Source organism: Saccostrea echinata, unplaced genomic scaffold, assembly GCF_033153115.1.
Source record: "Saccostrea echinata isolate AGI-Se365-2 ecotype Australia unplaced genomic scaffold, CSIRO_AGI_Sech_v1 ptg000016l, whole genome shotgun sequence".
Lineage (NCBI taxonomy): Eukaryota > Metazoa > Mollusca > Bivalvia > Ostreida > Ostreidae > Saccostrea > Saccostrea echinata.
In genome coordinates, this window is record NW_026889765.1 from 4371863 (window position 1) to 4443951 (window position 72089).

Here is a 72089-nt window from a genome sequence, read left to right on the forward strand (position 1 = left end):
GTCTATGGGGGATATGTTGTGTTTCGACTCATAACATTTTTTTTTTCTCTCAGTTTTTAAAACTAAAAATTGACAAAAAAAAAAAAAAAAAAAAAAAACTTAAAAAAAATCCAAATTGAATACTTTGTAAATTACGATATTTTTCTCTGTTGTTGTAGACAAGAATTAGGAACTAATGCATAAGTATCATCAATGTGATATGAATTTGATATTTTGCAGCATTTTTTCCCGCAGGTTTCATGATATTTTTGTCCAAGAATTATTATGAATTAAAACTGTTCAATGTGCAAATAAATGACAACAGTTTGCAATTATTACAACACTTATCCTGTAGGTTCTGTCAGCCTGTGCAGAAATCTATATACTTCTTGAACTAGTTAAAATATTCCTTTTAGTCATGCTGCATAGGTGACTTTTTCCAAAAAGTGTGCATTTTATGATAAAAGTGTGAGATTATGTGTATAGGTAGAGTAATATACATGTATATAAAATATTTTTTGGATATTGAGTCACCTTCACTGGACCAGCACAGACGATTTTGGTAACCATTTTTAAAATGGCCATCATATGCCACATTTACAGGCATACTGCTCTAAAATTATAGTAGGTACCGGATTAAAAAGTTTTTATGTATAGAGAACTTTTAAGTTCATCTGAGCTTATGGTTAAAGCGAGATTATTCGTCCGTTGTCTGCCATAATTGTTGTAAACTTTTCAATTTTTTTATCTTCTGCCAAATTAGTGGTCCAGTTTCAAACTTGCCAAGAGGAGATAAGTGAGAAATAATGAAAATTTTATGGCTTAATTTACAAAAAAGTCTTTTCAGGAAGCACTGCACTGGGCCAGAAAAGTAAATGATTTCTAATGTAGTGTAGATGCAAGTTTGTTTAAATCATCGCCCCTTGTGGCAGGGTGAGCCACATTAAGGGATTAATGTTTTGCCATATGAATTTATAGGGGTCATTAAAAATTTGGAAAAAGATCAAACCTCGGTGTTCTTTTTTTGAGAATAACAGGGCTATGGTTAAAGATATAAATATGCCAGCATCCTTTGATAAGACAGTTTCATATTTCTTGAAATCTTGGTATTCAGGTTGGGGCCACAAATATTGTGTGTCTTTATTTTCTATAAACCGTGATAATGAGTGAAATCCGTGAAAGGTTTTAGTAACTATCGATAATTTCTGGCGATCATTTTGTGATATGGTCGCCAGGACCCGTTTTTGCGATGGTCCAATATCCAGATTTCTTTATAATGTGAATTTCTATATTTGTGTCAAAATGGCGCTTACCTTCCACAACACAATATAACATAGTGCACCCATGGAAGAGGGACCAATTCAGAATTGCATTTTCTCTGCAATCGGTATATAGTACACTATCACCAGCTTATCTACAACAGTGGGAACTGACTGAAGATCCTGCATGGGATGACGCAAATCCTGTATGGATGCTTGGTTGCAATGATACAGGTGGTGGCATGATAAAGTCATGAGGGAACTGGTTAAATGGTGAAGAAGAGGAGTCATCTCAACTTCGACGGGTGGGGGGGGGATGAGAACAAGAAAGGATGGAAATGATCGGTGTTTGAAACAGGAGGAAACTTGGATTTATGGGGGATCTGAATAGGAATTTTGCTTCTCTAGAGAAAGAAGATTCACCATTGAGATCAGCCATGGTGCTGTAGTCCAAAAAAGCCAATATGCTGGAAGCTATAGGGTTGAGAGTATAATTATGTAAATTAGGAGGAACACTGTGATGAGTTGCATCAGAAGATGAGTCTGAAGTATGCAGTCCTGATGGCAGAATGCAGGACGAAGGGTTGGAAATCAGTGCTGTTTCCTGTCGAGGTCTGGTGCAGGGGTTTTCCCAGCTCAGTCAGTGAGGAAGCTATTCCAGGCATAAGAAATGGTGTCATCATTGTAGAAAGAAGCTGTGCGATAACTGGTAGAGGCAGTTAAGAAGTCATCGTGCTAGGCTATTTAAGGCAGACAAGAGGAGCCGAGCTGGATACCTGGAACCAACAATTAGTGCATATTTGGCCAACGCTGCTGATATCAACTGGACGATCATGATCTAGGGTCGAAACATCCGAGGAAGATTGGCGACCATCTGAAGACCTTGTAACCAGGAAGAGGATGTGACTGACTCAAGTCAAGTATCGACATAATGCCAGGACTTCAGTGCAGATTTTATCTGTAAGCTTACTTCCTTTATGGTCTAAATAAAAATATTTTTCATGTTTCATGCCAAATATCATATATGAGGTAATTATATAAGTAAATTTTCCAAACAGAAACTATATCAGTTGGTATTACTCTTTCTATTACTGTAAACCAACTATAATTCGCAAGCGAGAAATATCCGCGCCTTACGCGACCTTCTTTCATTCGCGAATATTTCTTCTCGTGAACCAATTATTCACCTATGTATTTATGTAGAAAGTGGCCTCAGTCGTGAACATAAGTAGTCGCGGATAGATTCCACACTGAAGTATCGCGAATAAAAGATGTCGCGAATAATAGTTGGTTTACAGTATTTTGTTTATAAACACTAAAACCTACAGATTTGTACAGAGAAATGAATAAGTTTACTCTAGGTTATTATATTTACAACATTTAACTTTTTGGTTACATGCACATTTATTCAATTTTCTATTTAATACATCCAGATTTAAATTTTAATCTAAGACAATTCGATACATGTAATCTAACATTCTTAACCGAAACTCTGTTTTCTTTAAAATTTTAAATTGAAAACAATTAAAATATGGTTTCATTTCACGTAGTAATTCCCTAGTTATGAGAGAATTCATACATGTACATGTGAACAGACTACAGCCTGCTGATCACTCAGGTGTAAACATCAAAATATTGGCTCTGAGGGAATAGGATCTCTCAAAATGTTTGCTAAATCGGAATTAACCATAAGATTATATCTCGCTAGGCTTGGGGTAAAAAGCTGAGTGGAGTGGAGTTTTGTGGAGTCATGGAGTGGAGTCTGTATTGTTTGTTTGTTTGTTGTTTAACGTCCCTCTCGAGAATTTTTCACTCATATGGAGACGCCACCACTTGCCGGTGGAGAGCTGCATATCTTGTCCTATGCTCGGCACTTACGGCCATTGAGCAGTGAGGGGTCTTTTTCGTGCCAACACCTACTGCGACACGGGACCTCGGTTTATACGGTCTCATCCGAAGGATCGGTCTCCACGTCCCACAGTGGGATTCGAACCCGCGACGTAAGGATGAGTCTGTATTGTAACAGTACAGAAAATTTTAAAGTAAATAGATTTTTCTTACATACAATGTCTCCCCTGCAATATCATTTTTGATTTATATTAAAAGAATGAAACAAATGTCACATTGAGGGTCATCTAAAAAAAAACCCAAAGACTAGGTGATATATTTACAACATCTTAACTAGACTCAGTTATATGATGCTGCAATTCGATCCAAAACAGAAAATACCTAGCAAGAGGTGTTGACAGCTTTAATATCAAACCGATGAATAGCAAAAAACTGCACGGAGGAACTGATCACAGCGATTGATTTACATAATTTTTTTATTATCTTTTTTATTTGCCAGTTCATTTTAATTTCCAGTGTTATTATTAAAATGCAACTTTCCCTCTTTGTTGATATTTGAGGGTCATTGTTTTTTCTATTTACTTTCAAACGTTCTGTACTGTTACAATACAGACTCCACTCCATGACTCCACTCCACTCCGCTCAGCTTATTACCCGAAGCCCGATAGATATTGGATTTAATGACCATATAGACTACAGCGTAAACGTTTTTTTTTCTTTTCTAAAAGGCTACTTCCTCTTCCAATGGCATTATCATAAACTATAAATAAATAAGTTATAAATGGGCAAGAGCCAGTAAAATTTTGAACGTTATTCTGCTCTACTTCTCTCAAGATAAGGCAATATGATACATACATTACCGAAAATAGAATGAATTTTACGGGTATTTGTTGACGCCAACTGGTAAGGAATATACCATTATTCTGTTCAAGTGTGCAGTCAAAACTGTTCATCCAAGAAATGTTTCGTTGAAAATTTAGATAGATAAATTAGTGAAGGACGAGTTACACCCCAAGAAGCCGAGAAAATTGGGTTTTCCAAACATGTATTATTTCAATTGAATGTGGAATATTAAGACAAAACGATCCCCTGATAGTCTTCAATTTCGTATTTTCTTTAAAAATTAGATACATGTACAATGCATTTTTGAACATTCCAAAGTTTAAGAACCATTGGTATTCAGAATGTTTTAACACGTATTATGAATTAGCCTACCTATTCATAGAATATAATCAGAGGGAAGAAACGCAAGCTTGAAAACGAAACAGACACAATGCAGGTGTTACGCTTAGTTAAACGTGTTTTCAGAGCTCCGTGTTTGTTTCGCTCAAATTTGTAATGTGAGCATGAATATTGTTCGTTATCTTTATATTTCTTTGTGATATGCAAGCCATTGACCAATTACGCCTGTTTATGATTGGGATATAAGGATAAACATGTTTTATAGAACATTGGAATTTTGTGAAGAAATGATTTAAAACAAAAAAAAAAACAAAATACGTCCTTTATTGATTGACATACAACAAAGAGCCCGATAATTATACAGAATAACAGTCTTACATCAAAATAGAAAATTCGAAGAATTATGCATTATGTATGAGATTCCATCAAAATGAGGATTAAGATATCCGACCCTTAATAGCCCCAGATTCAATGAAATTGAATGCGTAACAGATATGTATGGGTTGAAAACTCGGTATATTTGGACATAATCTTCATGTTTTTGTATTGGTATGTAAGAGCGGAATGTTCTCTAATTCATTTCTTTGTCATGTCCTGGAAGAGTTTCCTCCCCCTATTCTTTTAATCTACAGAAATCAGTTCTAAGAAATTTACCTGGTAAAAAATTCAGTTTTCAATCGTTTTTCTTTTTCTAATGATTAAACATGTTACATTTTCCTACCACAGCAATCCTTGATAGTCTTAGTAATTAAATTTTTATTTTTAAAAATTTGATCGTCTTCATAGACCTCAATGCAATCTTCATCGATTAATTACTGCTTAGGTAATTATATTTTTGAAAATATTCCTTGGTAAATCCTTTTCTGTTGTAAAAAGCTTTTAGTAAATATCAGTATCTTATACATAATGGATATTTAAGGTAAGAAAATTTAGGTCCTATATGGGTCGGATACCTTAAGATTATATCTCTGCAAAAAAAAAGGTTAGAAGGTCTGCATCTCACAGTTCTTCTATTAACCTACCGTTCACGGTAGCTCAGTCGGTAGAGCGCTCGCTCCATGATCGGGAGGTCGTGAGTTCGAATCTCGGCCGCGACTGACCTAAGTCGATAAAAAATGGGTAGCAACTGTTCCTTCGCCATGCGCTCGGCACTTTGAAGTGAAAGTTGCGGGTCCTTCGGATGAGACCTTAAAACCGAGGCCCCGTGTCACGGCATGCGTTGGCACGATAAAGATCCCTCACTGCTCAATGGCCCTGAGTGCCGAGTAAAGGTCAAAATTTGAAGCCCTTCACCGGTATATGGCGACGTCTCTATATGAGTGAAAATTCTCGAATGGGACGTTAAACAACATACAATCAATTTCTTAACCTCGTTCCAAGAACACAAGATTCTTAGAAACCGAGAAAAAGCTAAAATAGAAGACTCATCATGTTACACGGTTCTTCTTGGAATTATCTTAATCATCAATTTAAAATTAAAGGAAAGATCAGACTATATCATTCTCTTTTACCTCAAGTGATCAAATCCAAGACAACAACACTTAAATAAAATCGTTGACGTCTAGCAGCGCAAGGGTTCCCATACCACAATTGTGAAATTCATTTCCCAGGGACCGGGAAAAGTAAATTCATGACGAGGTGATATCTCAACAATATTCAAATCTTGTGAGTTAAGCAGCGCCAAACATTATACTTAAGGACAGATTAAAAAATGGATGTCTGGATTGGTATTATATGTATTTGGACCTATTTTGGTTGTAAATGATACAAATAATTAATTTCTAAAATATTCAGAAATTGTAAACTATGGCTTTCAAAATTCTACCTTTCTGCAACCACCCTTATTAATTAATACAATTTTTGTTTCTTAAAATCCTTTAAATTACAGTATTGTGAAACTTTGAATAAACAAGAGGCCCAAGGGCCTTAACGGTCACTTGACTATAATACAAAACTGTAAAGGATCCACAGAAGTATAAAACAAAATTAACTGATAGACGAAGCAATGTTGTCCAAGAATTTCAAAAATCTGGTAAAAATACCCTTGCTTATTTTAACGTAATATCCTTGGGATCATACTTGGTTTTCTCAAGTCTTACAGGGATGAAAAAGAATACAAAAAATACAAATACAATGGACACTTGCCTATTGTGTAAGGTACATGTATTCAATATATACATATGTTTTTGTCAATTGCCTAGTGCTTCAATTCAGTACACATAGACTTGGGTATACGACATAGCTATTTGCAACTTGTCACTAATTACAATAAGTCACCCTGTCTCTCTGTGATTCTTTGTTCTCTTTGATAAAGTATAAAACAACTGTCTGTCAGGTATCCTTATTAACCACTCCTTCAAGGTTGATGTAACGGGTGCAGATGGTCAGATGCTTGGTGGTTCTGTTGTCTGTAACTTCATCAACCATCGTTGAGTAGAATGGACTGGATCTCAGGTCCTGTAGAAGTAGGTCTTGTACTTTGGTGCTGAGTGTGTCTAGTATATCATGTACAATGTCCCAGCTAGAGTATGTGGCATTCTTTGCTAGTCTTAGTTTGGGTAGATCTGTAGCTTCAACTTCTATGCACAGGTCGATGGTTGGTCCAAACAGGTCCAGTGATAGATGATTCCCTAGAATGAAGTACAGGACTTTACGGGCATATCTGATGGCTTTCTGCGCTCCACTGGTGATCTTTGAAGCCATGACATCTATGTTGCGGGTCATCTCCAGTGTGGCAGCATACTTGTGTTGTTCACTGTCTTGATGAAGCTGAACCTTGTCTGCGTAAAAGTCTGTAACCAGTCGTTGCCCAAGTTTTGCTGTCATTGCTGCCATTGGACTTGTGTTTGTTGCACAGTCTACAGAACATGACGTCGATTGGTTGGCCATCATAATTTTTCTCTCTGTCGAAGTACAGCCACTTGAACTGTGTCAACCAGTCTTTGTTTACTTCAGATTTGTATCTTCCATCGCTGACTTGTTTTGGCTTGGACACCGCCGATGTTGACTGAGTGCATTCTGTGGAGTCATCAACTTCAACACTGCTGTAAAAAAAAAATAAAGAATTAATTTAATAAGAGAGACATTATTATTTTTTCAATTAATTTTTTTCACGTCATTTTCTATACACGTATGATAAATTTAAATAAAATAAATAGTAATATATATATAATTTATGTCTCATAATATATCGTACAAAAAAGTAAAACAAAAATTCAAGATGAAGGTCCAAGCGAAGAAATGTCAACAATTAATCGATAACCCTATAGAATGCGCTGGAAAGTGGTTCGATTCATCACTGACAGATAGTAGCCAGTCAAAGGAACTAAAGCCAATTGTAAAATCATGGCTGAAGAAAGTACACAAGAGTGGGCTACCAGGAGAGTATAGCTTGGATTTACCAGCAAGGAATCCTGCCCAAGTTAATGTGGATGTTGCTGATTTATGTGGTGGCGATGGCAGTAGTAGATTGTTAGGAATTCCTCCAAGCTTTACTTCGATTGGACACTATAACAATTAAGAACATCTCAGCTCAGTTACCCCGATCATCGGTGACCGAAGACTTCGCGGTAGCTAGTGCAAAATAATTACAAATTAACGAGACTCATTAGAGCAAATGGTCCGTCCTGAAGGACATAATCGGATACACGTACAGAGACATTGAATGGATTGCTGTGTCACATTTCCAACAATGGGTTAAGATTGATAAGAGAAGGAACATGGTTAAGGGAAAGAGGTGAGAAGAGAGGTTGATGATTCCAGAAGATCACGGACAGAAGAATGGGCTTGGATGAGATGAGAGCTTCCAAAACTCAACATTACATAGTGAACCCATGGATGAGGGACAAACTAAGAATTTTGCATTTTTACTGCGATCGGTATATTATAAACTACCATCATCAGCTAATTTACAACATGCAAGATGTGTGTGAAAAGGGGCACAATAACGCACATCTTAGCTGGATGCCTGGAACCACTAATTAGTGATACGGCCAACACTGCTGACCCATCAACTTGAGGATCATGGTATAGGGTCGAGACATCCAGGGAAGCTTGGCGACCATCTGAAGACCTTATAACTAGGCAGAAGATCTTACTGACTGAAATCAGGCATGGCAAGGATGCTTTGACTTCGATGCAGATTTAACATCATCTGTAAGCTTACATCCTGTATGGTTGAATTGGAAATATATCTGCTGGTTCACACCATATTTCATCTTAACTTATAAATGAATAAATGAACAAATAAATTTCGAAACGCCTGCACCAGAGGTCATGCTTACTCCTTTAATAATACACTATGTATAAGGTGATGTCTATAAAAATATATTCAGATTTCATTCGCATAGTACTTACTGTAAGTTTAATTAAAAGTCTACTTTTGCTTTCGACAAGTAGTCGTGAAATGGCACAAAAAGAGAGTACGGTGGTAGGCACGGCTGGTGGATCTAAGTTACTGGAGATTTTTAATGAAAATGACATCAAACAATCATTTGATATTTGATAAAACGTCATTAGTAAAATATTCAATGTAGAAAAATGTCCTAATGTTCGTACGTAAAGCATGCTTCAACTGGGAGACAAACTTCATAATGGTGATAATGGTACATTGCTACATAAATAAGGGAAGTTGACGATAGAAAAGTTGAAGTCATAACGTATATCATAAAGTTTTGTTGATGGGTTACCTTTGTCTAGTAAAATATCCAAATTTGAAACAGATGTGTGTCTCTGTGGTATCTTCCGAGATAAAAGGGAAATATCGAATCAACTTAGGAATAAAAATTAATACTGTTAAGGAGGAATGCCACACCAAAATTTTATTTAATGGATCTTTAAGAAGTCCCTTTCAAACTATGGTTTCAGCATTGAAAGACCGATATTAGCTTTTAATTATTTGATATGATTTTTTTTGCATTTTTTTCAGAGAAAATGAAAAAAATGTTTTATTTGCAAATAAGATGCTTTATGGTTGAAAGTTTGCTATTAATAAATGCATAATATGAATGTCTAATAAAATATGTTAATAAAGGCTGGATAGACATTTTATTTTTTTAAATAAAAAAAAAATATTTATGAAAGTAAAACACATAATTTGTGAATATTTTTTAAACCTATGGTTAAAATCTTCATAAAACTAGACACAACTAGGGAGAATATGTTAGTCAATTATCTTTTAAAAAGAAATTGAAATGAAATTGAGAAATTTTAGGGGAAAAAATTATTTTTCATATTTGGACCAATCCCGATCAAAATTAAACTGATCCCGAGCAAAATTAACACAAAATAAATAAAATAATAATTTACTGCCTTTTTTATTTACCACTAAGAAATCTTTTTTGATTACCATGTTCAATTACTTTTTAACCTGTATTACACCTTAACAAACTAGTATTCTTATGAAAATGTTATCTGTTTCCAATTATTACAAAATTCTAGTTGGGATCAGTTTAATTTCGATCGGGATTAACCAGAATTTAAAAAAAATTAATTTCTATAAAATTTCATTTCAATTTCATCTTAAAATATGATTGCCTAACATATTCTCCCTAGTTATGACTAGTTTTATGAAGATTTTAACCACAGGTTTAAAAAATATTCACAAATTACTGTAAATGTATTATATATGGCATGTATGATATTTTGCAGAAATTAATTTTTGAACAGGTTAGGTAGATTTGATTTAGCGCATTTCTTCATGTTCTTATCTACGAGTATATATGCAAGACATTTAGCTTTGTACTTGAATTAGCGAAAGTTTCTTTCCGCCAAAGGCGCTAAAAAGAATACACAGCCAAATGTAATACGTTTACAGTATGTGTTTTATTTTCATAAATATATTTTTTTTTAATTAAAATGTCTATTCAGCGTTTATTAACATATTATGCATTTATTAATAGCAAATTTTTAACCCTAAAGCATCTTATCAGCAAATAAAACATTTTTTTCATTTAAATTTTCTATGAAAAATAGGAACAAAATTCTTATCAAACAATTAAGAGCTAATATTGGCTTTTTAATGCTGAAACCACTACTTATCAGGGATGTCTTAAATGTCTATAAAATAAAATTTTGGTGTGGCATTCCTCCTTAACTGATAGAAAGTCTTCGATATATCTAATTGCTGAATTGAAGGCCACAGCAAGAGACTTCCTCTTTTCATGTAGAAGTTTTATAATAAATTACGCTTTATATGAATACAAAAATAGGTCTGCTAATAACGGGGGGAAATTATTACCCATGGGAATTCCGACAGATTGCTTGAAGACTTGATCTCAAAAAACTACATAGATACCGGTATTGTAAATCAGAAACTCAAGCATCTTTTGAATGTCATGTTCGGAGTACTTGGGTATACAATCAGAATGTTTTTAACAAAATAATTTTGCAAGCGAACAATGAGAAGGTATATTTACGAGGTCCATTTTTTTTTTTACTGAAAAAGTAGCTATGATGTCAAAAAGCCTGGACTTTAATTTATCATGGGGAATAGTTGTGTTGAAAAGTCGTACGTTTTGATGTTATTGATTTTTGTAAAATTTTGTGTATAATGTACATGTATAAACACAAAAAAACTTCTTTGTACAGAGAAATAAATATTTTTTATCACATCAGGTTATGATAGTTACAATATTTAAAAATTGTTTGTGGTGCAAACATTTAAAAAAACTTTCAGCTTAATGCACTGCATAATTTGTTTTCAATTTATTTTTTTTATTAATATGTAATTGTATACTTTGGATTTAAAAAAAAATCAGACATATTTTAATTTATGACAAGTATATACATGTAATCGAACATTTTTAACTGAAATTCTGTTTTATTAAAAATTTTTGAATTGAAAAAAAAAATTAAAATATGTTTTAAATTCTTATTTTTTGTTTAAAGATATATGTACTGATTCCCAAGTAATAAATAACTCATTTATGTTCATGTTAACAGGCTATAGCCTCCTGATAACAAGTGTTAACTGTAAAATATTGGCCATCTCTCAAAATATTGACCAAGTGTGAATAGGATTTTTAAAATGTTGGCATAGTGTGCGAATAAACTATACAGATTATATCTCGACATTGGATTTAACGAACGGCGTGGCCTGGAGATGATTACTAGACAAAGTATTTTTGTTTAAAAGGCTACAAACTCTTCCTGCCATATTATCGTTAATTATAAAGATTTAAGTTATAATTAGGCAAGAGCGATTACATTTTGAAAGTAATTTTGCTTTACTTCTCTCCAGATAAGGCAATATGAATCACCAAATCGTACCTTCAGGCTTCTTTACCGAAAATAGAATGACAGGAAATTTATGGGTGTTTGTTGACGAAATGCAGGTAAAGGAGATAACACATTTCTGTTCGTGCAGTCAAAACTGTTCATTAATTAATTATGTTGATGGAAATTCAATAGATAGATGAAATAGTAAAGGACACTAAAATAAAATTGAATTGAGCCCCCCCCCCCAAAAAAAAAGGTGCTTCCGAGAAAACGGGGTTTTCCAAACAAAGGTGGAATATTTAATGCAAAAAAAAATGGTCTAAGTCACGTAATGATAGTGAGTTATTAGTTTGCATAACCTGCCTATTTATAGAATATGATCAGTCAAAAGAAACATGAGATGGAATACGAAACATTCTTTAACAATCTAAACATGATCGAGAACAAAATCAAATGAAATATTTTTGAAAGCATGCCTGACAATTAAGTGCTCAACATAAAATTCTGAGTATGCTCTCTATTTTTGATTGTTTTTCAATAAAGATATTCGAAGAAATCTATCTATTGTGTCTGTTATTCGACAAAAAGCAGTATCTTTTTCTGATTTAAACGTTCCAGAGTAACTGTAAGAAGTCATGGCAAATGTCCTACAGTTAATTATCCTCTTACTCATTCAGGTGATTCCAATTGGACGCACTCCGTCTCCTTTCTCGTTTGTCGTCTATATTATATTACAAACTTGTTAGTATGAACCACTACAAACCCTATAACATCAAACTTGCCACAAAACATCTACAAGGGAGATATGAAACCCCAAAACTATAAAATAACAAAAATAAACACAAAAAATTTAGCCGATATTTATTAAGATGAATGAGATTTTACTTTTATTTTAAAAATCAATCAAATTATGACATTAAATTATATATGTACATGCGTTAGAAACCATATGATGTCCTTTGGATTATGAATATTACGTGATAGAGAGGTCCAACTAAAGAAAGAGTAAATAAAACATAGATTTAAATCCGTCTCACCCCGTATTTTTTATTAAAATTTGGGAGACCTCATAATTTTGTTGGATGATACATTCATGTACATGGTTTTAAAACTGAAATACAGTACTGTTCCGGTAAACAAAAACATTATACTAGAGCAAAGGTCGTTGCTGGAGTAACAAGCAGGTCTTCTGTCCAATTCGGCGAAGAAAATGAAGGACAATGGGGCAAATTAGAACGCTTTTCTGAAATTAAAGCATTTGACAAAAATGCGCTTTAGGGACCTTTATTTAATTACATGCCGTATATTTGTAAATATAAGCCACTTGTAACAATACTTTCGTTTGACCGAATGAAATTGGACGTCTGCAGTGACCTTTATTATCAAATTTCGTGTCAATATCTGCAAAAATATACCATTTTTGACTACTTCCAGTTTGACTGGATGTGATGTCGATCGACGAAAAGTGGGACCGGACGTCTCCAGCTACATTTTGCATCCAATTTACCTGCAAAAATATGCAATTTCTAGAGTATTTTTTTCCTGACAACCCACGGATATAACGATCCTTTAAAAATCATCAAATCAACAATATCTCCGGACCGAAAGTGACGTCAGTAAAACGCATAAGGTTCAAATGATGTTGCAGAGGTCCTGAAAGTTTACTGGAAATCCATCGAGCCGTTTTGGGGAAATCACGTGCACAAAATCGAAAACAAAACAAACAAACAAACAAACAATAAAAAAGTGAAAAAGAAACCGAAGAATAACAAGGTCTTCTGCAGAAGACGAAAGACCTTAATTAGTCCCCTACCGGTGAAACCGGAGGGGACTATAGGTTTCCTCTTAGTCTGTCCGTCCGTCTGTCTGTCTGTCCCTCTGTCTGTCTGTCAGTCTGTCCCACTTGGTTTTCCGCACTTTTTTTCCTAAACGCTAGCAGATATTGAGCTGATTTTTTGGTATGTGAGTGTACCTTGATGAGTTACAGACCAAGTTTGCATTTCGTTCCGCTTCATTGATTTTTGACGGAATTACGGCCTTTTCAATTTTTAGGGGTTTTCCGCCATTTTCTTCTAAACGCTTTCAGATATTGAGCTGATCTTTGGTATGTGACTTTACCTTGATTAGTTATAGATCAAGTTTGCATTTTGTCCCGCTTCATTGATTTTTGACGGAATTATGGCATTTTCAATTCTTAACGGGAACCAGATTACACTTGCCGGTAGGGGACTAGTATTGCTAATGCAATACTCTCAGAATGCTTGTTACTGATTTTTTCTAAGTTATCTTTCTGTATACGAAATAAACCTTAATAACATGTAAGAAAACAAAACCTACATGTATCAATGGTCGCCCGCTTGGCTTAGTGGTAGAGCGTTGTCTCCTTACGTCGAATTGATCTTTACGTCGCAGGTTCGAATCCCACTGCGGGACGTGGAGACTGATCCTTTAGATGAGACCGCATAAACGAGGTTCCGTGTCGCAGTAGGTGCTGGCACGAAAAAGATCCCTCACTGTTAATGGCCCCGAGTGCCCAATACAGGTCTAAAATTGCAGCCCATTACCGGCAAGTGGTGGCGTTTCAAAATGAGTGAAAAATTCTCGAAGGGACGTTAAACAATCAAACAAACAAATAAACATGTATCAATGTCATGTGTATTTTGAAACGATCTACCGGTTAATATGTCGAAACGTGATGAGATTTACCGGTTAGATTTTCTATTCGATTGCCATACCTAATTAAAAAATGCATACAAACACTTTTTTAAAACAAGTAGATGAAACTCATCTGTAACAACAACCTGTCGTATCATTTATAGTTAATAAAGTAACTGTAGACCATTAATACAAGAATTTATATCATTTAGTGGTGTAGTTTTACCCCTCAATAACGTTTGTTTTATTTCATTAACGGTTTCTTCAGTGCAACATAATACATCCTAGAACTGAAGTCTATCACAATGACTTTAACGAGAAACACAGAACGTCATATGAGCATGAGGAGCAGCTGGAAATACAGGAAACTGCTCTAGAAAATGTTTTAAAATCTACAATGTGCTGCAAGTAATTGATTGTGTTTTACGTCCCTTGCCACAATTTTTCACTCATATAAGTCGTCACCATAAATTGGTGAAGAGACTTCAATTTAAGTCCTTTACTCGGCATTCAGGGCCATTTAGCAGTTAGGGTTCTTTACCTTGCCAACGCGTGCCATGATGCGGGACCTCATCCGAAAGACCCTTGAGTTTCACTTCTTGTGCCGGGCGCTTGGCGAAGGAAAAGTCACTACTCACTACCTATGTTGCCGCGGCGCTTGGAATGAGAATCGAACCTGGTATCTTCCGATAACGAAGTGAATGCCCTACCACTAGGCTGCTGCTAGGAAGAAAGAGTCCTCTTGACAGCAGTAACATTAGATTGGAGTAACTTTAGACAGCAGTAACATTAGATTGCAGTATTAGATTGCAGTAACATTAGATAGCAGTAGCATTAAACAGCTGTAACATAAGATTGCAGAAAATTAGATAGCAAAAACATTTGACTATAGTAACATTAGACAGCAGTAATAATAGATTGTAGTAACATTAGATTGTAACGATAGATGAGGTAAAAATGGATAAAGAATCCTATCAATGTAGTAACAGTTCTTGGAATTCCTAGTATCATACTCAGTAATATGACACTTTTTCTTGGAATTCCTAGTATCATACTCAGTAATATGACACTTTATTTTTCCCTTTTACCGGATTTTGGAGAAAAAAAATAAAATGTGCTTCCAAGAAAAAGAAAGAAGAGCAATTACGTCACAAAGTTCTTGTATATTTAAACGGAACGACAAGATTATTAAATTCTTTTTCCTTGAATCATCGAACCCAAGACCGCATTTTTTAGAAACCAGAAAACGTTTGAGCGAAAATTTGGAGGAATTTATTAACATATATGGAATTCTGAACCTGTAGTCAATGTTGATAAAATGGTATGTACATATACTTAACTCATGAGACTTCATTTTTGGCATTTTAGAATAAACTTCAAATGTTATTTTAAAACATGAAAGTGTTATACCCCTCCATTTCAACAATTTTTAATTCCCTTTACCCGAAGGTGTTTTGTGCTAATTTTGATTAAAATTTGCCCAGTGGTACATGTACTGGAGAAGTTGAAAATGTGTGTCAGACGACACGTTCCTCAAATTCTTGTTTTGTATACCTTGGTATTATCAAATATTGGTCAATATGTTCACTCTCATGTGATTTCTAAACTGTTTTCAATATGTTTTTAAAAATGAGTACACCAAAAGTTGTTACATTAGCAATTCAAAAGATTTACCTATAGAGATCATATAAGAAAAATATCACTCTCTGGTATCTTGCACACAAATGCCTAGTAAGGTACCTCAATTTTTGGTTAGAAAACTTCTTTAAGTAGCAATACATGTACTTCAATGACAGATTCTTGGGGAAAATTATGTATTTTCGAGGAACGTGTCGTCTGACTTCGCAGACGAACAGAGAGACAAACGGACAAAGTTGAACAACGAGAGATAAGAAAAGCTCACTTGAGTTAATAGGTCTGGTGACTAAAGATTGTAATAAGATAAAAAAAATCATCTAAAGTCACCAAATACAGTTCTCTACGTGGTGCATTTATTATTACACATTGAATATTGACATTTTCCAAATATTAGTATTCGATGGTTGTAAATACACGATAAGTATATGACAACATTTTAAAGTGAAAAATATTGTTGACATTTTTAGTCCCAACCAAGAGAGTAAAAGTCTACTAAATTAATCTATTACTAACAGCGGTGAAATAAGAACAAGACGCCCATGGGCCACATCGCTCACCTGAGAACTAGCTAGGAAAAAGCATAAATCAATTCAGTATTGAAAAGTTTACATGGAGGGAGGGGGGGGGGAGAGACTTGAATTTTAAACTACCTGAAGATGCTTTCATATCATTATAACAAATGGTTTTGCTGTTCTTGAGCAAAAGATTTTTAAAAAGATGTTTTTCCTATATATTCCTTTGTAAAACTTTGATTCCTCATTGTGGCCCATTGTGAGGGATCTTTTTCGTGCCAGCACCTATCTTTTTCGTGCCAGCACCTACTGCGACACGGGACCTCGGTTTATACGGTCTCATCCGAAGGACCGGTGTCCACGTCCTACAATGGGATTCGAACCCGCGACGTAAGGATCAACCCCTTACTCCGCAACTCTAGAGCAGACGCTCTAACCACTGCGCCACGCGGGCGACCATATCAATATGACTAAATATGGCTTTGTTCTTTAGAAAAATATTTTTTCCTTTATATTCCTATGTAAAACTTTGACCCCTCATTGTGGCCCCACCCTACCCCCGGGGGTCATGATTTGAACAAACTTGAATCTATACTACCTGAAGATGCTTACATATCAATATAACTAAACAAGGCTTTGCTGTTCTTGAGAAGATTTTTAAATTTTTTTCATATATATTTCTATGTAAAACTTTGATCCCCCATTGTGGCCCCACCCTAACCTTAGGGGTATGATTTGAATAAACTTGAATCTACACTTCCTGGAGATGCTTCTTGAGAAGAAGATTTTTAAAATATACCACCAAATGTTCACTATTTCTGATTTATCTTCCCTTGAATGAGGGTATGGCCCTTTATTTTAATAATCTTGAATTCCCTTCACCCAAGGATGCTTTGTGGCAAGTTTGGTTGAAATTGATCCAGTGGTTCTGGAGAAGAAGTCGAAAATGTGAAAAGTTTACAGACGGACGGACAGACAGACGGACTACAGAAAAAATGTGATCAGAAAAGCTCACAAAAGCTCAGGTGAGCTAAAAAAATCTTTATTTTGTCAGTTTGACTAATAGAATTTTGCGCCATATCAATTTTTATGATAGAAGGCGTAGAAAATAAAATATCATCAAACAAGAACTTTTTTTTTTCATTTCAAAACCACTTTAGTCAAACTGAATTAAAATAAACCAGAAGTCTCCGACGAGACTGTAGCTCTACTGGTTTGAACTTCTAACAAAGGAAAGGAAAAGTTGCATAAAAATGTTGGACTTGAAACTTTGCAACAGCAATAAGAATAATTATCCTTAGTTTAGTGTCTTCTGGTTGCAAGATTTATTGCAAAGAGAATAAAACTGTAGGAGGGGCAGCCTTTTGAAAGAATTTTACAGAAATTTCGAATTTAGTAACCATGGCAACATCCCTCATCAAAATAAAATAAGAGGCCCAAGGGCCTTAACGGTCACCTGACTATAATACAACAATTTAGAAGGTAAATACACTGATAGATGAAGCAATGTGCCCTAAAGCAAGAGAAGTAGGAAGATCAGGATCAACAAAATAATTAGTCTAGTATTCAGTATCAACTCATAAATGAAGTTCTAATCTCTCCCCCACTTAACACTATCATGCAGACTATTAACAAACTATTAGTGCTTCTATATTTTTAAACCCATATTAAGACCTCTAGCATTGACCTCTCTTATGGTCTTTGAAGAACTTTTAATAAGATAAGTTATTTTTGTCTCATTTTATTTATCTATTACTTACAGGTCTACCTGATTATTAAAACTAAGAAAGTACTTTTTTAATTATATACGATAAACATTCTTGCATAATTATCTTATTCTATTAACCTTTCAAATACATTATTTACAGTGATTAATTATCAAAGGTGAATGGAAAAGGGGAATAACTTCTCTCAGTAGAATACAAATTAATAGAGCCCTGCCCAGGACCAGAATGCTTAGACGAATGGTCCAGATGTTTAAAAATCTGGTAGAAATGCGCTTACTCATATCATTTAAACTTTTACTCAGTTTGCTTCCGATATGCCCAGAAGCAGAGAAGAATTTCACAGGTACAATGTATTTTCACTACAGATTCAACAAAGCCTTACCCTAACACCAGAACCCAAGACCAAGGGTCAAGAAATTTATAAATTTGGAAGAGTTAGCCTCATCATCATAACTATGGACTTCAAAGAATTAACACTTTTCCACTATATTATCATAAGCCTGACCCTAGGACCACAAGATTTAAAAATTCTGTTCAAAGCTCCCATTTTCATCATAGCTAAGCAATTTATTTATCAGCTCAACACTAAGGAGCAGACAGGATTAATTAATGATTAATTAATAAAATTAATGTTTTTTCACTATATAATCAATAGAGCCCCCCCCCCCCTCCTCAAGAACCCCAAAAACTGAGGCCATATATTTAAAAAATTTGGAAGAGGCATCCTTGTCTATCATAATCATGCACTTAGTTTGTTTAAATAATCTCCAGTAGCAGAGAAGAAGATTTTCAAAGAATCGATGCATTTTCACTATATTATCAATAGAGCCCCGCCCTAACACCAGAACCCCTGACCCTGGGGCCATGAAATTCACAATTTTTGAAAAGGCATCCTTATGCATCATAACCATGCACTTAGTTTGTTTAAATAGTCTCCAGTAGCAGAGAAGAAGATTTTCAAAGAATCAATGCATTTTCACTATATAATCAACAGAGCCCCGCCCTAACACCAGAACCCCTGACCCTGGGGCCATGAAATTCACAATTTTTGAAAAGGCATCCTTATGCATCATAACCATGCACTTAGTTTGCTTAAATAATACCCAGGAGCAGAGAAGAAGATTTTCAAAGAATTAAAGCATTTTCACTATATAATCAATAGAGCCCCGCCCTAACACCAGAACCCCTGACCCAGGGACCATGGCTTTCACAATTCTGAAAGAGGCCCACCTCCTCATCATAACTATGTACTTAGTTTATCACCTTAATGCCCAGGGGCAGAAGAGAAGATTTTCAAAGAATTAATGCATTTCCACTATATAATCAATAGAGCCCCGCCCTAACACCAGAACCCCTGACCCTGGGGCCATGAATTTCACAATTTTCGAAGAGGCACTCTAGCTCATCATAACTATGTACTTAGTAACTTTATTTAATACCCAGGAGCAGAGAAGAAGATTTTCAAAGAAATAATGCACTTTCACTATATGATCTATATAGCCCCACCCTGGGGCCAGAACCCCTGACCCTGGGGCCATGAATTTCACAATTTTGGTAGAGGGCTCAATGCTTATTACAATGATGCCAACAGTTTGACTGCTTGATGTCCAGGAGTAAAGAAGATTTTTTTTTGGTGGTTTAAGCCCCACCCCTCAGGCCCCAGGGGAGCAGGGACCATGAAATTCACAATTTTTGTTCCCCTTCACCCATAGATGCTATATACCAAATTTGGTTGAAATTGGTTGAGCGGTTCTAGAGAAGAAGTTAAAAATGTTCAAAAGTTAACGCACGACGGACGACGCACGACGACGGACGAAAACAGATAGCAATAGGTCACCTGAGTGACTCAGGTGACCTAAAAAAAAAAATAAAGACAATTGTGAATCTCATTGTAGTATACTTGCATGCCATGTTATATTAAAATCAGACCAAACTGTAGAAAGAGTGGTGTTTTGAAAGTATTTCACAGAAATTTCTTTTTTTAGTAACCATGGCAACATCGTTCATCGAAATCAGATACCCTTAAACAGAATTTGTATTCAAGAGTTGTCTACTTTTTGAAATCAGACCAAAACTGTAGGAAAAGTAGCGTTTTGAATGTATTTTAACAGAAATTCCAATTTTTGGTAAACACCGTTCATCGAAATAAAGAATTATGTTTCTTAGAGTTTTCTATTTGTAATCCAAGTTATATTGAAATTAGACCAAAAGTGTAGGAGGAGTAGCGTTTTGAAAGTTATCCAGAGAAAATTCTATTTTTAGTAATCTTGGCAACACCGTTCATCGAAATCATAAACCGATAGCAGAATTATGTACCTAAGTGTAGATTACCGGTACTTGTGTGCCAAGTTATATTGAAATCAGGCCAAAACTGTAGGAGGAGTAGCGTTTTGAAAGTATTTCACAGAAATTCTATTTTTAGTAACCATGGCAACACCATTCAAGGAAATCAAAAACCAATATACAGAATTACGTATCCTAGTGTAGTGTACTTGTGTGCAGAGTTATTTAAGGAATCACTGTCTAGTTAGTAGAGTATGCCAGGGCGAAGCCCGTTATGCATAAATTATCCCACGTTTCCAACTATCGTTGAGTCCCTAGCATACCTTACTAACTAGACAGTAATTCCTTATATTTTCATTTTTTTGTGAAATAAAATTGTAAATTTTATTTCATTGTGAAATAAGATTGTAGATTTTAAAAATGTAGACTAATAGATTTAAATTACACGAGGCCTCATGTCAATTTCAATAGTCCCCGCCCACTGACGTCAAACACAAAGACAGCCGCGCGAGAATTACATGCATATTAGGCCTCCTTAGCGTCAGACACAAAGACAGCCACACGAGAATTACATGCTTATTAGGCCTTCTTAGCTCTGGCTGCAATAATGTAGCTCTCCCCCCCTTTTTTTTTGGGGGGGGGGAGGGCTACAACTCCTCAGGATCTCCGTAATGGTGCAAGTGCGGGAGTGATTCACTACCGCACAAATTTCGGCTCAAATTATAGGTAAGTGGGTATTTTATTAACATATCTTACCTGAACTCATAAAATGTAGTTATACAGGACATGAATTGATCCAAAAATATACAGAACAATCCGTATATCGGTTATTTTTCTTGTATGTCAACATCACAACTTGAATTTATCCGCCATGTTTACTGACCTTGATCGATTTTATTTTGGGACAACCAATGAGAATTCGGGATCTAGGGGAGCGGATCGTTTAGGATTTCCTTTATTTTAAGCATAAATTTCACTGTTTAGGAAAAAAATATCCCATGGTATGCTTTTATTTATCGATGTTTAGTGATATCATGCAACACAAACATATATCAACACCGACATTTACTTTTTCAAGTGATTCTAAATTTCAAGCGCAAGTATAAGTACATCACGCAAGAACTGTCATGGCTGCTGAAGAGAACGACTGGTAAACACGCAGATTTATTATCCCCTCGCGCAACTAGTTGCGGAGGGGATATAGCATCGCTACTGTGCGTATGTGTGTGTGTTAGTGTGTCCGTTACAGCTTGTGGGCAAGATATAAAGAGAACTTTTGCACTATCATTTCTCAGCCTTCACATACTAATGTGGCATTGTAAAAGGACGAACCCTATTCATTTTCAAGTTAATTGGTGAAATAGTTCTTAAAATATCACCGTTTTACGACCTTCAAACCCTGCAATTTTATGTACGAGTTGACAATACTCACTTCCGGTAAATTTAACAGGTTAAAATTCGGGTCGTTTCGATAGAGCCGCTTCCGTAAGTTCTACTTTGTATTTGCGTATTGTCATATTATTGTGCGTATCTTGAGAAAGTTTGTATGAATTAAAAGTGTCATCTCTGTCACTGAGTAACTGAAATAATTTGATGAACGTCGCGGTTTCAATACCAAACTACCACATGTGTGTCTTTACATTAGGGGCCTGTGGAATATTTAATCTTCAGGCGCACGTAATTCTTGAAAGCTATAAATATACCGTTTCACAAGTTTCATTGACGTCTCAGCACCGGTATATTGTCATTTTTCAGTACAAAAAAATATTACTTCTGGGCGTATTTTCAGATTTGATACATATTGCATGCTACTGTTAGGTTTACTCAGGTAGGTATATAAATGGAATTAGAGCATACGTGATATGTTTCTGCTAGGAATAAGGGAAACTGCCCAATCACGTATACTTGTTATGAACCCCCCCCCCCCCGATATCCACCTTGACTTTTGTTAATTTTTAATTAGTGTTGCAATACATTATTATTTCTTTACCTTATTTTAAACTTTAGACAGTAATACTGGCTATACCCTTGATTACTAGGCCTAGATGATTGTATCTTGTTTAACGTCCCTCTTGAGATTTTTTTCTCTCGTATGGAGATAATGCCATTACCGGTGAAGTTCCTGGCGCGAGGGGATGCTCCGCTTAGCGGTGCTCTTGTTTTCCCTGGTTTTCGCGTATAAAGGGCTATGATGTTGATAGTGAATAAAAAATCCGTCTCATTGGAAGTAGGTTGAATGCAAAAACAATTTATTTTGCTTGCAGTCGCCCGTATCTAAAAAACTATATACTTGCACCATTACGGAGATGCAGTGGAATTGTAGCCCTCTACTGAAAATATCAGATTTAAAAAAATCGGAGAGGGCTACATTATTGCAGCTATCTTAGCTCCTGACCTTTCGCTTGGCGAAATTTGCATTCTGGTAGAATGATCAAGAAATCAACTCCACTAACTTTCAAAGAGTTATCACAGAGAAAACAAATAGAAATGGAAATATATTAAGTACAGGTCCACGTAACAATCAGGCAGGAGGTGATACAAAGGGTATTCAGAAATTAATGATTTTTCACTCACAGTTTTTTCTTGGGCTATAAGCCGTGTATGTGGAAGGAAAAATATTTTGGGTCATTGTTACTATGGAAACCTGGACAAAGAAATTTCCCTAGCAACCGCCCAATTTTTCTTTGTAGATTGACGAAATTTCACTCATTTTGAAGGCTTTATACGAAACGTAAATAAAGTGATTTTTTCTTTTACCTAGTGTAATAAGAAAGATACATTTTTAAAGTGTTCTGTCAATGTAATAAAAAGAAATTGCATTCTCTAATATATTTGATATAGACACAGGTAAAGATACATGTTTCCCATTTTTTGCTGATTCAGCGTTTTGCTTGATTTTAGCGAAAATCAAGTCGACATTATTCATTTCACCATCTTAATACAACTGTTTCATCTATTTCATGTAAAACTACAGGAAAGCTTCTCTAAGAATTTGAAATAAAAAGTTCTGCAAATTTGAAAATTCCTATCTGTTGCTAAGCAACAGAAATGGATGGTTTGATTAATTAAAAAGGGATAATTGTAAAATATTGGAAGAAAAATCGTATAAATTGTAATCATTGAGTACCAAATACAAAATTTAAAATAGTAAAATATACAGTTTCTTCCTTGTATACTAAAGACTATTTTAAAATAAGCTATCTCCATAGCAACAGCAAATTTTCCTTAGCAACGAAGCATTGAAAGTTATTTTTAGCACATATTCATCTAATTTTTTAAAAGATTATCTGATTCTTATTGTTGGATTGCTATTGCCCAGAATCGACATTGTCAAACTGTTTTTAAAAAGTATTTTTAAAGTTAATTCATCCATAGCAACAGAACTTGTCTACATAGCAACAAATGTATTTTATAAAGAATCAGTATGTAGCAATTCCTCAACAAAATTTGTGTCTTTAAAGGATGTTTACTAGGCAAAAACATTCTACTAATGGGAATGAATATTACTTACTTGACTCATGACTGTGGTATTTTTTTTTCACTTTGAAATAGTAAATCAATGACCTACTTTTCATGATAGTGGCTTATTGAGACTCTAGAGTCTTAAAATTTCTTGCAAATTCCTGAAAATTTTGCATCATGACCAATATTTGCATCCAAAATTGGATAGTCTAACTTCTGACAAGTTTTTTAAAAAACAGTAATCTTGTAATTAAAAAAATTGACTTTTGATGAGGTCTACTTGTGACAATGCAGAACTGGTGAGGTATTGATTGACCGAGGCCGAAGGCTTAGGTTAAGCAGTTTCTGACAAAGTCCACATGGGCACGAGTAGGCCGAATTCAAAAGGTCAATAAAAACAAATGTTTATATTGTTATCATTGAGTACCAAACACAAATTTTAAAAGAATAAAATATACAATATTCTTCTGTGTAAACTAAATGCAATTATAAAATTTTCCATCTCCCATGGCAACAGAAATTTTCCTTAGCAACAAGGCAAGGAAAGTAATATTTAGCACAAACATGTACTCATGAAAATTTTTTAAAATATTTACATTACATTTTTGCAGTAAAACTGAATTTGCGCAGTCTGACTGGCTATTCTACTTTTTTGTTTTTTGTTGAATCTTCCTTTGCTATTGAAATTGTAACAAATATTCAAATATCCCACATAAACAAAGTTTGGGGCTTGGGGAGTTGGGGGGTTGGGGTGTGTGTTATACAGAAATCTCTTTACTGGGTGTCCTTCCGTCCATGCAATCTTCTCGCTATAACTTGAAAAACACTGGAAGCTCATACTTTGTACGGAGTTGCTTATGACCCAAGGAGGTGTCATGCCCTTGACACAAGGTCATGCCAGCATGTTCAAGGTCACTGGCAAAAAAAGTGTATAAAAGTTGTTGTTCAAAGAATCAATGCATTTTCACTATATAATCAATAGAGCCCCGCCCTAACACCAGAACCCCTGACCCTGGGGCCATGAAATTCACAATTTTTGAAAAGGCATCCTTATGCATCATAACCATGCACTTAGTTTGTTTAAATAATACCCAGGAGCAGAGAAAAAGATTTTCAAAGAATTAATGCATTTTCACTATATAATCAATAGAGCTCCGCCCTAACACCAGAACCCCTGACCCAGGGGCCATGGCTTTCACAATTCTGGAAGAGGCCCACCTCCTCATCATAACTATGTACTTAGTTTATCACCTTAATGCCCAGGAGCAGAGGAGAAGATTTTCAAAGAATTAATGCATTTTCACTATATAGTCGATAGAGCCCCGCCCTAACACCAGAACCCCTGACCCTGGGGCCATGAAATTCACAATTTTGGAAGAGGCACTTTTGCTCATCATAACTATGTACTTAGTTACTTTATTAAATATCCAGAAGCAGAGAAGAAGATTTTCAAAGAATTAATGCATTTTCACTATATAATCAATAGAGCCCCGCCCTAACACCAGAACCCCTGACCCTGGGGCCATAAAATTCACAATTTTTGAAAAGGCACTTTTGCTCATCATAACTATGTACTTAGTTACTTTATTTAATACCCAGGAGCAAAGAAGAAGGTTTTCAAAGAATTAATGCATTTTCACTATATAATCTATAGAGCCCCGCCCTAACACCAGAACCCCTGACCCTGGGGCCATGAATTTCACAATTTTGGAAGAGGCACTCTTGCTCATCATAACCATGTACTTAGTAACTTTATTTAATACCCAGGAGCAGAGAAGAAGATTTTCAAAGAAATAATGCACTTTCACTATATGATCTATACAGCCCCACCCTGGGGCCAGAACCCCTGACCCTGGGGCCATGAATTTCACAATTTTGGTAGAGGGCTCAATGCTTATTACAATGATGCCAACAGTTTGACTGCTTGATGTCCAGGAGTAAAGAAAAAGATTTTTAAAGATTGCATTATTTTTGGTGGTTTTAGCCCCACCCCTCAGGCCCCAGGGGGCCGGGACCATGAAATTCACAATTTTTGTTCCCCTTCACCCATAAATGCTGTATACCAAATTTGGATGTAATTGGTTCAGTGGTTCCAGAGTAGAAGCTAAAAATGTTCAAAAGTTTACGACCGACGAACGACGTACGACGACGGACGAAAACGGATAGCAATAGGTCACCTGAGTTTATTCAGGTGACCTAAAAATACTATGAATGGGTTCAGTCAGCACACAATTCAAAGATAGATTGCATTTGCTGACAAAGTCATTGTATCGACCATACAACTTGCGAAATTATGACTATAAACAAGAATGTTGATATTCTTATTTCATCAACTTGTTTGTCAGTAGCTTGCCTCTTTTTAGAAATTATTCGTACCTAGAGCATCTCTTGTGTATTGAAACAACTTGGAGATATAAAACAAGCTTAGATTACAGTAAAAGCACAAACTTTAATTTTTTATTTCATGAACAAGACTATCACTATTTTTCAGTGTATTTCTTTTATTTTTTCATTAAGCTCGTTATATCAAAAATATTTTTTAGTTATTACATGTAAATATCCTGTTATAACTAGACTAGTAAATAATAAAAATCGAGATTTAGTCATCTCGTAATAATTTAATTCTGGTTGTAACACGTCATTTGATAGAATAAAAGATGTAGTTTATACCGTATAACATATGTTGCCTACGTCACAATGACTTACGCCAAAAACGTATTATTTGGCTTGAGGTACTTTTAAAATATGCTTAATTTGAAGGCATTTCTTAAGGAAAATTGCCTTAATTGGAAAATTAAATTATAAGAAATGAATTTAATTAATAGCTGCCCAAGTTACACTGGTATAACCTGGATTGGAACAATTTACGCTTTTTTATTAACTGCTCCACGGTTTATAAAGCGGATATTGTCCCAACGCAGGTTATACCGTACAGTATAACTGGAGTAGCTATTAAATTCATTCCTTAAATAATGAATTAGTTACCCCAATAAAATGAATTTCCTATCTTGCTTTTATAAAGAGTTGGTATCATATTATAATAATTTTTTAATCTAATTCTCCAGGAGTTAGTAGTCTCGTTACAACGAGTTTGTTATCTTGTTAAAACGTTTCAACGAGTTAGTCATTTTTTTTTTTATAATAAATTAGCTATTTTGTTCATGAGTTAGTATCTCATTATAACTTATTACATATGTAGTAATCTCATCAAAATAAGTTTTTTTTTAATCTTGTAATTCAGGAGACAGAAGTCTCGCTACAAAGAGTTTGTTTATTTAGATTTTCTGTCTTAGCCAATCTTGATAGCTTAACTTACATTTTTATCTGCCAGTCAAATTGCGCACAGACTCCAGTACCTAAACTCCTTATAAGTAAATGGTTTGAATATTTATAGTTTTAATATTCTATTTTCCACCTTTGTTAAACAGTTTAAACTGTTGAAAATAATTATGATATCTTGCTTCAAAACAAAATTATTAAGTATATTATGGGCGTTAATATATATTTGATGAAGAAAATAGGTGGATTGTGAAAAATGTAAAAAAAAAAAAAAAGAAAATCCTGATACTTTAAAATACAGTTATTGACTTTTGAATTAGGTCTACTTGTTACTATACAGACTTTGTCAGGACTGATTAACCTCAGCCTTCGGCCTCGGTCAACCAATTATACCTCACCAGGTCTGCATTGTCACAAGTAGACCTTATCAAAAATCTATTTTTTTTTTATTACAAGATTACTGTTTTTTTTTAAACTTATCAGAAGTTAGACTATCCAGTTTTTGTTGCAAATATTGGTCAGGATGCAAAATTTTCAGGAATTTGCAAAAAATTTTAAGACTCTAGAGTCTCAATAAGCCACTAGCATGAAAAGTAGGTTATTGATTTCAAAGTGAAAAAAACACCACAGTCATGAGTCAAGTAAGTAATATTCATTCCCATTAGTAGAATGTTTTTGCCTAGTAAACATCCTTTAAAGATACAAATTTTGTTGAGGAATTGCTACATACTGATTCTTTATAAAATACATTTGTTGCTATGTAGACAAGTTCTGTTGCTATGGATGAATTAACTTTAAAATATACTTTTTAAAAACAGTTTGACAATGTCGATTCTGGGCAATAGCAATCCAACAATAAGAATCAGATAATCTTTTAAAAAATTAGATGAATATGTGCTAAAAATAACTTTCAATGCTTCGTTGCTAAGGAAAATTTGCTGTTGCTATGGAGATAGCTTATTGTTAAATAGTCTTTAGTATACAAGGAAGAATACTGTATATTTTACTATTTTAAAATTTGTATTTGGTACTCGATGATTACAATTTATTCGATTTTTCTTGCAATGCTTTTCATTTTCTCCTTTTTTAATTAATCAAACCATCCATTTTTGTTGCTTAGCAACAGATAGGAATTTTCAAATTTGCAAAACTTTTTATTTCAAATTCTAAGAGAGGCTTTCCAGTGGTTTTACATGAAATAGATGAAACAGTTGTATTAAGATGGTGAAATGAATAATATCGACTTGATTTTTGCTAAAAATCAAGCAAAATGCTGAATCAGCAAAAATGGGAAACATGTATCTTTACCTGTGTGTATAGCAAATATATCAGAGAATGTAATTTCTTTTTATTAAGTTGACAGAACACTTTAAAAATGTATCTTTCTTATTACACTAAATAAGAGAAAAAAACACTATATTTACGTTTCGTATAAAGCCTTCAAAATGAGTGAAGTTTCGTCAATCTACAAAGAAAAATTGGGCGGTTGCTAGGGAAATTTCTTTGTCCAGGTTTCCATAGTAACAATGACCCAAAATATTTTTCCTTCCACATACACAGCTTATAGACCAAGAAGAAACTGTGAGTGAAAAATCATTAATTTCTAAGAACCCCCATGTATCACCTTTTATATATAGGCTGCCTGATTGTTACGTGGAACTGTACTTAAAAATTAAAATCAGACCTAAACTGGTAGGAGGAGTAGCATAGTAGCATTTTGAAAAATTGTTGACGGACGGACGACGGACACCTTACTATTGCATGAGCTCTTCTGGTCTCTGACCAGTAGAGCTAAAAAAAAAAAAGTACTTATACCATCGTCTTCAACTTATATTATTACAAGTTAAATTGATGCAAAGCATCAAATCGGCCTCAACAATATATTTCATTTGAAGAATTTCCACAAGAAAGAGTCCAAAGAAAAAATCCATATAGAAAAAGTATATGATACACTTTTACACTTGCTTTACTTTCCTGTGCATTTTTCACACTAGTTTACAGTGATCAATTGTTGAATATTTATGCAAATAAAAATAAATCCATTAATATGAAAATCGGACTGTAATAAAGGATAGAAATATATTATCATCAAATTATTTGATTCAAGGACAAATGCAACAAATATCTAAGATAATTGATTATGAATGCTGAGAAAAAGCAAGGCCGTAACTAGGCTCAAATTTTTAGTGAGGCAATTCAGGGATATGAGGGCCATCCGAGTCCAAAGCGGGCCCAGGGTAGTGTCCACTGTCCTGATGGGGACCAGTTCTTGGGGGAGCGGAAGGGGATGATGAAATTTTTCACGTTTTGAATTACTTTTTACATGCTTCTAATCGATAATGATGCATCTTATGAGATGACCGATTTACAGAAATTGAAACAAGAGTTGAATTAAAAGTATTAATTTAGTACAAAGACACAAATGATTAATAAAAGTTCGAAGAAAAACTTTTTCACTTTTCAGAAAATTTTCGTGAGGCATTTGCCTCGCTTGCCTCAATGGTAGTTACGGCCTTGAAAAGGACTCAAGCTTCATGGCTGATACCCTGGATTTTTGTTACGTGAAAATGCCGATCAGTGTTAGTGTTGTGATATATATGTATGTGAAGTACAGAAAAAAATTCATTGTGTCACTTGCAACTGCAGTGTCAATTCAAAACCAAATTCAAATTATTAATTATTTTAGACACTGTAATTCATATCCGGAAACTCAGTATATTTTCTATTTCTATCTTACGGACGCCCATGTTAGGGAGCAGTTCATGAAACAACTTTTTTGTAAAATCATTAAATTAATAAATACCTGACGAGAAATGAAAAACAAATTGAAACATAATAACAACTATTTAGACTTAGTTTTAAGCAAATTTTTAAGGCTTTAAAGCTTATTCGTAACTTTTATGTTTGTTATCAATAAAGAATTATTCCAACGAAGCAAAAAAAAATGTGCACATTCTAACACAACCACAAATAGATCGGCCGCTGCTGCGGCCAATACTTAATAGATTTACTTGGCGGAACATTGGATATGCGAAACTGCTTCAACATGTATATCATTTAAAATATTTCCTTGTAAACTAATGCACTATTTCGGGCTATAAATTCACAAGAAACACTTTTTAAGCTATATATGAGATTTTTCTCTGTTATTACTTCACAACCAGCCTCTTTTCTTGAATTTGAAATGAGTTTTCTTGAATTTAGGGTCTAGCTAGATCACTATATTCATTTCGGGAAATACTGCTGCATCGTACGTATCGTATCGTTTTTTCTTTATGTTTCTTTTCTTCCCAAAATACTCGAAAATCTCACTATTAAGTCCGGGTAATGTTATATTCAGATGCATATGATAAGTTAGTTGGAACAATAATGCACAGATCTATATGTTTATTTCTGATTTGTATATTATGTGAAAAATAGAATGATAAAAAATTAACTAGCTAAAGTTAAAAAATTAACTAAACATATACTTATAACTAGGGTTAACCAAAATAAATAAATTTGTTTGAAAAATAGTGACGTACCTTGTTAATATTATAGTAAGGGGATATTTTTATCAAAAAAGCGAAAGATTTAAAACGTCAAGTGCCTGTGGACAAGCCCTTCCTTTGGATACCAACAATTTTGACCCCGACCTTGGAGTTTGACCTACTTTTGAAAAACTTTAACTTTCGCTTTAACTTTTGAACAGTTTATACTAGGCCTTTATATCTTTCATATGTATTTTTTATGACAAGGTCTTCTCCTGCGTACCATAAATTTTGACCTTGACCCTGGAGTTTGACACTTTTTAGAAAACTTTAACCTTGACCATAACTTTTGAATGGTTGGTTCTTCGCTTTTATATTTACCAGGTATATCCATTGACGTAAGTCCTTTCTTTGGGTAACAACATTTTTGATCTCTTGACCTTGGAGTTTGACTTGCATTTGAGAAACTTGTATCTTCGCCATAAGGGGACATCAGTGTTTCACAAACACATCTTTTTTGTGTATACATGTATATTGTCCCGTATTGGAGTTTTCGGAAAATTGAATAACTCAAGTATATAGTCAATTTTTTATGAAGACCAAAAATATTTTAATATGGCACTATACTATGATATCAACAGAAGGTAACCTATTCAAGAATCTCTGGTTTAAGTTGGTTCAAATGTACAATCAAATATATTTTTGAGTGTGCACTCAATAGATTTCTATATCCCCTGCAAACTCGGTAAATTTTATTGCTCTTGTCTGAGATAATTATGACTATTTTTGCCAGGCGGTGGTATAATTTGTATTTGTTTATAGCTAGATTTACTGAGTATTATAAAATATTGAAATATTGTGGATATTTGTAAATGTGCTTAAAAATTCCAAGGAACTTTTGAAAATTTCGAAATCACAAAATTTTACAACAATCAATAACATAAAAACCACAGGCATCTGACATTACTTATTTTTCTTTTATAATATAGAAAAATATACCCCCTACCTAATAATTCACAAGGTACACATCGTCGCCATCTTGAATTGTTCTAGGTCGGTCACATCAACTTGTATTTTCGTCTGAGACTCCGTGAAATAAATTCTCTGCAACCGTATTCTTTCTGTGGTCAGTCTTTCGAGGTCTCAACACACGGACAGTGCAACCAGAAGGGCGCTTAACACTTGCAAATATTAAAAATATCTCAAACTCAATTTTAACTCGATTAAAAGAAAAAATAAGTGCCTTTTCAACTCTGTATACAACCATTCCCCACGATAAATTAAAGTCCAGGCTTTTTGACATCATTGACAGCTGCTTTTTCAAGAAAAATGGAACTCGTAAATTTACTTACCTTGTCATTGGTCATTTGCAAAATTATTTTGTTAAAAATCATTCTGATTGACCACACAAGTACGCTGAATTTGATATTTAAAAGATGCGTGAGTTTCTGATTGACAATATCTATGTGGTTTTTGGAGACCAGGTCATCCAACAATCTGTTGGAATTCCCATGGGTACTAATTGCGCCTCGCTATTAGCAGACCTATTTTTGTATTCATATGAAGCAGAATTTATTCAAAATATTATACATGAGAAAAGGAAATCTCTTGCTGTGGCCTTCAACTCGACATTTAGGTATATTACTATTATTAAGGTCTTCCGCTCCAGGCGGAAGACCTTCTACTGATTCTGATGGTTAAGATTATTCTTATTATTCTTTTTTTTTTCCTAGACGCCAACTTTGAGACCTCATATCTTGCTCATTTCTCAAGGGATTTTGCTCAAATTTGCAGGGTTTAAAGACGTTACAAAATTCTATCAGAATGCTGTCAAACATTTCAAAAACCCACTTCCGCTTTTGGGTTATCTCCCTTTAAATGAAAATTTAGGAGGCTTCATTTCGAGACAAAGGGTCAGAGACTACTGAAGCTGGAGTAGAAATTCTACCGAATTTAAATAATAGAAGCACTGAAGTTGTGCACATCGGTTTTTGTTTTTCAATTTCTGTATTCAAAATGGCGCTAGAGAGGGGTCAAAAATTAGAACGCCAAAAAGAGCGAAAATTTACACATATTCTCCTTTTTATCTTCTAAACTAAAAATATTTTGATAAAACATGTACAATAAAAGTTGTGCACAATTTTAAGGCCTTTCATTTGAGACCACTAAAAAGGGTCTGGCCCCTAAAATTAGGGATCTGGGGCCCTTTAAATTTTTTGCTTTATAACTCAAAAACGGTAAATATTTCGAAATAGCTGCCGTAATTAAAGTTGTTATTTAACATCTTATTGATCTCAAGAAAATGTTATTTTGTTTGAGTCTTGTGTTCTAAATGAGCTAGAAGCATAACACATATACAGGTAAGTGTTTTCATTCAGCAAGTAAACAAGAGCTCTTCATGCGTGTAATTAAAATAAACTTACTATAAATAATAAACCTTGCTATATTAGATGCTAATATTCTTTAGAATCAGGTTTTTGAAGTATTTTGTGCTTTATTTCCAAATTATTTACTGACAACTTTCCCTTTTATTTCGTTTGTTTTCAAATTTGGATAAACCAGTCTACTAAATAGGGAAAAAAAGATAACCTTTTCTTCTTATCATATAAAAACATACAATAAAGTTAGAAAATAAAACAACACTTTAAACATAGACTATTCACAGCCATTAAGTACACGCCTTTTACATTCACCTCGTGTGTTTACAATTATGTAACCCCTCCCTCGATAGCGCGTGGCAAAGGAGGTCACCGAGGATCAACGACCTAAGGTCATACACAAAACAAACCATAGAATGGCCATTCCAAATACATTCTTAACTAAGTGATGAGTGGATAAATATGTTGAATCTTTCAGATTATTTCATATCTTTGATTAAGTCGCTAGTACATTTCGATTTATATTTTATTATATTATTCGCTCAATTACAAGAAAGTTGCATATTTATTCTTATAAACATTGCATTGTTGAGATAATTGCGCTTTGTGGAAAATTACTTTAAAATCATTTCGAATCTTTCATATGATTCCGTCTTACTGTTTAATTATCATTCGCTCGTTTTAATCAGCTAGTCTTAAGTGCCTTTCACTTATTCACTTCAAATTCAATGCATTTTGAATGCCGAAAAGACCACTTTCTTTGCGTATTAAAGAAACAGTTTATTTATCTCTCTTATGTTATTATTTAACGAGTTGCTATTTCTTTCATGAACATTAAACAGGATGTATATAATTAAAAACGATAATTGTATGTAGAGGTCACATTTTTAATTGTCAGGAAAATCGAAAATAAAATTAAGTACTTTTGAGTTTGTATTATTTTCTTCCTAACTTACAATATTATTGCATACAAAATACTAGGTCGGACGCATGTAACTTAACCATGTTAACCGCCTCAATATTTCACTTGTATTTGAAAATTCTATCGAGCGTCGAATGAATTTTACCCGTTAAAAAGCGTACCAAAAAAGAACCCTTCCTATGCAGTTTTCTTTGGGAATCAATTGGCTTAGATAGTCTACTCCGACATGTGTTGACAAAACTCACGCAATGAGAAGCCATACATTTCAATCTTGTGACCTCTTGGTCAGTGCATGTGAAGATTACGCATGGCAATTAGTGTCTGGAAAACGAAGTATGTTTTATAAGTTATTTGACAGGTTAAGATTTGTTCTCATTCCATCTCATTAATCTTATGCATTTGTTTTATTTCATCTAATAAATTGAATTTACCCATGACACAAATTATTGGTACATGCATGTAAGTACGCGTAAATGCGATTTAATTTGTTTATGCGGAAGAGCGGCCAAAATAAATACACTTCGAACTCTGGAATTTCTGATCCCTATTTTACTGTTTAAATCATAGGTCCACTCAGCTGACGAGTTGTTTTAATAGCGGTAATAAATTATATCCAAGTCCTGGCCAGCGATCGTTACGGTTGGTGACATTGCAATTAAACTGGTCGATACTAAGGTACTAAGATACTAATGGGTGTATATATTTTCACCTAATATGTTTTCATTGAGTGTTTTCATAAGAAGTAAATTGCTGGAGGATATCATGTTCTCCCTGATCACGTCGATAGCGTGTAGAAACAGCGGTATATGAACACACGCTTTTGTATACAAAGCAAACGTGTAAACCAAAAGGATGGGAAAAAAACGACGAAATAAAAACATTTCTCTATTAACTGAAATTATTGTCTTTAGACAGATAAAAATAAATGATTATCCGCCTGAGAACATGTGAAAATTATACCCAAATACAATGTAACGAAGGATTTTGGGTTTAATCCCGAGTACACAATTATAGCAATGATGTGTACATGTACATGCAGAATACCTCTTTTTTTATCCTTCGTCCATGTGTTCCTCCTTAACGGAAAAAATATTATACCGAACGAGGTTGAAAAATGCCGAACTTTATTTCTTAAAATTAACAGCAATTATCCGACTTTTCTCATATCACTGTAAAAATGCCGTAAAAACTAAAACCGTCTGGTTTGACTTTGTCAACGCGTTTTAGATCGGGTTTGAGATTTTTATTAAATGTCTGGAGTATTTCGCTTATTTTGCAAGTCCGTATAATGAAAGAAAACACTGACAGATTTAGAGGAGGTTCAGGGTGTCTGCCCCCACTGGCGGATTTAAGTGGGGCTTGGGGGCGCACGCCCCCCCCCCCCCAAATTTTCAAAATATGACATGACTAATATTAATAATGCCATACTTTGGTTTTATAATTAATGGTCAATTAAAAAATGGTAATTTTATTTCATGACCAAGTATCAGTTTTCTTAAAAACCAAGTCTGAAAACCTTGCATTCCCTAGGCTACGATTATTCAAAGCGGAAAACGTCTCCCGATTTCGTTTGAAGGGTAGACAGCACTTGTCAATTTCCTATGATGATGCAAAGATTTAAAGGCTGGTCGAAGGTAAATAACATTCGGCAAACCTCGGCTGATTCCGTCACCTTCATCCAGATGAGGTACGAATCGGCCGAGGTGTGCCGAGTGAGGTAAATAATAAGTAACATATCGCCACTAATAACTATCTGAAACAACACGCACTTCTGTTAGAGTATCGGGTAATTTCATTTAGACTAGGGAAGTGTGTGTTGTTAATTTTTTTTCTTTTTTCAAATAGAGCTTAAGTTATATCTTATTTAAAAACCACGTGTTATATTAGTGGTTAATACACCAATACACATCACTCTGGCTTACACCTTGGTAATATTGCTCTGCAAATCGTCAAGTGATGGTGCTGCTTGTTATCAGTCGTTCTCAGTGGGGAACCTAACATATCCCCACTAGTAACTATCTGAAACAACACGCACTTCTGTTAGAGTATCGGGTAAATTCATTTAGACTTAGATATGAGTATGTTCTATAGCTCTAATTATAATTGTAAAAGGGGTACATCCAGTTAAATTTCTCTACCCAATACTCAGCGGCTTAAAATTTCATGCATTAACTTCTGCCCTCAGCGGCAGGAATTGCTAAATAGCCCTCAGCGGCTTTTGTTAATTTAAAATTAATATATTACCTATCCTTTTTGTCTTTTCTTCTTAACACTGACTATACACTTCTTATCTGTTGCTCTGCAAATCGTCAAGTGATGGTGCTGCTTGTTATCAGTCGTTCTCAGTGGGGAACATAAATGAATTTAAAATCAGAAGGTCTACGTTACAAACCTATCCACTGATTGATGTATTTATTTATCAAATGGTGTAACTATGCAGTAATTTACTTACATAGATACAAGACTTTTTTTTAACGTCAGGATATAGGTTAGGATGGTCACAGACGAGTGTAACTTCGACCACCTGGTTAATTTCGACTGTTCATAAATACCTTAAAATAATTTGTTTATAACCCATTATAGTGTACACACATCTATTTTATGCAGAAAGAAAATGCATTTTTCATATACAAATCAATGTTGATAATAATAGGCGAAATTTATTTCTTTATTGGAAAATTACATCCAAGAAGAAACTTTATCGCCCGAAAAATTACGGACGAGTATTTTTAAACCATTGCGGGGAATTATCAGTTTATCACCTCTAAAAATATCTTGTATATACAGAAAGACACAGTGGATATTCCTGGCGTGAAATCTATCAACTATGTTTAAATTTGCAACTTAAATTCATACCTTTTAAATTTATAGTATTTAGTTTTTACAAATAAAATGCAAATCAGCTGAACAGAAATCGGCCGAAGTTACCCTTTGCATGAATACGGCGTCAGCAGGTAACTCATTTCGACCAATGAAAATGACACAATGCTATTTGTTACCAGAAAAAAATCATGACCACCATCCGTATAAAAAAAGTATTAGGATAATATTATGTACAAGAATACTCCGTAGAAACTAGTTCTATAACCGTGAAAAAATCATCTGTTTTGTTTACATGCGGTTTAGATGCTTGCGCATATATATATTTGTAGCATGCCTTGATAAATCGGTAAATTAGTCTCTAGGCACCTGGTGCACTTAATGTCTTCAAATTAGGTACATTTTGAAAATTGTTTTTTTTCTTTTTGTCAGCATTTTTTCACAATCTTTTATGTTTTACAACAAAATAATTTAAATTAATATATATGTATTTTTTTTTAAATTAGAGATGACGCGAATATTTTCATTTATATTTGCACATCGATCGAAAATACCCCGTGCGCAGTTGAAGTTACCCAACACACATATCTTGTAAATCGAACACATTTATTTTATATCATGACGAATAATACATATAACACAATGTAATCTGAACAACAAAAGGTATTCCGAAGGAAAAATAATCCAGTAAATGTTGAGCGTAATACATGTAATAGGCAGTGACATACTTGAACAAATCTAAATATAAAAAAATAATCGGTCGAAATTACACCACCCTACCCTACAGTGTATCTGTCATATATGTATAATACTTATAAAAACAAACGTTGCAATATTTAATTTTTCAATATTCAGATATTCTTTGTGTATCATTGTGCTTCGTTTATTTCATACTGCTATAAAGGGAACTGTACGTTACAGCGTGATTGTTTATATTGTTTCGTTGGCTGCGGTGGAGATACATGTGTAGGTCAGTGAATGGAATTTTAAAAAAAACAACAACACTTTTTGGAATAACATTAGAGTTACATACAGATATCAGGTTGACTAGCATCCTTGCTGAAATAATAATGATTCAGAACGACTTCTGACATACACGAAGTTCGGAGATTCACGAAGTTCGGAGATACACAAAGTTTCTGCTTTCTCAAGAGTAAATTTGAAATAAAAATTATCAAATGATTAATAAATTTGTACATTATTCTTAAGCAGACGTGAAATTCCTACAAAGACTTTAGAGTATTGTAAGTTACAAACTTAATTCATATCTTATAGGCTTTTGTGTAAAGGAAGTTGTACCATAGGACTGGCGGTAAATTTAGATCTTGCTTTGATGTTGCTGTGGTGTATTTGCCAGAAGAATCACAGTTTTTTTAAGTCACGCCCACCTTTTGGCATCAAGCCATACTGTGACAAGACCTTGACTGATGAATAAATGATGTCAATTTCCAGACCTGGCTGATGAATAAATTAAGTCAACATTTGTCATTTAAAAAATACTAACATTAGCTTGTCGATGTTCGTTTCTTAAATGTTTCTGTATGTTTTCTCCGCGTATCCTTAATCAGTAAATGATACGTCCTATCTCGAGTTCTCGTCATTCTCTTTCCCGTCTCCAAATACAAATAGCAATATCACATCAGAAGTCCCCGCGTTTTTTTTTTTATTCCAATACCATTTCAAACATTCATTAAAATGTCACAATTCATTTCATTTTTTTTTTCTGTACGCCGATTGCCATATAGAGAAAGTTCAATGGCGATGTTTCCCATACCCATCCCCCTTTTTTCAAAAAAAAAAAAAAAAAAAGGATCTAGAAAGATAAATTTTCTGTCAGAGTTCACGGATTGAATATAAAAGCCTACAATCGCTACCCTGTACCTAACAAAAATCATGTTTTCTGCGTCTTCAACATTCCAAAGGTACAATATCTTCACACGTATCAATTCCGAATTTTTTATCAACAATTCGCAGTAGCAGTGACGCAGCTAACTATGATCCTTGCAGATGAAGACAGCTATTTATACAGACGCCGGACCGTGGCTTGTAGTAGGCGGTGCTAATTATCAACATGCTTTTCTCTCATTGGTCCTCTGGTACAAGTAACTTACACAATAGATATTAATTGGTTAGCAGTAAATACACTCACAGTTTTTATTCACTCGGAGCTCCGCCCCTCGTGAATGAAAAACTGTGAGTGTATTTACTGCTAACCAATTAATATCTATAGTGTAACTATAACTAATCAATACAACTATTTTTGTGTCTGGTTTTACTGACTCTTAAATTCACGAAAACCCAGGAGCTTCCGGGGGCTTCGCGCCCTGGGCCACCACCAGGGCTTCGCCCTGGACCCACTGGGGGCCTTAAGGCGGCCCCAGACCCCCTGCCTGAACGAAGTTATCCACGCCCCCCCATCACAAATCCTATATCCGCCCATGGCCCCCTTTTGTATCCAAAATATACACAAGATTTAATAAATCAATTTATAATGTGGCTTTGGGCCCATACCCCGACACAAAACTGGTCGGGCCCCCTTTTCAAGATTCCTGTTTCCGCCACTGAAAAAGAAAGTGTTGTTCTCTTGGATGTCGATATCTGAATTATGTTTTATTTAAACACATAGTCTAATATATCATGGGCGCCAATAATAGGACGATTATTTGTTTTTTAAAATAAAGTGGTTCTTACAGATGTTAAAAAAACCTTATAAACGGCTAAATAATTATTTAATTCATCTACAACAAATGTTAGTTTAGTTCTTTGCTTTCATAATCTAACTTTTTATAAATTAACACGAAAGTCGTGCGATCGTATACAAATACTCAGAAGCAATCTTTCATATTTAATGAACGTATAGGTGAATAAATTTCCTCTCATCACTATACGTAAACTCCCATCCTCGAAATAAATAGAATGTTTTCCTTCGCAGTCGGTTGGTTTTACCAGGTACATGTCAGTACAAGTGAGGATGGAGCTTTATAGAAGCAGGTGATGAATTCCGAGAGAAAGGCACTGCCTATTTTATATACATGTACATTCTTAGGGACCTGGTTTTCTGAACCGATCTCACTGTTATTCAAAGACCTAGCTAGAAATTCTCTCTCTCTCTCTCTCTCTTTGAAAAGCAGGCCCGTCGATTGTAAAAAAAAAGACAAAATAATTTCAATTGTTAAAAAGTAACTCATCTCCCAAGCCAAAGACCCAAGTAAGCTTTTGCTGTTCATAATTCTTCATCTTTGTTTGCTATATTGGTGTATATAAGCATTATCGTCGTTGTTGTTCTAATGCTACTCGTAAATTTTTCTCATTTTTATCTTATCAAGAACCACTGGACCATAACAACGAAAATTAACACAGAATATTTTTGGTAAAGTTTTGTTCAAATGAAGGGTCACATCCTCTTTTAACGGATACATGTAGAAAAAATTAGATGGGGTCCAGGCACAGATCAAGGAATTTTTTTCCACGGAGGGGGGGGGGGATCCTACGGAAGCCGGTTGGTGCCAGGTAGAAAAAATATTTTATCTGGCGGCCGCCACATAAATAACTGGCGGCCGCCAGAAACTTATCTGGCGGCCGCCAAATAATTTTCTGGCGGCCGCCAGATAACTTATCTGGCGGCCGCCAGAAAGTTATTTGGCGGCCGCCAGAAATTATCTGGCGGCCGCCAGATAAGTTATCTGGCGGCCGCCAGAAAATTATATGGCGGCCGCCAGATAAGTTTCTGGCGGCCGCCAGATAGGTTTCTGGCGGCCGCCAGATAATTATTTGGCGGCCGCCAGAAACTTATCTGGCGGCCGCCAGATAAAATATTTTTCTACCTGGCACCTACCGGCTTCCGTAGGATCCCAATAAAAAAAAAATTTCAACCCAGAAATTTCTTGACGAGCCAAAAAAAGAAACTCTTTTCCCAAACGTGAAAAACCTATTTCGTGTGTGTGTGTGTTTGTGTGTGTATGGGGGAGGGGGGGGGGGTCGTTGACTTAAAGCTTCATACCTAAGACTAACACAGATCCGCGTTTTCGAGGAAGGGTCCCTGTTTTCTAAGGGGGGGGGGCATGGTCAGTTTTACTTGTTAGCTCACCTGAGCTGAAAGCTCAAGTGAGCTTTTCTGATCACCCGTTGTCCGTCCGTCTGTAAACTTTTCACATTTTCAACTTCTTCTCAAGAACCACTGGGCCAATTTTAACCAAACTTGGTACAAAGTCTCCTTGGGGGAAGGGGAGTTTAAATTTTTAAAAATAAAGGACCAAGTCCCCTTACAAGGGGAGATAATCAAGAAAAGACAAAAATAGGGTGGGGTCATTAAAAAATCTTCTTCTCAAGAACCACTGGGCCAGAAAAGCTGAAACTTACGTGGAAGCATCCTGGGATAATGAAAAGTCTAAATTATTAAAGTCATGACCCCCGGGGGTAGGGCGGGGCCACAATAGGAAATACAAGTTTTACATTGAAATATATAGGAAAAATCTTTAAAAATCTTCTTCTCAAGAACCACTGGGCCAGAAAAGCTGAAACTTACGTGGAAGCATCCTGGGGTAGTGTAGATTCTAAATTGTTCAAATCATGACCCCCGGGGGTAGGGCGAGGCCACAATAGGGAATCCAAGTTTTACATTGAAATATATGGGACAAATCTTTAAAAATCTTCTTCTCAAGAACCACTGGGCCAGAAAAGCTGAAACTTACGTGGAAGCATCCTGGGGTAGTGTAGATTCTAAATTGTTCAAATCATGACCCCCGGGGGTAGGGCGAGGCCACAATAGGGAATCCAAGTTTTACATTGAAATATATAGGACAAATCTTTAAAAATCTTCTTCTCAAGAACCACTGAGCCAGAAAAGCTGAAACTTATGTGGAAGCATCCTGGGGTAGGGTAGATTCTAAATTGTTCAAATCATGACCCCCGGGGATAGGGCGGGGCCACAATAGGGGGAATCTCAAGTTTTACATTGAAATATATAGGAAAAATCTTTAAAAATCTTCTCAAAAACCACTGGACCAGAAAAACTGAAACTTATGTGGAAGCATCCTGGGGTAGTGTAGATTCTAAATTGTTCAAATCATGGCCCCTGGGGGTAGGGTGGGGCCACAATAGGTATTACAAGGGGGGAGGTCTGGTAATGAACAGCATGGCCAAAGGTACTCAGGTGAGCGATGTGGCCCATGGGCCTCTTGTTTAGTATATACATTTAACTGCCCCCAACCCCCTCTAGATCCGCGCATCGGGTCATTTGAAAATAGTATTCTCAAGAATCCCTGGACTAGAATGAGAAAATTTCCAACATAGCATACATTCATTTTTTTTTTTTCAAATATTGATTACAGGGAGAAGGTTTGGGCCGGAAAGAGTGTTCATAATTTAACAAAGGAATTTATATATCCCCCCAAACGAAGTGTGTGGGTTTGGGGTGGGGGTGTTTTGAGTCTTTTGGAATCACACTGTCCGTCTGCCTAGCTGTCCGTCTGTACGTGATAGTTCGCCAAGGATATTATAACTTTGTTATGAAGAAACTGGGAGGTCATACTTGGTACAAAGATTACTAATGATCCGAAGGTGTGTCATGGTTTTGATCCAACATCATTCCAGCAAGTTCAAGGTCATTAGAAAAAAATAGCAAGTATCATACTTGATACAGAAATTGCTTATGACAAAATTATAGGGTTTGACACGACTTTCATCCAAGGTCATTCCTTTAAGTTCAAGGTCACTGACAGAAAACTGTAAGATTACTGTATGTGTTATAACTTTTGAAGCTCATACTTGGAACAAAGATTGCTTATGATCCACCGGTTTGAGATAACATAGTACTAGACTGGCAGAAGAAGTGGCAAAATTCGTGCCTGGATTATAAATTTATAAGGGGTGGGAGGAACACAGGAAACTTTTTCTCAGATTGCTTGAGATGGGTTTTCCTGACCTTGAACAAAGGTTTTTTTGGCAAGTTCAAGGTCACTGGCAGATAAATATTATTTTTTTCCACATGCTATAACTTTGTTATATAAAATCACTGGAAGCTTTTACTTGATACAGAGATTGCTTATGATCCAAGAATGTGTTTTGACCTTGATCCAAGGTCTTTCTGGCAAGTTCAAGGTCACTGACAGAAAAGTGCAATATTCTTTTTCAGGTATATCTTTGTCATTGGGTATCACTGGAAGCTCATAATTTGTTCAAAGGTTGTTTTTTACCTTAACATAGGTCATTTAGGCAAGTTCAAGGTCACTGATATAATAAGTGTAAAATTCAAAAAGGTCTAGTCGCCCAAGTGGCGCAGTGGTAAGAGTGTCTGCTCTAGAGTCGTGGATTATGGAGTTGATCCTTACGTCGCAGGTTCGAATCCCACTGTGGGACGCAGAGACTGATCCTTCGGATGAGACCGTACAAACTGAGGTCCCGTCTGGCAGTAGGTGCTGGCACGAAAAAGATCCCTCACTGCTAAATGGCCATGTGTGCCGAGTATAGGTCAAAATTTGCAGATCTCCATCGGCAAATGGTGGCGTCTCCATATGATTGAAAAATTCTCGAAAGGGACGTTAAACAACATACAAACAAATAAACAAAAAGGTCTATACTTTTGTAATAGAAAAAATTGCATGCATTTGCATTTCACTGAAAAGATGATAAATATATCATCCAGAGTGTGTAATGGCCTTGACTTAAATTCGAGGTCACTTAGAATATGATGTTTTGGATGAATAGTCTGAAAGAATACGTGACTGTGATTTTTTTTTATGTCGGTGACATAAAGATGGTGTTTGCTCTTAACCAGCTGCAGAATGTGTCATGGCTTGACGCAAAGTTATTTGGACAAGTTCAAGTTCACTGACAGGGGAATTTTACATTCCTTTACTGTCTTTCTACTGTTGAAACATTGAAAGTTGATGCCCCTTACAGGCTTGTTTATAACCTTAAAATGTTGCATGACCTTGACTCAAGGTCGCTCTGTTCTGTCCGGAGCTCCGACGGAAGACCTATTCGTTGCATTGCAACGAGCTCGGCTCTAGTTATAAATTATTATCGTATTATGAATTAACAATAGTTATTTCCATTCATATGTCGACACGATATATCCCAGTAAGCTTGAAATAAAAGATACCACAGTCTGACACATCTGTTTCATATTTGAATATTTTACTAGAAAAATTAAAGACGTTAATGGTAATCTAACAACAAAGTTTTTTGATAAACGTGAAATGTCTTTATCTTTTCAATCGTCAACTTCACTTACTTGTGGTGGCAGAGGATAGTTTTTTCTAATGCCAAACATGTGCCGAGGGGGTACACATATACATGCGATCCATAAAAACATGTACATGAGGACAGTTTTCCAGGGGCTAATTAATTACACTTCATTTGCCCATGACTCACAAATTATGTCAACAAATTACATGCAATCTGCCTATTAGAGTGCACATGTACCAAAAATGCACCTGGGGACTCCCCAAATTTTGGCTTGTTTTTCCAAGATTTGGGCCTCATTCACACCCACACAACCCACCCCCACGCCCGGGCGAGCAGGATAAAACACCCAGTAGTCTGTAAATCAATGCAAGCCCTAATAAAAATTCACCAATTGATATGGGGCCATTCACCTTCCCTCTGAGATACACACCTTCTTCTAAGGCCTACTGCTTTTCAGCTGAATTTCCTCTGCAACTGACCACGTGTCTTAGTTTCGCATTTACAACTCTGTATATGATAAGCGTCATAGTGACACCTACATGTTGCACATCATTTTTTTCAGCAAGCACTCTGCTACACTGCAAATGTGTCCCATAATTATTCTAATCATTTTTCTACATAAAATATCACATCAAACAGGGGATATCTCAATTTTTTAAGAAATTTGACCGGGTCTTTAGTACGAAACTATCCCTGCCACCTGTGCAGCAATATATCCTTATCACCTGCATAGTGGGTTTATATCTCTCAGTTGATTCGATACGCAAGAACATGCTCTATGTACATGTATGAACACTTTCTAAAACGAGGCAAGTTATTGCCAAACAAGTTGGTGAAACAAGAATATCACAGTCTCGTTTAAAGTCATAATTTCGTAAGTTCTGTGATCGATACAATGAACTTGTCAGCATACAATCTCTCATTAAGTCATATGCTGACTGGCGTTTTTCATACTAATTGTTAGGCTGTTATTTAAACACTGATTTGTCGACGGATTTTTCCGTTATTTACCTATCATGAAAAGGCGGGTGTGACCGGTCGGCAGGGGGTGCTCACTCCTCCATGGCACCTGATCCCACCTCTGTTTTTGGAGGTCCGTGTTTGCTCTGCTCCCGATTTGTATTGTTTTAATAGACTTTGAGCTTGAATACTGTTCGTTATCTCCATATTTCATTGTAGGTCAGTTTGTATACTGAGTGCGCTATACATGTACGTGTTTACAATTTAATTTTAGCCATTGCAAAGGAGGGAGTAATCATGAGTGTTTTCATAGATTATTCGATTGTGTCTTTCAAATAAACATGTATTTAGAATGTGCACTACGTCATAAAGTTATTGAAGGCATATGAAAGAAAATCACAAAATAATGATGGTGCTATTTTAGTAATGTTAATCCTTAGAATTCAAATTTGCTGATGTGCCAGTGCAGTTGTTCAAATCGTTTCAAAGTAGTAAACTCCACTGACCATACTTAGTTTGAAAACCAAGCAATTAATACACGTTGATTCCTCGTGATAGACTATAAATGATTCATGAGGATGAAACCCTACCTAAATATTCCTGTCGATTGGCTTACTGTACGTATTGTCTTCATCTTGTGCTCCATTTGAATATACACGTTTAAAAAAAATCGTACCCCTGTGCATTTGATGAAAGCACTGACAATGATACAAACAGACTTACAAGTCCAATGACCAGAAGAAAATATAATAGTCTACTTTTCTTATATCTCTTGCTTTCTTATACCTCTATGAATTGCTTTAGTTAGACTAATTGTAGTAATATGACCCCATTCTTGTAAGCGTGTTGTTAAGTAGACTTCCTTTGATGAAATACATCCATCTCTGTTGTCACAAGAACCTCTCTCATATGCACATTCTTTTTGACATTTTCTACCATATGAAGGATACTGGCAGTGTATTGTGTAGTTAGTTCGAGTAAATCCTTGTGTGCATTCTTTCAAATAGGAAAAGTATATAAAAAAGGCCATTACTTATAATTTTTACTAACATTTCTGATATGTTTTGAATGAGCAAGTTGACATTTTCTCACCGATACAGGACGATAAGATCGCATTCCATCGATATCCAAAGCAACAAAAATCAGAATATTATCTCCTATATTTAAAAAAATTCAAAATTAAATATGTGCATTGTACTAGTATTTCGTACTTTTACATACTGTAGACCAATTATAGTTTAAATATATTAAATTGAGATTGTAATTATGTACTTTAACATCATACCATGCAGTATCATAAACTCAGGTATATTCTGTATTTATTTACTTATGTACTGCATCTGTTACTGGTTGAAGAAGCGATTAAAACAATGTTTAATAATGTTCCAATAATTTGTGCTACAGTCATATTCCTCTATCAATTCAAATCATGAAAGTGAAAAACAATGCAATTCTGAATAATATTGATTTTTGTATTATTTCGTTTGATTCTGTAAACATCATTTCCTCTGGACCGTTCACGGTAGCTCTGTCGGTAGAGCGCTCGCTCCGTGATCGGGAGGTCTTGAGTTCGAATCAAGGCCGCGACTGACCTAAGTCGATAAAAATGTGTAGCAACTGTTTCTTCGCCATGCGCTCGGCACTTTGAAGTGAAAGTTGCGGGTCCTGCGGATAAGACCTTAAAAACCGAGGACCCGTGTCACGGCAGGCGTTGGTACGATAAAGATCCCTCACTGCTCAATGGCCCTGAGTGCCGAGTAAAGGTCAAATTTTGAAGCCCTTCACGGGTATATGGTGACGTCTCTATATGAATCAACCAATCATTTTCTCTGGAAATTCCTAATCTTTTTCGTTTTAATTTGAAAAAAGGAAGAAAAGCCGAGTGAATTAACGGAATGGTTAAATTACATTGCAACTTAAATAACAATTCGTACATGTATGCATCAGTGTATCTTGCAAGCATACAAAATGCATGTATTTTTAAAGTACAAAATGCATGTATTTTTAAGAACACGCGGAATGGATATTTCCAGAGCATGGTGTCTAGGATAAAGAAACCCTTTCGAATGCTTTAGGGTCGTGTTTTAAGTGAAAACAGTTTGGCCTTGATATATCCAGGTCTTTTTTTGGAATTGTGTTGGCGATTTTTAAAATATCTACAGCAATTATGACTCACTTAAACTTTCAAAATTGTTTGAAATATAGGTAAAGCCTTTCAATCTAGTTGTATTTTTGTATAATCTGTAGAAAAACTTATATCTTACTTGTTCTGAATGACCCGACTTGAATTTTAAATACCTGTAATAATAAAGTTCTACATTTTTTTTATATGTGTAGTTTTTGCCCAGTCCGTTCGTCTGTCTGTCTGTCAGCAAAAACTTTAATATTGCCCTTAACTTTTGATTGGTTGGAGCTATGGCTTTCATATTTCACAATTGTATTCCTTGTGACAAGACCATCATATTTGACCTTGACCTTGCAGTTTGACCCATTTTTGCAAAATTTTTACCGAACTTTAACTTTGGCCACAATTTTTGAACAATTGGTGCTAGGGCTTTCATTCTTCACTTCTGTAATCCTTGTGACAAGACTTTCCTTTGGATACCAACAACTTTTTTTCCCTTTGACCTTGACCTAGTAGTTTGACCTACTTTTGAAAAACTTTAACCTAGCTTGGCCATAACTATTGAACAGTTGGTGCTAGGGCTTTCATACTTCACTTGTGTTATCCTTGTGACAAGACCCTCCTTAGGATACCATCAACTTTGACCCTTTGACCTTTGAGTTTGACCTACTTATAGAAAACTTTAGCCTTTGACATTACTTTTGAACAGTTGGTGCTAGTGCTTTCATACTTCACATGTATAATCCTTGTGACAACACCTTCCGTTGGATACCAACAATTGTAATCCATTGACCTTGACTTTGCAGTTGACCTTCTGTTGGAAAAAGTTTAACCTTGTCCATAACTTTTGAACGACTGGTGCTACCGCCTTCATATTTTACATGTATATTTCTTTCCAGAAGGCCTTTCATTGGACACCATTAATTTTGACATTGATCTTGATGTTTGACTTACTTAGAAAAACTTTAACCTTTTCCATATCTTTTCAATGGTTGGTGCTAGGGCTTTCATATTTCACAGGTACATTCTTCGAGACAAGACCTTACTTTGGTTACCAACATATTTGATTTGCATTTGAAAAAGTTTAACCTTTGATTTAAGCTGACATGATGGAGTATTATTGTTTCACAAACACATCTTGTTATATCCCCCGCTTGAAAAGTGAGAGGGTATATAGTGATCGGGGTGTCCGTCCGTCCGTCCGTCCGTCTGTTACGCTTTGGGGTACGTACATGTATCTCTTATCCGCAACTCCTCTTATACCACTGAATGAAATTTAATGAGACTTTCACAGAATCTTTGTTACATAGTGCCATTGTGCACCTCCTATTTTACTTTTTGATCTGACACTTATTTCGGGTCTCCCAGGGCAAAATATGGACTTTGCCATTATAATCATATGGGAGGCGGGGGTATCATTTAGTGAGCTCAGTGCTCACAGTACCTCTAGTTTTCTTGGCGTTTAAATAAAGTGTAAAATATAGGATACCATAATGATTACAATGTGAACGATTTTCTCAAATAAAATATTTAGGAAGAAAAAATTTCTAGGATTCATTTTTCTCATTGAAATATTTAAAATACAAAAAAACTTTTCAATGCTTTTATGTATAGGACTAGAATTAAAATGGCGAATCAATTACTTTGATTCATGTATATATTATTTTCTCATCATGATTTATGTATATATTATTTTCTCATCAACGATGTAAGAATATTTGTTTCTCATTTATTACTTAGAAAGAATCTGGAACTGTCCTTTACAAAAGGGTACGTGATATTTCTTAATCCTGATATTTTGAAGCCATTTAAATACATTATTAAAACTTAAAATTTAAGAGATAAACATAGAAATATTTTTTTCTTTAAAACATGTGTACAATCAGTATCCACTATTCTGAAAAAAATATAGTTCTTATAGATACCGAAACACCTTGTCATTCTTCTCGCAATTCATGTAGTGGGAGTAAGTCTAAAGTGTACTAATGATGAATTCCGGTACGTCGAAGAATGCCCAGTCACCGAAGAGCAACGAATACAGGCTTCCAAAGCGATGCTATGTTCTACAACAACGATTAACGGATCTCCGAATCCATATCACTGTGTCATAGATCCGTCAGTATCAAAATTAATAGAGGTGTGCGCCGAACCAGTCCAAGTAATAGGTATAAAGTGTGAAACCTGCAACGTTTTTTGAAAGTTTTGTTTTTATACATTTTTTGTAAAGCTCATTAGATGATGTATAAAACAAACAAAAATGATTTTTATTGAATACAGGTCGATTTTGTGCTGAGTATAATCCATTTGGTAAAAGAATACAGTCGAATACCAGAGCGTCATGTTCTGATCATAATAACTCCTGTCCGCCATCTTATACGTCTACTGACGCATATAAATGTATGTATCTTGTAATAGAATGTAACTATTTGATTAATTCATTAAACTTTTCCTTGACCCCCTTCCTTCATTTACCATTTCCCCTTTATTATCTTCAATTCATTTACACTGATTATTTAATACTCTTATTCTTTCAGATCCAGACTGTTATGCACTTGTCCTGAAGAATATATCGACCACGGAAAAATTAAAAACACTGAATAAACCATACGTGATCATTACAAACGAAAGAATACAATTCTCCGTCACGTATAAATTCATTATTACGTGAGTTTAATTTGTTTGCCGTTATCGATATATTTTATTTATCAAACATACACGTACTTTTTTAAGAAAGTGTGGGTATTGTTGTTACCCTGGTCCGTCCGTCTGTCATACTTTCTTCTTAATTCCTCTAAACCCTCCTTAATTTTAAGCAATAACCAATTAATCTTTTGGAATATGATAGGTGGTGTTCCATATATGTGCAGTAAGGTTTTGGAATTTTCAATTTAACCCTGGGGCAAAACGGGGGTTAAAATGACGTTTTTTTCGATAAAATTCTGGTTCCCAGAACTCCCCTACATTTTACGCACAAAGCCTAATAATCTTTTAGAAGATGATTGGTGGTGTCCTGTAGATGTGCAATAAGGTTTTGGAATGTTCACTTTCACCTTAGGGATCAAATGGGGGTCGAAAATGATGTTTTTCTACTAAACCCTGGTTCCAAGAACTCCTCTTACATTTTTCATAGTGCCCTAATCATCTTTTGGAAGATAATTTGTGGTGTTCTGCAGATGTGCAATAAAGTTTCGAAATTTTCATTTTCACCTTGAGGGTCAAATGGGGGTCGAAAAATAACGTGTTTTTTTTTTTTAATAAAAAACACCCTGGTTCCCAGAACCCCTCTTACATTTTAAGCAGTAGCGTAATCGATTGGTGGTGTCCTGTAGATGTACAATAAGGTTTCGGAATTTTCATTTTCACCCTAGGTTTCAAATGAGGGTCGAAAAATTTCAGACTTGTAATGAAATTTAGAATATGAAATACTTACATAAGAGGCCCATGAGCCACTTGTTCACATAAGCATTTTAAAATTGATTTGACAGATACACATGTACATTTGTAAATTAACAGGGATTTATCAGTCCCTTGTCAGGGGCCGAAATTCGGCCCCATTCCCAATTAAAAATAAGTTCATTTTTTCCCCCCAATTTGGCAGTATTGTTTCCCAATTGTTGAACAGTGCTTTTATATTTAATTATCTTGCAAAAACACCAAGTAAAACTGTCAAATTGTCTGTAATTTTCCTCTTTTTATTTATTTCATTTAGCAAAGCTCATAACACGTTAAAAGGCACTGTAATCATCGCCGACTTTTAATCCGAATTTCCTCTGTTTTTTTTTCTGAACATGATGATGTTTTGTAAACTTCTTTATAAATTACTTGCATTCCAAGGCTTTACCTAATAGACTTATTCAAATGATATAACCATGTAACGTTATTTTTTTTTTAAAAAAAGTAAAAGAAAGGAAAGTAAAAAAACCTTCAGGGCCGAGATCATGAGGTCTAAATTTGAAATAATACAATCGAAAAAGTCAAGTGATTGACGTAACGGATAATGTGAAATATGAAAGCCATATGTTCTCTTATTCAGAAGTTATGACCAAGTTTCAGATTTTGAGACTGACAGACGGTCATTCAGACGAATGAGTTTTAATGTCCCTAGCTTCTGCCAAAACAGAGAAAAATAACTTAAACACAACTAAAATTGAAATGTTTCTTTTACAATTTCAAAAATAAATTGTTATAAATGAGTTTAATCGTAATTTAAAATGATACGCAATTTATTTCATTTTACAAAAGACAGCTGCAAGACCCTGTATAAAAGTTTTTTAAAAATTTCTATTTTCAGGGTTGTGGTTTGTTTCACATCTTTTAGTGTTGCTCTTTGTGCTGGTGTTATGTTAAAACGAACAAGGAACTCTTAAAGAAAAAAAGAAACCAAAGAGTATGGTATAAGGAATTACTAATATGAGTATGCCATGGACATTGACAACAGTTGGAAACGTGTGTTAATTTGCATAACGGGCGAATGATTCCTTATGTCACAGATGAAAATGAACTTTTGGACATTTTGACAATTACTTTGAATATTTTCTCTGTCAAATTCTACATTTCTGTTATCAATTAATGAGTTGTCATAATTGCTTCAATCTGTCAGATTTATCTATTAAAAAATATTTCATTATGTTAATTAGCTATGAGTAATATAACCAGATGGACTGTGACTTTATTATTGTTTATTTAAATATGTAATCTTTAACTCTACTTGTAAATCAAATAACTCATGACATATGTTGCTCAAAATTGTCAATTATAAATATTGTCTATAAATACAAAATTTTGTTAACATTCGGAGAGTTAGAATAGAGTTAGATACTGTCCGACCCAACGAGAAATTAAGGTCTGCAAATCTTAAGGCGGCTTTATCTTACTACCAAAAGTCCACCCCAGTGGCTTTGCGACAAACACACGCATCTAGCTGGGGGGGGGGGGGGGGGATAAGTGGTGCAGATAGCCGGGCATGACCCCCTCTCACAGCCAAGCGAGCTCTATCATTTGATTCCTCTAACGACATGTACTACGAGAATTCCCCAATTCAGAAAAGCAACTTTCTTACACGCCGCTATGCATTGCAGCCTTGGACCGCAACGGAGACCTGTGTAAATTATTCTTCTTGTCTATAAATACGAAATTTTGTTAACATTCGGAGAGTTGGAATCGGGACATTGTCCCTGATACTGTCCGACCCAACGAGAAATAAAGGTCTGCAAATCTTAAGGCGGCTTTATCTTTTTACCAATAGTCCACCCCAGTGGCTTTGAGGAAAGCACACGCATCTAGCGGGGGTGTGATACTTGTATTTACATTTAAATGTGAAATAAAAATGTAAATATAAATAAAAAATGCTGTGTAATAGAATTGAAATTCTTGAGGCATCCATAGTCTCCGCCCTGTGGCGTCAGACACAATGACAGCTCGGGAGATTGACATGCATATTAGGTACTTGACCTTTCACCTGGCGAAATTTACGTTCAGTTGTAAATATCGATAAATTTACACCTAACTTTCGAAGATAAAGAACTCTCACTTGAATGGCCCAGGGTTATGAGTTAAGGTCTAAATTTGAAGCCCTTCATCGGTATTTGGTGACGTCTCAAAGTGAAAAATTCTCGAATGGGACGTAAAACAACATGCAATCAATCAAAACGCCATTCCTCCTACAGTTTTGGCCCAGCTTCCAATAAACTTGATAGACAAGTTAACATCAATGAATTACCTAACTCTTTAATCGCCTTCGTAGCGCAGTGGTAGAGCATCTGCTTTAGAGTCGCGGAGAAAGGAGCTACTCCTTACGTCGCGGGTCCGAATTCCACTGAGGGACGTGGAGACAAGTCCTTCGGATGAGACCGTATAAGCCGAGGTCCCGTGCCACGGTAGGTGCTGTCACGAAAAATATCTCTCTCTGCTGAATGGCTCTAAGTGCCGAGTATAGGTCAACATTTGCAGCTCGATCTCCACCGGCAAGTGGTAGCGTCTCCATATGAGTGGAACGTTATAAACAACAAACCAGCAAAAAAACCTAACTCTTTATCTTTATTCAAGATGTTGACCTTGTTTACTAAAAAAAAAAGGATTGAGAAATTCTTTCAAAACGCTAATCTTCTTGCAATTTCAAATTGATTTCAATAAATTTGGAATACATAAATACAAAATACTATACTAAGGTATTCATATTAAAATTTCAGTGAGATATTTACAGGTGTTTGGTAAAGATAGAAAGGAGTAAAAAAAATTTAAAACAGTTTTCTCTGATTTCGATGAAACCTGGTAAATATACACGGATGAACTAAACCAAAACAAATATTCTAGCTATTTCTGTTGCCATAGCTACGAAAAAGAATAGATGAAAATCATCCAAAATCCTCCTACAGTTTTGAGGTGACTGCATGAAAAAGCTAAGAAAACAAGATACATTCGCTATTCCTTGTATTTATACTTCTTGTATTGCAAGAATACAAACAAGCCAGTTTCTTTTTAATTAAAGATGCAAAACAGTTTATTGATTCGATATGTAACTTTGAACTCGAAAAAAGTCATCACAAAGTTCGACACAGCTGTTTCCTATTTTGATATTTTACTAGAAAAAGACATTTGTGGCAAACTAAAAAAAAAAACTTAATGAGAAGCATAATGACTTAACTTTTCTATCGTGCTTGCTTCTTTTAATGAAATTCAATGCAACAATATATATTCTCTCGAATCTTTTGTTTTGTTTTGATTTGAAGTTGCACGAAGTAAGGCAGATTACTAGTAAGCATAATGCAGCTTTATTGTAAATAACTGCATTTCAGTCTGATAAATTTGACACACTGGTTAGTTGGATGTTAATGGACACATTTTTTTATGTAAGTCTGTGTTGCTAGCCAGAGCTTTGAGTTCCAGTAACAAATCATTGGAAATAATTATCACTTTGTGGTTAGATAGCGTTAGCTCTTTGAATTTCCTGTAAATGCACACCCAACCTCAACCTTTCTTTCATACATATATTTCAATGTGCAGCTGTTTGTTGTATATATTGTGTACAATAATTATTGGATATTTGGCCTGAGGGGATGGATTTTTATGATGTATTTCATTTTTTCAATGTATATTTTGCAATACATTTTAGTAGAGTAACAGGTAGATCATATTGTCTGTTTGTGACACAAGGTGACAGGAAAGTCCTGGGGTGTTATGTCACCCGATTCCGAAGGCAGAGGGTGACATAACACTCAGGACTTTCCTGTCACCGAGGGGCAAACATTCTGGTATAGTCACCCGAGAAGTCATGTGGTATATGTTATATAACATTTTTAAATTAAAAAATAGTCTAGAATTGTTTAAGTTTAGGCAAATAATCCAAAAATGCTTTCATGACGTTAAGAATTGGGCTCCGTTATTTACTTATGCTTACCAACCGACGTCATTAAATCTCGAACCTGAGCTACAAATGCGTAACATAAAGACACGTGAAAGTGATCGAGAGGGTGTTATAACTGTTTTCGTCGGGTGATATAACTGTTTCCGGCTTGTGACATAACTGTTTCCGGTGTGATTCTTCGGGGTTTATAGTGAAACTTATTACATTTGTGATATAATAGGAAAACTTATTCAAAAATGTTATATATATATATATATATATATATATATATATATATATATATATATATATATAATTTATATATATATATATATATATATATATATATATATATATATATATATATATAGGACTCTAATATCCGATGGAGACGCCAAAGTCCGATGGTCTGTGCCAAACCCCGATGGTTCGCGTCTGTACGGACGCCAAAGTCCGATGTCACGCTAAAGTCCGATGGCTCGTTTCCTATGATACACGTGCGCTATTTAAAGTGCGATGGTCTGACACGCTAAAGTCCGATGGTGCGGAGAAACAATTAACGTTTATGACGTCACAATATTCCGAGGTCAATCCTCGATGCTATAGTTCCTAATTCAAAACCAATAATTTAGGATGAGTCATCGAATGCAATTTGACTGATTTTACTTCATGTTGCACTCACCTGAGTTATTAGGATTAGTCCTTGCACACCACTTGGCTGATAAGGGTTAGTGATGGGTTGCACCCACCCAAGACATTAAGGGTTAACCCTTGTACACTATTCGATTGAATAGTTTTAGTCTCGCACCCCAAAAGAGGTTTGACTGATTAGGGTTAGTTTCTCTCCCATCCAGGATATGTTACAGACTTTTTGACCGATTAGGAGTAGCCTCGCAACCATCCAAGAGATTAGGGTCAGCCTCGCACCCATCCGAAAGGTTAGAGTTAGCCTCACACCCATCCGAGAGGTAAGGGTTAGCCTAGCAACCACTTAAGAAATTATGGCTAGTGGTACAATATATTTTTTGCGTTTTTTCAGTGAACCATATTACTTTGGCGTTCAAATACTTAAAATTCATTTAATTTATTTGAAACCGTTTTACCTTAGCGTGGCGCGGCATCGCAATTTGACGCAGAAGTACTATGACGTCATAAACAATTATTTTTTCTGCGCCATCGGACTTTGGCGTGTGAACCATCGGGGTTTGGCGCAGCCCATCGGATTTTGGCGTGACCACCGGGCTTTGGAGTTTAGATAGATAGATAGATAGTTGTTTTACGTCCCATTCGAGAATTTTCTACTCATATAGAGACGTCACCATATACCGGTGAAGGGCTTCAAATTTTGACTTTTATTCGGCACTCAGGGCCATTAAGCAGTAAGGGATCTTTATCATGCTAACGCCTGCCGAGACACGGGGCCTCGGTTTTTAAGGACCCGAAACTTTCACTTTTAAGTGCCGAGCGCATGGCGAAGGAACAGTTGCTACCTATTTTTTTATCGACTTATTAAGGTCAGTCGCGGCCGAGATACGAACTCACGGCCTCCCGATCACGGAGAGTTATATACCTCAGCGCTATGCAATTTTCCAAAAATTCCATAAGGCATTTATATTCATACAAATTACATGACATACAGATTATATATATTACATAAGGATCGCCCATAAATCCTTTAATAAGCTTATTTTCAAAGGGGTCATTATATCATAATTAGATTTAAAAAAAAATACATATTGGAATTCAGACATGGTACTAAAAATATTTGCACGATGCTTTGACAAGTTTCATAACTTAGGTAAAAATTATTCAGTTAAAACTTAAAAATAATTACTAAAATGCTTATGAAATATATAATTGGACAAACCAACATTTATTATCTTTTGCATTTGTAGTTAAAAAGGATCTGATTGCTTTCATAATTTTTTTTATTCGCCTCCTTGATCTCTAATGGCAGTACATTCCAGTCATCCATAGCATTGTACGTAAAAAGAAACTTGAAGACTTTTATCTCAGATATGCGAAAATTCTTAATAGAAAAACCAGTACATGTAATATTGTTATTTAGAACAAAAATGGTCACACAGGTAAACTTGTGCATTTCCATGATATAATTTATATTAAAAACATGGTTTAATTATTCTTAACTGTGTAAGTCTATCATCAACTCCTAACATATTCAGAAATCTAAATGTTACAAGAAATACTCTCCCACGGATCAAAATTTGAAGATAAACCCTACTTCTTTATTCAAGTAATTAATTAGTAATCTACGTATCGTAAGTTGTTTGTTTATTCCACAGTAATAAGAAGAACAAGTAGAGTCAAAATAACGTATCAAAGCAGAACACGGGTTCTTTCTGGACCATGTATTCAGTCAAGATGCCTTTCTGTATAAAAATTTGTCAAGTGTTTACTTTTTGTATACATGTAACACTTACTACAATACTTTCATATGATAGAAACTTATCAATCACAGGTTCCTAAATATTTGACACTTTCAGAGCCTTTCATATCATGAACATTACAAAAAATTCTAAAATCTTGAACATTTTTAAGTTTTCTTGGTGAACTAAATAAAAAAGGATTCTATTTTGCCTAAATGAAGTGACAATCTGTAAATAACGGAAAAAATCCCTCGACAATTCAGTGTGAAAATAATGGCCTAACAATTATTAGTATGAAAAACGTCCGTCAGTATTCGACTTAATGATAGATTGTATTTGCTGACAATTAAGGTCATTGTATCGACCATAGAACTTGCGAAATGCTGACTTTTTACGAGGCTGTTGATATCCTTCTTTCATCAACTTGTTTGTCAATAACTTGCCTCGTTTTAGAATTTTTTTGCACGCAGAGCATGCTTTAGCTTATCAAATGAACTTGGAGACATAGACTCCATATGCAGGTGATAAGGGTAATATTGCTATATAAATGAGGGAAGTTGACGACAGAAAAGTTGAAGTCATCACGTTTATCATAAAGTTTTGCTGTCAGGTTCCCATTAACGACTTCTTCTAGTGAAATATCCAAATATGAAATAGATGTGTCAGACTGTGCTATCTATTTTTTCGAGTTCACAGGGATTTATCGAATCGATATATGAATGGAAGTAACTATTGTTAATTGATAATACATCGTCGATATATCTAAATGTCGAGTTGAAGGCACCGTATTTTCTTCTTCTCATGTATATGTTTTTGAATAGATTCTGCTTCAAAATAGGTTTGCTAATAATGGGGCGCAATTGGTACCCATGGGGATTACGCCAGATTGTTGGAAGACTTGACCTACAAAAACTACATTCATGTAGATATTGTCAATCAGAAATATAAGCATCCTTTTAATATCAACTTCGGGTCGCCTGCGTGGCGCAGTGGTTAGAGCGTTTGCTATAGAGTCGCGGAGTAAGGAGTTGATCCTTTCGTCGCGGGTTCGAATCCCACTGTGGGACGTGGAGACCGGTCCTTCGGATGAGACCGTATAAACCAATGTCCCTTGTCGCAGTAAGTGCTGGCACGAAAAAGATCCCTCACTGTTTAATGGCCCTGAGTGCCGAGTATAGGTCAAAATTTGCAGCTCTCCACCGGCAAGTGGTGGTATCTCCATATGAGTGAAAAATTCTCTAAGCAATATCAACTTTGGAGTACTTGAGAATGTTTTTATCAAAATAATTTTTGCAAATGACAAGATTAGTAAGCTTACGAGTTTTATTTTTATTTTTTTTTTTTTGAAAAAGCAGCTATGATGTCAAAAAGCCTAGACTTAAATTTTTCATGGGGATTGGTTGTATAAAGTATTGAAAAGTCGTTCTTTTTGATGTTATTGATTTTGGTAAAGTTTTGTGATTTCAAATTTTCTAAAAGTTCCTTGGAGTTTTTAAGTATCCACACCTAATTTACACCACTTCTCGAATATATTGTTGTACAGTACTCTGAAGTTTCTCCTTCACTGCTGTTAATATTTTAGTGAGGGGTAAAGAAAAAGGCTTGGTAGAACATTTACTGGAACCCGCTTTGTATCTTTGTAAGGATTTTTTGTAGTTTAGGAATCCAGTATAAGTATGGTAATTCAAATTCAATTTGAATGTTGGTAATATTAAAAATATTACATACTGTTTTGAAGAATTTTCTCCTTAGACAGGGGGCTATGGGTATAAGTTTGATAACCACTTGCAGAATTAAACCCAGCTCCTCTAAAATACAATTAAATTAATGAGGCTTACAAACAAAGACAATGTTGTTAACCGCTTTGTCAGCTGGGACCAGTATATACTGATCGTGTAATCTATCTAATTCTTTTTTCACTTCTGAATTACTGAAGACAGAAGGATAGATGGTTTTCGTATTGCCCCTCAATCGCTTAATGCGAGATTTCAACATCCACCTGATACTTAAAATCCATTCTGACAAAGTGTCCAGGTCAGGTCTTTTATGTTTGGCCCATCGCCTGGTGTAATCTTCCACAGAATTCATAATATTTATGAAATTATGACACCAGTTGAAAGATCGGAGTTCCCTAAATGTCGGTCCCTTTTTTGTTTTTATAGCTATATTTTATAACAGTTAAGCTGGCGAGTGCCTAACTGCTTATGACGTATAGTGACATGCGTTCATTCGTTTTAAATGGTCCATGATCCCGATGTTTTTAAAGAACCATATAATTAAATATCATCGTATAATGTTAAAGTATTATATAATGTAAAAGTATCACCATATGATGTCCCAAGTATCAGAAAATGATGTCCAAGTATCAGCATATAATGTCAGAGTGTATAAAGTATCAGCATATAATGTTAAAGCTCAGCATATACTGTCAAAGTATCAGCACATAATAATGAAGTATCAGCATGTACTAGCTGCTAAAGTATCAGCATATAATGTTAAAGTATCCGCATATAATGTTAAAGTGACAGTACGGCGCATCTCATCAAAAAATTTGGAATTTTTTACTACTCATAAATGTTTAAACTTTCAGAAAATTACAACTTTCACAATTAAATAATTTTGATTATTTCATTAAAATTAATAGTTATTTATGAGACATAAATATATACATCGCAACGTGTTCGGGGTTCCACATCCCATGCTATGCACGCATGCGTAGTTTTTATAAACAAAACGGCATGGTAAGAGAGGGAAGCCCGATAGGCCTGCTACATTGACAAAGTCGACCAAAAAGAAACTGAAAATAGAGCTTGAAAAAGCAACTTTCCTGACTAAAATTTAGTTTGGGGATTAATATAATCGTAGGATAAGGAAAAAACGGGAACTCGGCGATACTCTCGCAGGGCTCGCGAAGGTTCTGCTAGACAGGTTTGTTGATACTTGTTATAATTTCTCATTTTTTCAAGAAAAAAAATTAGTGTAAACTCAACATAAAAATACACCTATGCCTTATAAATATTGTTGCCATTTAAGTGCTAATTTTCTTAACTGTGCAGAAAAATATTTTGTTTGACATTTGCCGAGATAACGTATGATTTGGTGGTTTTTTCCTTTCTCGGACCCCAATACACAAAACATCGACATTTGTACTTTTAATTCTGTTAAATTCGCCTGAAAGCAGACTAAAATCTTTACGATTATTATTTTAGATTATTTTATCAGAAAGTTATGATAATTTACTTTTGAAAATTGCTTTTACCGCATATTCATTATAATTGTAAAGGCTACAGCGTAGACACGTGCCGTTTTAGAATTCACATGGTACAAATAAACAGATCAAAGATTGCTCCAGTTCGTACAACCCTTGATTTTCCGGCAGATTCTAATTACGTTAATTTTGTATGAAGAGAGAATATTTCTGTTTCCCAAACTGCTTACATCAACTTAATACCTTATTTCTTAATGATATACTGGGTAAATTTTAATGAAAAAGCACACGTTTTGGAGCCGTACTGTCGCTTTAAAGTATCAGCTTAAAATGAAAATTATCCACATAAGACAGTTGAGGCGTTCCATAGTACATCGATCTGGACAAAATATTCACTTTACATTATTGCTTGTTTACTTTCATGTCTCTATCTATCATAGACTTTATTTGTATGTCTATCTCTATATATGTGTATGGTCTCTCTACGTGTGTGTCGGTCTCTTTCTCCTCAAGACCCAAGAAAATATTTTTCAAAATAATATTTTGGCGACAAAATATACAGATGTTCGCAGTACATATTGACGCCGACGACAATATATTCCGATGTGTGAGTCATAATGACTAAATTTTGTCGTCCATTCTGCAGGACAAAAACGGCTCTTATCGGTACATATGACAATATATACCGATGGAAGACAATATGTGCAGTGAGGATAGGTACAATATATACTGACACATTGTTGAAATTTGCAATTGCCCAGTGGTTCTGAGGAAGTCGAAAATGTATATAGTTTACAGAAGGACGTGCTAAAATTGTTTTTAGGTAACAATTACCTAGATTCACGAAATATATTTCTCTACGTGATGCTTTATTATTGTTTACATTTTAGGGTTAACCAAAAGGTAAATGTCTACAAATCTTAATCTTAAGCGGTGGAATAAAAGAGGTTTTTTTTGTTTTGACAGTTTGACTAAGTTGAAAGAGTTAAAAAGAAGGGTATGATCATTGTAGTCTGTCCCTCTTGAGCGCTTGCTTCCACTTCGATTCTGACGATAGCAAAAAATGTTGGACTTGTCGTAAAAGGAAATCTATACTTATAAATTAATAAATTTTGCAAATAAACTCCGAAACAGGTGCACCAGAGTTCTCAGTTACCCTTCTAACAATACACTAGATACAAGATGATGTCCGTAAACTATATTTAGATTTCACTCGCATCGTAAGTATCGTACATTAAATTAAAAGTCTACTTTCATTTTCTATAAAACAGCCATGAAATAGCAAAACCGTGAGTACGGTGGCGTTTCCGGTTGGCGGATCTAAGTTACTGGCATTTTTTAATGAAACTGATAACAAGCAATCGTTTAACTATTTCAAAAACGTCATCACTGAATTATTCAATCAAAACTTGATTTAAATGATATAAAAGAAATAAGTTGTGATAACCGATTAAAAAGGGAAATGTGCAAATTATTTTCGTCATTCACCGATCTTGATATTGACGGAAGCTTCTTGAACATCATACAGCATCATGCCCGATGTTAAAAGAAAAACCTGTATGAACATAAAAAAAGCTTTTGTATGAATGGTCATTGAGATAATGGTAGATCGTTGGTAACACTATAAGTTGTGAATATATTTATGTATCGAAATATTTGTATATATTCCTTACTGAGAGCGTCGTGGCAACGAACCCGAAGTACAATTTGTACTTCGTAATAAACTCATGGAACCGAGGGAGGGGGGGGGGGGTCCCCAATAATTTTGCCGATATATAGATTACTATAGTAAACATAGATACTATATGCTTGTGCCCCCCTCAATAAAAACGTCTGATGACCTTTTTTTTTTATTTTTGCTTGTCAGGAAATTTTTGGTAGTGCCCCCTCAACTGTCAACTGAAAATGTATGGCTGTGCCCCCCACCCCCACCCCCAAACAGAAATTGCTTCCTACGGGCCTGAAACTTGCTTACATGAAAAGAGAAAATTAATGAATAAGGTATTGTTCAAATACAACTAAAGATGTAAAATTTTGTGCTTTAGTCAATACATTTCAGGGTTTTTTTTCTGAATGCAGTCTTTTGTATCACATACTCGGCCTATTCATAGGGCGTTAAAAGTTAAGTTTTACAAAGGTACTTGGGTCTTGGTTTATAAATATGTATGTACATTATTGAAATCTTTTAAATAAATAAAGTACATTTTTTACGTATCAATAAGGTACAAACATATTTATAAACCAAGACCCAAGTACCAGTGTGAATTTTTACCCCCCCCCCCCCAAACCAATTTATCTGTTAGATGTGCATATTGGCTGCTTTTATCCTTGACGGAAATGAAATAAGAGCATCTGAAGTACAATATCCATAACATAGTATAGTGGGTTTCACAATAAACGTCAATTAATGAAATTGTTGTTTTTCAAGTTTTTACAAAAAGGGCGGGGGTTGGGGGGGTGTTGAGAAGTACATCTAGTTCATGCGGGATTTTGAACAAAGTGTTTCTTCCTGCTATAAGCCTGTAATTTGTCAGTAGAAACCACAATATATTTTCTGTCGGTAGTGGCATAAATTCAATTCCCCGCGCTTGCGCGGGATTTCATCTAGTATCATTAAAAATTAACACTTTTACTATTTCTAAACCATTTTAATCAGATTGGGTAAATGATACTTAAAGCAATATGACGCGATTTTTCAAATCTACAAAAATTTTCAATCTTAATTTCGACCATACGAGGAAGTAGTCGTTATTTTTAGAACCCACCGGAGTCTGAAGTTCACTGAATAGACTTAGGATGCATATTACGTCAAACGTTACTGATGTCAAGAACAGGAAAATCACGAATAATGATGGATCTCTCTCCTGAACGGCTGCCATTTTTGTGACGTTAAATCCTTTGAATTTGCTCCTGCACCAGTACACTAGTTCAAACCCTTTCTAAGTGGGAAGTTTAGGAAGAAATACATGTACCTCACTGATTATACCATTTTGAAAAAAGCAAGGAAGTTGTTACTTTGGTTTTCAAACTTATATAATCAGTAAGGTATTTCTTCCTAAACTTTCCACTTTGAAACGATTTGAACTTGTGTTCTTTGTGATATAGCACAAACGGTGATGACGTTGACACCGTGTGACAGACTAACTTGATGACAAAACCAGACCTACAGCTTCATGTCGATAGGCATGCTGTACGTATTGTCTTCATTTTGTGCTCTATTTGGATATCCAGGTTGAAAACATCGTTTATGCACCACTGGGCATTTGACTATGGCGTACAACAATGATAATGGTACAAACAGACTTACAAGCCCAACAACCAGAAAAAATAAAGCAGTCGACTTTTTTTCTATCTTTTGCTTTCCAGTACCTCCACGAATTTCTCCATTTACTTGGTTATCGGCAGGACTAAATATAGTACTAAACCCCAAATCCGGTAAGCGTGATGCTGAGAACGCTTCTTTTGATGAAATGCATCCATCTTTGTTGTCACAAGAACTTTTCTCACATGTACAGATTTTCTGACATTTTCTACCATATGAAGGATACGGGCACTGTATTGTGCAGTTAGTTCCAGTAAATCCTTGTGTGCATTCTTTCAAATACGAATAATATATAAAATTAAGTTATAGTTTTCGTAGGTTATATCTATAGATAGTTACATTTTTACTACCAACATACCTGAAATACATGTAATATTTTAAATGTGTAAGATGATATTTACTTACCTATACAGGATGATGAAGTCGCACTCCATCGATATCCAAAGCAACAAGTAAGCATATCATTTCTATAGAGGATGAAAATCTTGAAAATTAAACACGTATTTTGCAGTTTTACATAATGTAGATCCCCTTTAGTTGAAAAATCTTAGAATCAGGTATTAATTATGTAGTTTTAAATTAAACAGTATCATAAAAAATATGGTGTATTGTATTACTTACGCATTACATATGTTATCATCTAAAGAAACAAAGAGAGCTATGTTTAATAATATTCCAATGATTTGTACTGCAAGCATCTTCCACGATCAATTCAAATCATGGAAGTGTAATATAAGAAATTCTGAATAAAATTTATATAACTTCCTTTCATACTGAACAGATAACTTCCTGTGGAGAATTAATTTTGTTTTCCGTTTTAACATGAAAAAAGGACGAAAAGCCGACAGGTATTGCCATGACTAAAATAGATTTTTCAAAGAAATTCTTTCAACAGTACTTTTCATTAAGTTAGATTTCAGTATAACATGGTAGCAAGAAAAATACATTTTGAAAGCATAAACATAACATTCTATTTCATTAATTTTGAAAATCGACGTGCTATGCATATGTCTCCTAAAGATCAATAGCACTTTAAAATTTCTAAGAAATACTTTCAAAACGCTACATCTCATACAGTTTGGTAAAATAATCTGTCTGACCCGATTATCGTGGAAATAAATTATCTGTCCTTCACTGGCATGAAAATACACTGTTAAGATTCTGACCCGAAAAAAATTGCCGGCCATATGATCGCCATCTAATAAAATAAATGAAAACAAGCTAATTCAGAGAATTTGTGTCCCCCGCCTAGGGAAAAAAGAAGAGCATGCGCAGTTCGGGGGGGGGGGGGGTCACACTGCCCCCTGTATTTGTAGAATTATTAAATGTATACATGTATATTGAAGCAAATTATAAAAAAGTCAATATGGATATAAAGATTTGATCGCTTATTCTTTAATATGTGTATAGAAGATTCTTTTTAATATACTATATACAGAATATTTATCACACTGTAATAATGATTTTATGAGTTTGTACACGCCAGACATAATAACTTTTTCATTTCACATGTTGAATAGCATCATTTAGTAAATCAAAAAAAAAAAAAATTAAAAAAAGAGATTCGTCCGGGGATTGAACCCAGACCTCTCGCTTGCTAAGCGAGCAACATACCACTAGACCTCGAAGGCACTTGATTTTACGGCAAATTAAATGCAAATATTAAGTTACATATAATATTTGCGTTTGGGTATATTCACGTTTGATATTGTCAAAATTTTACACAATAAATGTTGTCTAATTTAGCCTTTACTAAACAGTTCTAATAGATGTAATTAGAATATAAAGTCCGCCGACAACCTGTATTATACGTAATAACTCTCGACATGCCCCTGTGCTAAAAATAGTGCCAAGCGACTTTTAATACAATATATAAATAAATTTTAAAAAACGGAGCAGGGCACTTTGAGAGGGGCAAGAGAGCAAAAGCTTCTTGATATATCGCCCGGAAACGAAATTATTACACACAGATGGAATTTATAAATTTACGACCTTGAACTTTGACCTCAAAATCAATAGGGGTCTTCCTTAGGCCACAGGGAGTTATGTAAAATTCCATTGCAAAAGCTCAAAGAATTCGCGAGATATCGCGCGGAAACGAAAGTGTTAAAACAGATTTTATGAATTTATGACCTTGACCTTTGACCTCAAAATAAATAGGGTTCTTTTTAAGGCCATAGGGAGTTGCTATGCAAAATTTCATTGCAAAAGCTCAAAGAGTTCTCGAGATACCGCGCGGAAACAAAAGTGTTACAGACAGACAGAAATACAGACGGACGGACAGACAGACCCAAATTAATATCCCCCGCTTTCAGTGAAAGCGGGGGACAAAAAAATAAAAAGAAAAGTGTTGAAGGCCTATGTTGTTTTTTTTAACATAAGTACATGTAAAACCAATGTCAACACCGTTAGTTGGAATAACTAATTTAAAAATAATAGACATAAATACTGGTATGTGTATGTGAAAGTTCTTTTGGCTTTCAACCACAATAATTATTGCTAAAAATAACTGCATAATTAGAATTGGAAGGAACGAATTGATTTTTATGTATGTAATATTAATAACTCCCAACCGACCCCACTTGAGAAGCGGAGAGTGCATAGTGATAGGGGTACCCAACTCATCCGTAACTCATCCTATACTACTGAATAGGATTAATGAGACTTATACAGAATCTTTCTACGGAGTGTCGTTGTGCATTTCCTGTTTTATTTTTCGATCAGGCAGATGTATAGGTTACGCATGGCAAAAAATAAACACTGCCATTCATTTTGTAACATTCTGTGTAAGATTGTTTACCTATGTATATGATATCTGCTTGTAAAGCACTAATAACCATTTTCTATGTTGGGCTTCTTGCTCTAATGCAAAGCCTGCTTTCTTTCTTCTTTTATCTCTTCACCTGCAGTTCCTCTTCCTGTCTATCTAATTTCACAATCAACTCTCTTATTCAGCTATGTAGTTTCAAGGTCTCTCATGTCATAGAGTAAATCTGAGTTTTAACTAGTAGCTTCCCCAGAGGACACAATTTGATTTTCCTTCCAGTTTTCCACTGTCCTTCAGGTACATCTGAGTATTTACCAAGGACATTAATACATGTATATTATAACAGTGCGAAATTTAACTCCGGACACGACATTGTCCGGACTTTTTACTATCTTTTCCTGATCCCAATTACATTATATATGGTGCATTTATCTAGAATCTTCGACAGTTAAAATTCTGAAGCTGTTGCATGTTATTTGGGTCCATTATGAAAGCCATAACATCAAAGGGAAAAATACCATCAAGGAAAGGAAAATAAAAAAAACAGTTGTTAAACAACCAGTGATTGTATTTAGAAATAAATAATGGAACTAAAAATTCAACAGTCGAATTGTTTTTTGTTTTCTATTTGGCACATAAAGCTTAATTTGTGACTACGGTTAACAATGTAAATTTCACCTGATCCAAAAAAAAAATTATAAGGCAGACGAGTTTATTCTTGTTGCCAATCTTATACTTCTGCCAAGATATACAAAATAATTCTTACCAAGGGTAATATAGCCTAAAATCCAATAACCGGTCAGAAGACACGTCTGGATTCTGCAGCGTCAGATCAAAGAAAGGCACGAAATGCAGGTGTCATTACAGTATTTCGGTTGACGTTCACGTCAAAAATATGGCTGACGCAAAATAATTCCTGAATCTCCCTTCCCGACTCGGCCTTTTTGCACGAGACTGAAGCCGATTACCTTATAAGATGAAAAAACTACATGTAAACTTCCTGTATTTACCAAATTCATTAAAATTTAAGGCGTGCCGAATTTTTCAATACTGTAGTACTCTATTTGCGGAGAGTAATTAGGCCATGCACTTGATTGTCAAGCACTTGTTCGACTTTGTCTGAAACAAACTTGCTTGCCTTGCAGGATGGCTATGTGTTTTTTCGATACTAAAATGTTTAATACAAATAATTGCTTTTCAAGATCTGAATAGGAAACCTCTCAAAATTGGTTTTAAATTAAGATTGCCTACTCTCAAAATTGTGCATTATTGGTTAGAATATATAGCAAAAGTTAATACTGTAGTACAATCTAAAATTAGCTGACCTGTTGGTATTACAATCAATCTAACCATTACCTTAGTAACATTAATCTTGCCTTTGAAGCGGATGGAAATATTAAATTTTATTAAGCACAAGGATTGTTTGTGACTAGAGGATGTGTAATAACCCTGCGCCTTGGCCAGTTTACCAAGGCCACCAGGTCTGAGAACCCTTTGCTCTACAGACATAAAAATTGTTACACTTATATCCCCTAAAAAGCAAATGACCCTAATTGATTTTGATGTCAAAGGTCAAGATTCAAACTACAAAGGAAGATATTGTCTATTCAATATCTTGAGAACCCTTTAATGACGGACGTCAAACTTGGTACTTTGTACATTGGTTTCGAACCGAAGAATAGATGAACCCTTTTGATTTTGAGGTCACAAGATCAAATGTCAGGGTCAATTTGGATTTCGGCATTAATAACTTCTAATTATTTTGAGTTAAAGATATTGTATTTTGAGCTTGCTTGGTAGATATCATACTAGATTCACTGGTGAATTTTTAGGCGTAGATGGCTCCTATTGATTTCGAAATCTAGTGTCATCTACTCTTAAAGGGGTACCAGTGTTCCAAGTTTGATGTCTGTCAAGCAAAGGGCTCACAAGATGTTGAGTTGAGATATATTAAGCAAGGTCGAGGGCTAGACTACTTTAGGCATTCATTACCAACCAGGTCCAACCTGACATTCAAGCAGTCCCAGAAAGCAATCCTTCGGGAACGCTATTGGGCTCTTCTTGGAATACTCTAGAAAAACAACATTGCGGTCCAAACAGTCCTGGGAATGCTATGTTCAGCCAAATTGAAAAAGTTGAGGAGTGACAAAATACACTCGAACGTGATGCATCTAGGGATGCACACTACCAGACTTCCTTCAAATACTCGATCTGACCTACATTTTGTTGATGCGTGAACTGGTTAATAAAATTTTAGAGTATTTTCATTCCCAAGTAACTATGAGCCTTATCTGTATAAAACTAGCATGGGAGATGCATCAAGGAATGCACTCTACACACTTGCTTCAAATGGTGGATCTGCCGTACATTTTCTGGATGAGTGAACATGTTTAACTTTCGAAATAGTTTCAGTTCCAAGTAACTGTAAGCCTTACCTCGACTAAACTTGCATGGAAGATACATTTAGCAATGTACATAGCTAGAATTTTGCTTCGAATTCTGGATCTCACCCACATTTATTGAAGCAGGTTCATTTCTAGTTAAGCGTAAGTCTATGGAGACCAAACTTGCAGTAACGATGCATTTTATGATGTACACTACAGACTTGCTAAAAATGGTAGATTTGACCTACATTTTCCGGTTGAATGAACAGGTTAAGAGCTCGTCAATTTCCACGTAACTGCAAACTCTATTGCGACTGAACATGAATTAATGTTGCATGTTACTAGGGATACACACAACCAGACACTGATCTGACCTACTATACAAAGAAGTTACTGGTTACTGGACACCTTAACGGTACTGCATTGTGTTGTCTTCATATATGTATTTAAAATTCTAGATCCGATTACAATTAGTGGCCATGTGTTTATAACAATTACCATATTAATAATGCACAGTTCATAGAATTACACATCTCGGATGATTTAAAAGTAAAAGCTCATACTTCATTTTTACCTCAAGTCATTTGATAAAGGTTAAGTGTCAAACTTGACAAAGGAAGATATTGTTCATTCAATATCTTGAGAACTTTTGCTTAGCAGACATCAAACATGTACACTGGTGCGTGCTCAAAAGTAGATGGTTTCAATGAAATAGCAGGTTTTACCTTGGATTGCAACACTTTTCACAAACAACTATGGGCGTTTAAACTATAAACTAAACTTTGAATTTTAATTTGGTTATGCCCTTGCACTATTGAATTTATAAGTGAACTCAATACTGCAAGTGTTTATGCTAAAATCACGTGGCTGCCACATCATGTGACAAGTCTAAAAATCTAATTGTCTTTAATATGTAATTAATAACCATAATTACATTTGTCCGATATAAGTAAAGTACTAATTGGAATCGCCATTCTTATCAAGAATGTAATTTTTATCACCAATACTGTACTGCATTGTGTTGTCCTTACACACACACACACAAACACACATATATATATATACATATTAAATTCTATGTCCGATTACCATGAATCTTTTCCAAGTAGTGGCCATATGTTTATTACCATTACCATAACAATGTTGCGCAGTTCTTAGAATTACATATCTCAGATGATTTTTAAAAAATGCTCATACTTCATTCATTTGATGAACAGCTCTTTGTTAACCAACAAAGCGTCTGGAACATAAAACCTGTGTTTTATGCTGACATAATGGTATGAAGTTAAAGTTATTTTAATTTGCTGAAAAGTTTGGCATTTCAGGTTACACTATTCGATCTAATCCAACTTTATACAATATGGTTCGCAATTTGTATTGTATATTTTTCTAATTGTATAATTTTCCATTAATATTGCATAATTTTCCATTTCTATTCTATATTTTTTCATTTGTATTATATATTTTTTAATTGTTTCTTTAATTTTGATTTGTATTTCTATAATTTCCATTTGAATGTTATATTTTATTCACTTGTTTTGAGTATTTTTAAATGATACAGTACATGTATATTTTTTTGTATTCTGACTAAAAAGAGTCAATTTTAAATTGGGTCAGGTTCTTTTTACTGGAGCTAAGCGCAATGTTTATAAAGCCCCGAGAAAAAAAACTTCTTTTTTCCAACAGCATTGAAACAGGATATGATAATACCAATACAGATAGCAAAATATGAAATAAACTTTTCTTCTTTCTTTCGCTTTCTAGTTCCTCCATGAATTACTCCAGTTACTTCGTTATTGTCAGGACTAAATATAGTACCATGACGCAAATCTGGTAAGCGTGATGTTGAAAACACATCCTTTGTTGAAATGCACCCATCTCTGTTGTAACAAGAATTTCCCTTATACGTTCAGATTTTTTGACAATGTCATACGGGCACTATATTGTGCGATAAGTTCCATTTATTCCCCGTGTGCATTGTTTCAAATAAGAATAGGTATTTTTATGCCCCCGTAATCAAAGATTCAGGGGTACATAGTTTTTGCTGTCTGTTTGTCCGCCAAAACTTTAACCTTGGCAATAACTTTTGATTCGTAAGAGCTAGGGCCACCATATTTCTAATGTTATTCTTTGTGACAATACCTTGCTTTGGGTACCAACATATTTGACCTCTTAACTTGACCTTGGAGTTTGACCACTTTTGCAACATTTTAACAAACTTATTCTTCGCTATAACTTTTGAAGGGTTAGTGAGAGGGCTTTCATATGTCTTATTCCTTGTGAGAAGACCTTACCTTGGGTACATATATTTTTTTTACCTTGTCATTGGAATTTGATTCACTTTTGAAAATCTTTAACCTTAGCCATAACTTTTGAACGATTAATGCTAGGGCTTTCATTTTTTGTTTTCTAGTGACAAGAACTTTCTTTCCTAGGGATGGGTATCACCAAAAATTTTGTAAATCACATATATATCACGATTGTTCCAAAAAAATATCTCGATAAAATCATGGAATTTTTACACATAATTTTTACTATGATTCTAAATGAATTTCCTTGATTTTTCTAACAGATATAGCTTGAAAACGTTACTTTTTTGTCCCCCGCTTTCACTGAAAGTGGGGGATATTAATTTGGGTCTGTCTGTCCGTCCGTCCGTCTGTATTCCTGTCTGTCTGTAACACTTTCGTTTCCGTGCGATATCTCGAGAACCCTTCGAGCTTTCGCAATGAAATTTTGCATAGCAACTTCCTATGGCCTAAAGAAGAACCCTATTGATTTTGAGGTCCAAAGGTCAAGGTCATAAATTGTCTGTTTAACACTTTCGTTTCCGCGCGATATCTCGAGAATCCTTTAGGGTCGTAAATTTATACATTCCGTCTGTGTTTAACACTTTCGTTTCCGGGCGATATCTCAAGAAGCTTTTGAGCTTTTGCAATGCAATTTGATACCATAACTCCCTAGGGCCTCTCTCAACCCTCTCAAGGTGTCCCGCCCCCGTTTTTTTTAATTGTTATTATTTATTGTATTAAAAGTCGCTTGGCACTATTTTTAGCACAGGGGCATGTGGAGAGTTATTACGAATAATACAGGTTGTCGGCGGACTTTATATTCTTATTACATTTATTAGAACTGTTTAATAAAGGCTAAATTAGACACCATGTTTTGTGTGAACTTTTGACAATATCGAACTTGAATATAAACATTATATGTGACCTAATGTTTGCATTTAATTTGCAATAGAATACAGGGCCTCCGTGGTCTAGAGGTATGACTCTCGCTTAACATGTGAGAGGTCACGGGATCAAATCCCCCACGATCCTTTTTTTTTTTTTGATTTTTTTTTATTTACCAAATGATAGTATTCAGCATGTGGAATGAAAAAGTTATGACGTCTGGCGTGTAGAAACTCATAACATCATCATTACAGTGTCATAAATATTCTATATAAAAAGAATCTTCTATTAATACACATATTGGAGAATAAGCAATCAAATCTATATATCCATATTGGCATTTTTTATTTGCTTCAATATACATGTATACATTTTATAATTCTACAAATCCAGGGGGGGGTCGGTGTCCGACCCCCCCCCCCCCCGAACTGCGCATGCTCTTCTTTTTTCCCTAAGCGGGGGACACCAATTCTCTGAATTATCCAGTTTCATTTTATTTATACATTGACAAAGCATGTTTGGATGATAGGATGCCGTTGTTTTACTGTTTGACATTTTTTTTTTACAAATCCTGTAACTGTAATTCAAGAGTTTGAAC

At 35.0% G+C, this 72089-nt stretch overlaps 1 protein-coding gene across 1 annotated transcript; it reads left to right on the forward strand.

Moving 5' to 3' along the window:
• The first annotated feature begins 15372 nt into the window (after window positions 1-15372).
• Window positions 15373-51591, forward strand: LOC133188835 (uncharacterized). Its single transcript, XM_061324319.1, has 6 exons — window positions 15373-15462; window positions 48646-48675; window positions 48827-49070; window positions 49183-49302; window positions 49440-49569; window positions 51197-51591. Exons 1-6 carry the CDS (start codon window positions 15460-15462, stop codon window positions 51270-51272), a joined length of 603 nt encoding a protein of 200 aa, XP_061180303.1. The 5' UTR covers window positions 15373-15459; the 3' UTR covers window positions 51273-51591.
• Window positions 51592-72089: the final 20498 nt, after the last annotated feature.

Coding starts and splice junctions, on each gene's coding strand:
- LOC133188835 (XM_061324319.1), top strand. Junction 49,303..49,439: donor GTCTACTGACGCATATAAAT/GTATGTATCTTG, acceptor TTATTCTTTCAG/ATCCAGACTGTTATGCACTT. Junction 49,570..51,196: donor ACGTATAAATTCATTATTAC/GTGAGTTTAATT, acceptor TTCTATTTTCAG/GGTTGTGGTTTGTTTCACAT.